Raw genomic sequence first — 72,089 nt, forward strand, 5'->3', positions numbered from 1 at the left:
TGGTTTCGGGTAATTTGCGCGTTTGGTCCTTAATTTATTTTTTTAACTCGGAAGGTCCTTATTATTTATTTTTGTCATGCACTTGGTCTCCACCATTTGTTTTTGTTACACGCTTGGTCCATGTCTTACCTAAAAAGACTATTATTTAAATAGGAAAAAATGATAGGGTATGTAAGGTAAGGTGAGGGGATAGGGTTGGGGTGTGTTTATTTAAATAAATTAAAAAATCAATGGCAAAATAGTCTTGTTGGGTAAGACAGGAGCCAAGTGCGTAACAAAAACAAATAGTAGGGACCTTCCGAGTTAAAAAAAAAAAATAAGTTATGGACCAAACATGCAAATTACCGTAAACCATAGGGACCATTCGTGTAACTTAATCTTTTTACAATGATTATAATCATTTTTGTTAAACTCCTGGTTTCCTATGATTTATTATGTTATCTCTTATCCTATTATATTTTTAGGATATTCTGCTAATCCTATGTTAATATCTTTACAGGGTGCTTACTAATCCTAACTTACTATCTTTATAGGATTTTTTCTGACCCTGTCTTATTATCTTTAGGATATTTTATTAATCCTAACGTATTTTATCTACCACTCTAAGGCGTCCCACTTGGTAGTTGGATCTCTAATTTGGTGGTAATGTATTAGCATGAGTGCCCGTAATCGACGTTGTTTGACTAGTTATTTCCCTGCACGACGCTTCATTGGATGTCGAATAGATTGTAATAAGAAAGTTATCCTGGCGGGATTTCTTCTAGCAATCATAGATGGGGGTGTCAAACCCCGTATAGATCTAAACATATCTTTCTGTCTCTATCAAGCTTAACGATTATAGGTTCGGGGTAGCCAAATTTAATCAGGCTAAGGATAAATAATAACAGCTCACTAACGCATTAACCTTAGGTATTTTATATTTTATCATTCTCACTTAGTGATTACCTACAACTTTCACAATATAAATCTTTCACCTTTATATTTGATAATTACACCCTTTTAGATCTCATAATTATCTTGTGTGTGTGTGTGTGTCTATATATATATATATATATATATATATATATATATATATATATATATATATATATATATATATATATATATATATATATATATATATACACATATATACCCTAATTATGGTTAATTTGAAATTTGGATATTTGGGCAGAGTAATGATTAGGTACAATGCATATCCCTATATTTTACTAGCATTACTTCTAAGTACTATGTTATCCTAGGAAATTGGTCGTTATAACATCTAGGTAATATCTCTTTCTAGATTACCGGGCATCATAACTCTTATTCATAATACCATAGTTTACAACTAGGTATAGTATCTATAGCAACATTATCCTAAGGTTTCATGCTTTATATAACGATTGATATTTATAGATATAAATATATATTGATAAAGAAGTTGGATAAACATGTAACACCCCCCCCCCCCCCCCCGCACGGTAAAACTTTTAAAATAGTGATCGTGAACTCACTCTAGTAGCGTAATAAAAAGCATGCATTGTAACATTAACAATTTAATATGTTCCCTTTTTAGCCCTTTAATACAAATTCTTTACATTTTGGCCCCCTAGCTAGTACAATGGGCTTACTCTATGAGTACACTTAGCGTACCAGCCCATTAGCTAATCACGAATTCCACCCACATACGTAGGACGAATGTAGAGTACGCATGGCATACATGGTACGGGGGAAACCCTAATTTTCAGGGTTTGCACCTTATTGAAACAACTTAAACCACTTCTTTGACATTTATTGACCAACTTCCATCTCCATGTATATTGAAAACGAACCCCTAAGTGCATTTGGTGATATTTGAGCTTTAAAGTGGGTTTGTTAGTGCTTTGTAGTGAAGAAGAAGATAAGGAAAACTTGGAGGAATAGCTTGAGTTTCTAGATCCACAGTTGCCTTCACAGTTGCAAGCCATTTTAGGTAAAAAAATCTCTCACCTTGATGGTCGTTTGTGCTAGATCTATCTTATGGAGGTATTTACGCATTGTTGAGTCTTCTGGGTTAAAGTTGAACTTTTGATCTACTCTAGAAGCAATGGATGTTAGACCTTAGCTCCATGGGGGTCCCTTGTTCATAAAAATGCAAACTTTTTGAAAGATATCGGTCCATGAAAATGTTTAGAGTTGTATTAAGCTTCTTTTTAAGTGTTGGGTCCCATTAAGCCATGCATGGGTGTAAAGTTGCCAACTTTACATAGTAAGTCATCCCTAAGGACTAGATCTGAGAGTTTGGCAAAAGGTCATAACTGTTTTAGTGCCTAATGAAGTGATTTGGTAGTCTAGGGAGTACGTTGGGCGCACCTAGCAGGAACGCTGCATGTACTGACCTTGGACGGAGTACGCTAAGTGTACGAGCTGAGTACGCCCCACGTAGATTGATCCTTGATGGGCCACTAGACTTCTAATTTGGGCTTTTGACTAGTATATTTGGCTTCCTTGGATTTTAGGCCCATGATGGGTTTTGGGGCCAATTTTGAAGATTGGGGCATATTGGGCTTTAGGCTACCATTTAGTATTTGGGCCTTTTAAGTTGTTCGGTTGGGCCTTAGTTCTAGGACAAGTAAGAAAAGGGTAAAATGGTCTTTTACCCTAGATATGGGTCAAGTAGCTTAGATTCTTGATTATGGGTTGAGATCCAATTATTAATTGGATATTATTTTGATGATGTCAGCGCGGGATTTTTCCGGACCAGCAACCATGAAAGATGTAGACATTGTAACTTGTACCAACCGCTTCAGTGATCTTGCTATATTCTGCCCCAGCCTTGTCAGCCCAGAGCACAGCATGGTAAAAAGGTACATGTGGGGATTAGTTCAACCAATTTAAGGGTTGGTCACTGTATCCAGACCAACTACGTATAATAGCGCTAAGAGGATGTCGTTTAACCTGACCAGTCAGGAAATCCGCCAAGGCACTATGGTCTAGAAAGGTGACCTTTTAAAGTCTGGAAATAGCCAGAGGAATTCTGATGATAACTTAGAACAACCACTAAGGAGGAAAAAAGACTTAGGTAAATTTTACCTAGCAACCATCCCATCACCCATTCCACTAAGATAATATGTTGGAGGTCTTCCATTATGTAGGGAATGAAACTATCACCATGAAAGTGCATGCTGAGAGCTAATCCATAACAACTGGGATAGGGAGGGCCACACCGCTAATTCCTATAGGAGCCTGACCCGCGCCACAAACTCGAGAACTAGAAATCGCAACTGCTATGAATGTAGGGAAATTGGCAACATCAAAAGAGACTACCCAGATTAGCAAATTAATGGGGTAACACTCAGGGAAGATAATTTTTAATTAGAACAAACAACGATACCCATAACCCACTCCTAGAAATTGGTACGTCCTCACTAAATAATTTACATACAAGCTAAAATGACGATATAGTTTTGTGAACAGTAGATTTAAACACTCGTTGGAACACAAAACTGATAAAAGCAAAGAAACACATGTTATTAATTATTAGGAGGATAGGTAGGTTACATGATTCTAGAATTAAATTTTAGAAAATGTGATTTAGCTCTATTATGCAGCTCTCGTCTAAGTTCAACCATAATAGGGAGAAATCATACGGTCGAAAAATTGTTTAATTTTAGCATCATGTAAACGTATTCCCCAGATTGTTATATAGCATTAAGTAGAACTCGTAGTAAAACTATGAATCCCTCGAGAACTCTAAAATGAATTTATTCGAAAACCCTTCGAAATATCATAGGGATTCGATATCTTTTGACTTTAGGCTCCAGTAAGTACTTGAATTATGTCATTACCACTCTATGTTTTAGTAAGTACTTTACTGATGTCACTACCACTCTATGTTACAGTAACTACTTGACTGATATCACTACCACTCTATGTTCTAGTAAGTACTTGACTGATGTCACTACCAATTTATGTTCCAGTAAGTACTCGAATTATTTCAATACCACTCTCTATTCTAGTAAGTACATGACAAATGTTGCTACCACTTTATGTTCTAGATAGGACTTGTCTTGGGGAAATCTCACTACCACTATGTATCAGAAAGTACTTGTCTGATGACACTCTCACTATCTCTCACAACAAAAATCAAATCGGTTCTAAAATTCACTTCGACGGTAAACCCTAGGAGTCGATTAATCTATATAAAACTAAACTAAAAGGATAAGCATAGTAGTTAGTTGTTACTCTGCCCGAATTATCCTGAGTAAAAACTACATAATTATGTATATAAGTATGATATATATAAGAGATATTACTTTAAATCACAATTCACTAAAATTCCCCTAATAGTGCATCCACGTTTGGCACTACAAGTTGAATCTCAGGGACAAAATTCATTAAACGGAGAGAGTGTAACAATTGTGAAAATTGTTACCAATCGTTAATCGCTAAAAATACAAACATCAAGTATAATAGAGTTAATACATAATATTCATCAAATTATGACAAAAACACAAGTCTCATATTAAGATAGCTAGGAAAAATCAACTGAATCCTCCGTAAATCATAAAAATTAGTGCGTTGAAGCATACACACACACACACACACACACACACACACATATATATATATATATATATATATATAGAGAGAGAGAGAGGTAGGTTCAAATGTGGATGAATAAATATTGTGTGGATGTAGGGATAAATATGGCCCCAGTATTATTTAATTTTAATAAATAATTTATTAAACCATCTACCCATTAATTTGGGCAAATTACTTTATTTAAAACCTTATTGTCATCCATCAACACCCATAAAATCGTATCCCTAAAGATCGTCCGTCTCCACCTTTTCGTCTCGTTTCTTTCTCCGTCTCCTTCTTATTTTTCTCTTTTTTCTTAATTGTCTCTCCTCCAATTGAAAACATCGGCAACTCCCACCAAGAGTACGAAATAGGTTATCTCCTCCATACCTTATTTCTATTTCTATTCTTGATTTTCGTGTATGTACTGATCTTTATTTGGATTCAAAACAATTTGTGGGGTTTTTTTCCCACGCTTACTTTTTTCCCTAAGTATCCAATTCATCAACACTAAAATCCAATTCTTCTAAGATTAAGTATATTTCTCCTCCTCTTTCATTAAAATCCCAGGCCGATCATCAACACCTTCATCGGTTCAATTTTTCAAACACCCATTACATGTCTATGCTTATTTTTCTCAAGCCTCTCTCTTTCTCGATATCTCTTTTTTAGAACTTTAAATAGATTGAAGAGGAAGGTTAAATACGAGGAAATAAAGATGGAATCAATACTGATTCTGTTTCTCTTTTTCTATCTCAAAAACCATGTTCTTCTCCAATGGACTTTATCTATTACCAGACTATGTTCACAATTAACTTGACCTAATTTTACACTAAAGGCTCATGATTGCAACAACTATATGAACAAATTCATTTGATTTTCACTTTTTTGGAAGCTAGGGTTATGTCCCAAATAAAAACAATTTCGGTGTTTTTATTTTTTCCTAGAATTTGATTTAATAAGGTCCTAACATCTGATGATTTAGATTTTAACTACATTTGTTGTGATTGGTATTTCTGCAGCAGGTACTGTGACTTCAAGGCGTGGGTTAAAGGGCTTTCTTCATTCCACTTTCATAATTAGTAAAAGTAATATGACTCAACAAAGAGGAGTGATGGTAGATATTGTTCCCAATTTGAGGAATATAAAAGTGCAGGTATTACTAGGAATTGGTCCCTCTGGTCAAAGTTGAATTTTTTTTAAAAAGGTCTACAAATGTGCATATTGCCCCAATAGTAGAGAATATACTTATATGGAGGACCTCTATAGGAATGTAGATACACCATCGGCAGGCTATCATTTCTCACTGAAGCTTTCATCCATTAAATTTATATTTACAACGGTTAGATTCTTCCCTCTCATCCTATTTTATTTTTCACTTACATCATTATATATGTATCACTGGTTCTGCTTCATAAATGCTTCTTTTTTGCCACAAGTTGTATGTATTTATATTCTTGAACTTTATTATTTGTATCTGTTTGTTTCAGGACCACTAAGAATGTAGCAAATTTATTTGGAACAAAAATTGTGGATGGAAATTAAGAGACAACTTCATGACAATTGAGATTCACCACACAAAAATGTCGAAATATAACAGCATGAAACATGAATGAGAATGAAGATTCTTTTATGAATTGTATTCTTATAGAATGAAGATTTTTTCAAGAATAACTTATTATAAAGCATGTATTCGTATAGAATATAGCAAAAATTCAAAAAATGACATTGTTTTTTTTTATACAATGTGATAGTAAAAATTGTTTTTTTTTGTTTATTTTTGGCCCTTAGATTCTTCAATAATACTAAAAATAGATGATTATTCTTTAAGAATGTTGTTATTCTTCAACTTATGGTTCGAAAATTTGTTATTATTCAAAATGTTCATTCAATCAGAATATGTATTCTGTCAGAATTTGTTTTCAATCAGAATATGTATTCTATTAGAATATGTATTTTAAACTCTTGACCCATATTAATCCCTACATTCACACAATACTTACCATCCACATTATAACCTAGCCCTATATATATATATATATATATATATATATATATATATATATATATATATATATATATATATATATATTTTGAAAGTACACATCAACGTGATCCTACAAATATAAAATTCGTAGAAATCTCACTTTTTTGAATTAGTTATGAATTTTATAAGATATAAAAATTAATCGTGCACGTAAAAGTTTAACATCAAAATGCTATGAAAAGAATTGTTGACTTTTAGCTAAAGTCACCAAAAGGAGAATCACACTACTTCTCGAGATAAAAATTTGGAGAAAAAGAACGCCAAATTGGAATCCATATGAGAGAGATATGATTTTCAAAAAATCATTAAATCTCATAAAATTAATGGCTAAAAATAAAGTAAGAATTAGCCAATGCAACCTAAAGGAAAGTTGTAGTACTTGTTAAGAGCTATGTGTGGATATAAAGAACGTCGGGCACTTCCAGAAGCTTCCAAAAGGCGACATGTGGCAGATTTTTGTGGCTCACGCGCACTAGGGCGGCATGAAAATGCGCAGTGCACACTTCAAAAACTGCTATAAATAGCAGGTCCCGACAGATCCATTTCTCACACCTCAATCCCTTTCTTTCTCTCGTTTTTACTTTGAAATATCCCTATAAAACCATAGAAAACTTTATATTAATATATTTTAGCTAACATTAGGTTATACTCTCAAGTTCAGCCAATCCCGAATGCCTCCCGACATTCGGACTTTCGAAGTTTACCCTACAACAACGGTTCCACACCTACAAGTGAGTTAACCACGACCCCATTTTCTAAACTCTTTTTTTTGGGGGGGGGGGATAATTGTTAAAATACACATATTGCATAGTTATTACTAATTTTATAAGATTAGTTAGATAATTAAGCTCATAACAATATGATAATATTATGCCCGATAGATAATCTACCCAATTTGTAACGATAATATTATGTCTAGTGATTATACTGCCTCACACTTAAAGAAAACATTGTACCTGGTTGTTACGTTGGCTAATGTCCAGAAAACACCGATACCCTTGTAGTTAATATCACAAAATCTCTAGGGTAACTTAGTACCTAGCCTTTGTTCTGGCCAAATCTCTCAGATACCATAATAGTAATATATTATGTCGTCACTATGCTAAACTCAAAACTAATAACAATAATAATAATAATAATAATAATAATAATAATAATAATAATAATAATAATAATAATATATTACGTCGTCACTACGCTCGACTCAAACGGATAATAGTATTATTTTATGTCGTCACTACACTCAATTCAAAGAGATAATAGTAGTATAGTATGTCATCACTACGCTTAACTCAAACAGATAATGGTGATATATTATGTTGTCACTATGCTCAACTCAACGAATAATAATAGTATATTATGTCATTATTATGATCGATTCAAATGGATAATAATGATATATTATGTTGTCACTACACCCGAATCCAAACGGATAATTGTAATATGTTATGCCATTACTCAACTCGAATAATGGTTATGGTACCACTCCGTTGGTTGGCTTTAATAAGAATATTTATTTAAACATAATTATATATTTATTATAATTATCTAATAAAGTGTTGGGACTCCATTCATTTTATAAGTATATAGTTATATAAGAAAATGTTGGACTGTATCCAACAAACCTTCATTGATGTCATTCTCAGTTAGTCTACTCTTAAAATCACTCATTTCCTGAAGTATACCTTTCAAATAGGGATACACTAATAGTATATAAGATGAATGAGAATTAAGGAAGCCGGAGCACCTAGGAATAGTAGAACACTATTTTCAAAGAATAAAATATAAAACCTGTGAACTCACTAACATTATGTTGAACCTTTCCAAACTCACATGTATTCTTAGGAAACCAAGTAGATTACACCATCGGATGAAATGGTTGACCGACGAAGCTACCGATGACACATTTCGTATTAGAGATTCTAGTATTATAGAAACATATATAGATGTAACTTTTTTATCCATAATGGAAGTGATATTTATGGTATATATAATGTTTTGTACTGTTCCATGTATGTTCAGTGATTGTGATCCAACATCCTAATGTCGCATAGCCCGATGTTTCCACCACCGTCCGGGAGTGTGATAGTGCCCCATGTACGACGTGGAATTTACTATGATTGATTCAGGTCAAAGGATATCAAGGCAAAAGTTGTATGGAATCAGGACATGGTATAGTGATTAGTCTGAATTCAGGAATCAAGGATCAATATCCTCCTGTAGGCTCTTGATGGAATGACAATGGAGAGACAGGGGTATCAGAATAATAGTGGTTCAGGATGTCCCCCATAAACGTCAAATTTTGAAGCTCCTTAATGGGACTTGCAACTGGTTTGAAAAACTCGCTTCTGAGGCCAGGTGCTTTGGACTATGGATGATGGAAATTATAATTCATCCTTTCATTTGCTTCAAGAACATCAATGGCGTTATGCAAAGTATCAATCTTAGCATCAAGACGCATATTATCATCAACCAAAAGACTTCTTTCCCTAAAAAAATAGAAAACTTGTCATTTAAGATGATACATTCATCCTTAACTATTACAATTTATCTTTCTATAGACTCTATCTTAAGCTTGCGGTCTTCAAAACGTATCTAAGTCCGGTTAATTCACTATCCAACTTCTCACTCACATTTATGGCATACTTACAGGCTTTTAAAATAACTCTCATATCTGTTTCGATTTGAGTTAGATAAGGTTCAAAAATAGATATTTTTTTTCATAGATCATACATTTTACTTGTTGGATGATGCTTCTGCATGGTGGGTCATTTGTTGCCATGTAGCAGTAGTTGGGCTCATCCTCCTCATCTTCATCTTGTAAAAAAGATGATCAATATCCTTCAACACACTCAACAATTTGCCTAGCCATTAGACACTTATTTCTCCTAGAGTATCCATCCTTCTCATCCCTTGATGGCCAGTAACCATACACATTCTGAGAAACAATATTAACAAATGCTTTCTCACTCTATACTAGCTCTTGTTATGATGAGCATAGTAAGTAGTGTCTTTTACTTTTGGTTTATAAGGTATTTGAACCTGAAAAATCTCTTGCATAGTGGTTTCCGAGACCACATTGGTGGCAGGTGATTCTGGGTTTAACCAAGGTTGGAATGTCTTGTGGTTCTGAAGTTTGATTCAGAATGTTTGGCCGGTAAGATGATGGGTTTTCAATAGCCTTGACATAAGGCAGGGGATTTTTTGGTGAGGAGCTTGGAATCTGCTCGGAGGTGGTTTTTGATTGTTGTTCCATGGTCTCATGTACTTCATAGATAACATATTGAATTCTTGTTGGAAACGAAGTTCAACATATAGAATTGGTGGAACATATTGAAGAGGTTGAACAAGTTAAACAAATCAAAATGGATTAGAAACAATAGGATTTGGAAGTAGTGGATTGACTGAATTGTCGAGGCAAGAGGATCGCCAGAGAGTTCTATTAAGGTTTTAGTACCATTAGACTCATGACCTTACAGTTCATCGAACAATTGATAGAGCTTTAGTTTCTTCGGAGATCCATTACTATGAAGAAAAGAATTGATGTTGCCCCATCCTTTTCCAAGACTATTGATCTTTAAGTTGTATTCAATAGGAGTTCAGACCGCACCATGTGCAATCAGGTTGTTAACCACTATTCTATACCAATTTTGATTCTGAGGCTATAGATTCTCTAGGAATTGTAATGAATGTATCAAAATCATTCACCATAGAGGTCAAATGCTTGTCATTCATATTTTACAAACCTTCAAATAGATCTTGAAAAGTGTCCCATATCTCCTTGGATGATTTGCACAAGTTGATGTTCTCAAAGAGAGATGGTGGAACACCAAACACCATTTTGGAAAATTTTATTTGATCGAAATGGAGCTTTTCAACATCATTAGATGTTAGATGTCCAGGCATGAGTTCATATTGATCCATGAGAGTAGCAACATCATCTCTAACCCTTTGCCTAATCGGGACATGAGAACTTTCTTTGAAAACCGTCAAAATTTGAGATAGTTCTAGATTTAGATAAACTTAGGTGCACGTATATGCATAACACATAATAGACTTAGTAACTAGAATCTATGTTATAACCTACTAGAAACTTGGAAACAATTAGAAACAATGGATAATGTACTTAGATTTCACATTGATATGTGAATTCTACTACTATTTAACTGCAGTGACTATCCATATTCGGGTCACTCTTTTACTCGAACACCTTTTCATGAATGATATACACACATCATCTACTTGACCTAGTTGTAGAAATTAGCTCCTAGTCTCGTAGGAACTTAAGTCAAAGTTGAAACTAGAACTAGTATACTTAATTCTTCAATTTCGCTTGAATCTCAAAACCACTGCATAAAAATGCCAGTAAACCGATAAAAAATAAATTACAAACATTATTTCAAACTTGAATAAGAGTTATGAAACTCTAAAATAGTTTGAAGTCTCAAAATTTAATTAATTTTGATATCCAAGGACTTACAAACTCCTTAAAACCCCTAAAAATTCTAAATTTTTATAAATCTAATATCAAAATTTATAAAAATGGTTATGAAACTTATAATAACATCATAGAATAATTAAAATTTGGAAATACATTCAAGGAATATATAAGTTAAAATATTCAACATATATACTTAATTATTAGTCTAAAAATCAAGGGTTTTATGCATAAAAACTTGGTTAAGTTGCATCTTTTATAGATATTTGATATTTTTATAATATATTTAAATTTTATAAAGATAAACGAGAAAGAGAGAGGGATATTAAACCTCATAAATTCAGTCTCTCTCCTCCCCATAATCTCTTCCTAAAATCATAATCATATCCCTCATTTCCCACACTCCACCCTTATATTTCTCTCTCTATAAACTTCTCTCCTCCATCTCTCAAGAAAATATGAAGTTAGAAGCAGAATCTATGGGAGAGATTTCTCCAATCGATAATTCATGAGTCTACATGCATATCGATATTTTGGTGGACGATTTTGGTGGAGTAAAACCTTAAAGAGATGACGAGGGAGATGAGCTCTCCAGAGAGATAGAATCACTCTTTTCTCTCTTTTCTTCTCTCTAAAACCCCCATTCTTTCCCCTCTCTCTAACCCACAAAAATATTCAGTCATGAACATCATTTTACTCAAAAAAATGTTCATCATCTAGTGTTATACATCAAGGGAAAATCGAATCCCTCACGTTTCCTTTACTTTACTATCAAAGATTACAAGTTTCTTACATTTTCTTGTTCTTCTACACCATTCTTTATGAACCTTCATGTTCATAACCATAAATTTCGGTTTTGATGATGATGGTGGTGGTAGGATTTCACCCAAAAACAACATGCATGTTGTAAATGGTGAAGTCCCATGACCAAAACCTAAGTAAAAATCAACAGAATGCACTTTTCTACAAGTTTTGGTGGAAAATCACCACATGCACCCTAAGTTTTCTTACATAAACGACTTTTGAACATTTCAAACTCATGAATCGTCTTCAAACCAACATGCATGTAATGAGCTTCAAGGTTAGATGCTAGATGATTAAAGTTTGTTGCTAAAAGCTTTCAAAGATGTTCATAAGGGATTTATTCAGAAATAAATACCCAAATCTTCTTTTCTATTAAAATCCTATTAAAATGAGAAGTTCTACAAACTTTCATAAAGATAAATTTTCTCGAATTATGATAATTATTGCAAGAAAAGGTAGCAGAAATTCACATAAAATACTATTTGTGGTCAATAAATTCTGGAAAAATTCTGATATTACCCATACACTGATTAAAGACGTTTCATGAATTTTCATGCATTTATGTGATCGTCTTCTATTGATTTCGAATTTATTTTTGTTGAAGAAAAATAAATAGTAAAATTATGTTATAAATGTCCAAAGCCATATTTAATAATTTTCACATCTTATGGACATAAGACTACATGCACAAATTTACAGATTTTTCTATGAGTACTTCGTATGAGGAAGTTATGATGTTTCTAAGTTTTGGCTTAGTAGTATGCAGCCCAAAGTTCGAATTTTAGATCGAGTAATTTTTAGCCGAAACAACATAAACGAGAATCGAAGATCTTATTGATAGTAGTTCAATGGTAAAAAGGCTGACGAAAACGGATGTCGGATGAAGAAGTTATGAACTTTTAACGGACTTTTCCTGTCGCGGCCTGTTAAAAGTACAACTTAAAAAAAATGAAGTCAAAATTAGCCGACGGAGTCTAAACGAAAGTTGTAGAGCATACTTTCACCTACGCATGGAAATAAACAACATCAAAAATGGAGTTCATATGCAAAATTTAAGGATTTCTGAAGTTTGGAAGGTGGGAGTACGTCCAGTGTACTCGTATGTGTGATCCGGAGTTGGCCACGTTACCTACTTCCTTGCATGCGACACGTATCTTGTACCATCGACACGTCCGAAGCCACTAAACTTCTATGCCTAGTGTACTAAGTTGTACGCCCAACGTAGTGGCTATTAAGGATGTACGCCCAACGTACCTTGGATTTATGCCCATCGTAAATCGTGATTCATCCCCTATAAATAGCGGACGATGTCTTCCAATTTTGTTTACAACTTTCATTCTGTCTCCCCTATACTTTCTTCTATATTGCAAAAGCTACCCCCAAGCCTATTATATCATCCCTAATACCCGAAGCAAGTCCCGAAGCCCCGAAGATCCTGAGAAAAGAGTTTTTCAAAGCGAAAATTTGCCTACGTGAAGCCCGGTTCTTGAGAAAAAATTCGGGTTTCATCGAAAAATATTGTTTTTAGGGACGAAGTGTTGTCCAACCGCCGTCTTATCAAGTGAGTGTATAATCACTTTCTCCTTACACATAGATATGAAGTATTTTATATAAAATACGTGCTATGTGTATATATGTTGTTTGTTTATTTGAGATGGATGTTGAATGAATGTTTTATACATGTTTAATATATATATATATATATATATATATATATATATATATATATATATTATCTACAAATATGTTGGGCAAAACATGGGTAGATGAAAGAACGTTTTATATAGATTTTAAAATGGTTATGTATTTTACATCTACAAATATGTTGGGTAAAACATGGGTAGATAAAGAATAATGAATGAAAGTACGGATTAAATGTATGTTGGTAGCTATGAATTTAGTACGATATAGATGTACGTTGGTAGCTATGGATTTAGTACCTTGGCAGCTATGGACTTAGTGCTTGTTGTATAAATCTCGGGCAGCGATGGACTTTGTGCCTATCCCTTTGATTACCTTGGAAGCAATGGACTTAGTACTTGTTGTATAAACCTCGGAAAAATGATGGACTTCGTGCCTATTCCTCAGAATAAAGAATAGATGTTGGTAGCTATGGATTTAGTACTGTATAGATGAACATTGGTAGCTATTGATTTAGTAGCTTAGCAGCTATGGACTTAGTGCTTGTTGTATAAATCTCGGGCATCGATGGAATTCGTGCCTATTCCTTAGCATAATCCTTAGGAATGAATGAATGGACAACATATGATTCTTAAGGTCCTTATGAATAAAGGAGATAATGGGAATGGGAAATTGGGTTGATTATTTGATGTTTAAACATAATAAATTTATTTATTGTGGGTTGAAAATCCTATATGCTCACCAGGCTCCCAAGCCTGACCCACTCAGCTTTCTAGATTACAGGTAGTGGACCCAGAGCATAGTTGGACGATGACGAGGCATTTTGGATTAAAGGCTAGTAGATGTGGACTGTAACACCCATAAAATTCAAGCCAATTTAAAACATTTTAACCCATTCAAAAACTATTAAGTTATACAATTTGTTTTTAAAATAGTTTAAACATCAAAGCATTCCCAGAACCAAATCACAAAGTCATGAATATGAGGAGCGGTACGATCACCCCTTTGCCTTGCCACGATCTCCTGATGTACCTGAAACAATAAACTGAAACTGTAAGCCCGAAAGCTTATTGAGTTTTCCCCAAAATACCAACCACATACAACCATAATCATATCATATCATATCATATCACAATACAGAACAACCATGCCTCTTAAGTCTGCAGTGTGACTGGTCCGCCCTCAACAGGCCTTCAGCCCACCTGGTCCACTCTCTGAGTCTACCATATGACTGGTCCTCCCGCACTGGGCCCTCAGTTTATCTATATCTATCTCGAGCCTTCAGTATGATTGGACCGCCATACGGGCCTACAATCTATCCGGACCGCTGGTAGGGTATGTTGCTCTTCAGCACAAAGCAGGACTGCCTCAACCTAAACATTCAAGCAAATAACCATGTGCACATATAACAGGTAATCACATAACAGTCCATAGACAAACAAATCAATCTAATAGATCATAAAGCATAGCAACATACTAACCATGATACCAACCTAACTGGCGACTAACATAGCATCAACCTATATACTATCGCACCCGATCAAGTTTCTGTAACCCGATATGGTCGATGCTAGAATTTTTCAGATTACTAAAATGGGGTGTTATCATGAGTTTCTGATGTGTTTGTACACCCATTAAGTCATAATATAAGTCTTAGAATTAATGACTTAATTTAATAACATAAACGGAATTAATTCGAAAACGACGTGTTTTATTAACGGAACGAGTTATAATAACGGAAAGAATTTTGGGTTGTCACATTATCCCCACGTTAGAGGGAATTTCATCCCGAAATTCAAGATTAAGATACAAATCAGGGATCTGGAAATAGATGCGGATACTTTTGTTTCATCGAGTCTTCATGCTCCCAAGTGAATTCCGGTCCCCGCTTGGCATTCCAGCGAACCTTCACTATCAGGATGCGACTTTGCTTCGTCCGTTATCTCTCGATCCATGATTTCGATTGGTTCCTCCACAAATTTTAGGTTTTCGTTGATCTCGATCCCGTCCAGAGGGATCACAAGGGTTTCATCGGATAAACACTTTTTAAGGTTCGAGACGTGAAAGACAGGGTGGATTTTACTAATCTCTTGGGGTAGTTGAAATTTATAGGCTACAGGACCGATCCTGGCGAGGATCTCGAAAGGTCCAATGTACCTTGGGTTAAGTTTCCCACGCTTTACAAAACGTACCATGCCTTTCCAGGGCGAGACCTTCAACAGGACATGGTCTCTAACCTGGAACTCCAGAGGTTTCCGTCGTATATCGGCGTAACTATTCTATCTATCTTGTGAAGCTTTTAATCTTTCCTGGATTTGGATGATCTTTTCGGTAGTTTCGCGGATAATTTCAGGACCAATGAGAGCACTGTCGGGGAATCCACTCTTGGCTAGCTGCGTGTCTCCTACCTCGGCCCAACACAGAGGGGATCTGCACTTGCGACCATAGATGTGTGTCCCACGACTTTCCAAAATCAATGACACATGCTCTAAGCAAGTCTTCAAGGGTTTGGATAGTTCTCTCACTTTGTCCATCTGTCTGGGGATGATAAGCCGTGCTCATGTCTAGCTTGGTTCCAAGAGCTTTCTGAAGGGACTGCCAAAACCTTGAGGTAAACCTGCTATCTCGATCAGAGATAATGGACGCACGTACACCGTGCAGTCGGACTACCTCCTGGATGTAGATCTGTGCGAGTCTTTCCATTTTGAATGATTCTTTGATCGGAATGAAGTGAGCGGATTTTGTCAAACGATCGACAATTACCCAAATGGTATCGTACCCACTCGGACATTTGGGTAACTTGGTGATGAAATCCATGGTAATCATCTCCCATTTCCACTCGGGTATCTCGGGCTGATGGAGCAAACCCGAGGGTTTCTGGTACTCAACTTTCACCTTGGCGCAAGTCAGGAACTTGCTCACGAATGTAGTTATCTCGGCTTTCATGTTGGCCACCAGTATTGTTTCTTGAGATCCAGATACATCATGTTCGAACCTGGGTGAACAGAGTATCTAGTCTTGTGCGCTTCTTCCATTACAATCTCCCTGAATCCTCCGAACTTTGGGATCCAGATTCGGTCCTTGAAACAGTAGACCCGTCACCTCTGATCTCAAGTTTCTTGTCCATTCCCCTCAAGGCTTCGCTTGACACGTTATCGGATTTGAGAGCTTCTAATTGGGCTTCTCGGATTTGCATGGATAAATGGGAATGGATAGTCATCGTCAGCGTCTTCACTTTTCGGCTTGAACTATCCTTTCGGCTAAGGGCATCTGCCACCACATTGGCCTTGTCGGGATGGTAGCGGATTTCACACTCATAGTCGCTAAGTAGTTCTATCCATCGCCGTTGCCTCATGTTTAAGTCTTTCTGATCGAAGATGTGCTGCAGGGTCTTATGGTCAGTAAAGATAGTACACTTGGTTCCGTAGAGATAATGTCTCAAAATCTTCAGTGCAAAGACTACAACACCTAACTCCAGGTCATGGGTGGTATTGTTGACCTCGTGTGACTTCAGCTGTCTCGAGGCATAAGCAATTACTTTTCCTCTTTGCATAAGCACACAGCCTAAGCCCTGATTAGACGCATCACAATAGACAACGAAGTCCTCTGTCCCTTCGGGTAGGGACAGAACAAGTGCGCTACACAAGGCTTGCTTTAATGTCTGAAACGTTGTTTCTTGCTTTTCACTCAAGCAAAAGGGTACACCTTTCTATGTCAGAGTGGTTAGGGGTTTGGCGATTCTGGAAAAATTCTAGATGAATCTTCGATAATAGCCGGCGAGACCCAAGAATTGACGGATTTCTGTGGGTGTCTTCGGTGTCGACCAATTCTCTATCGCTTTAATCTTGGAAGGATCCACATGAATACCCTCCTCGCTCACCACGTGACCGAGGAAAGTCACCTTTCGGATCCAGAATTCACACTTGGAAAATTTTGCGTACGGCTTTTCGAATCTGAGGGTTTCCAACACTAACCTCAAGTGTCGTTTGTGATCTTCTTCGCTTCTAGAGTAAACAAGTATGTCATCAATGAATACGATGACGAACTTGTCTAGAAAAGGGTGACACAACCAGTTCATCAGGTCCATGAACACTTCCGATGCGTTGGTTAGACCGAAGGGCATCACTACGAACTCGTAGTGTCCATACCAAGTCCTGAAAGTTGTTTTGGAAACATCACTCTCATGAACTCGTAGCTGATGGTACCTTGACCTATGGTCTATCTTTGAGAAGTAGCTGGCTCCCTGAAGTTGATCGAAGAGGTCATCTATTCGCGGAAGAGGATATCGGTTCTTGGCGGTCAACTTATTTAGTCACGATAGTCGATGCACATTCGGAAGGATCCATCTTTCTTCTTTACAAACAAAATCGGAGCTCCCCAGGGTGAGGAACTCGGTCTGATGAACCCTTTGCTGAGTAGCTCGTTGAGTTGGCTGGATAACTCCTGCATTTCTACTAGAGCTAAACGATATGGAGACTTGGCTACGGGGGTAGCTCCAGGGATTAGATTGATGCGAAACTCAACTTGACGTTCAGGAGGAATTCCCGAGAGCTCTTCGGGAAAGACGTCAGGAAAGTTGCAGACTTCGGGGATGCTCGCGAGATCATTAACTTCCTGTTTCTCATTAATGACATGAGCTAGGAATGCATGACACTCCTTTCGCAGAAGCTTTTGAGCTTTGATGCAGGAAATGATACGAAGATTAGAGCTAAGCTTGTCTCCATAGATCATGAGAGTCTGACTAGATGGAAGGTTGAGATGGATGGCTTTTTCGTAACAAAGGATATCAGCATGATTGGGACTCGACCAATCCATGCCAATGATGACATCAAAGCTCTTTATGGAAACTGGCATAAGATCAATGGGAAAAGAATGGTCGTTCAGGGTAAGGATACAACCTATGAAGATATCGCTAGCGTTTTCTTTCTCACTGTTAGCCATTTCGACAGTAAACTTTTCGGTTAATGGTTGGGAATTATGTTTAAGGTTATGTTTGAACGAATGACTAACAAAGCTTCTTTCAGCACCCGAATCGAAAAGAATACTAGCATAAGAGTTGTCGAGAAGGAACGTACCCGAGACAACGGTGGGATCGGCGATTGCCTCCTCTCGTCCCATGGCTAGGACTCTCCCGGTGTTATCAGTTGTCGTCTTCCTAGGGCAGTTCCTCTTGAAATGCCTGACTTCTCCACAATTTTAGCAGGCCTGACCAACACCTACTCCGGAAGATTGGTTGGTTGATTGGGCTGGTGCTTTGCAAAATCGGACCGTATGTACCTTTTTACCACAGTTGGCGCATGATAGCTCACGGCAGGGGCCGAGGTTATGGTGGTATTTACACTTTTCACACTGAGGAAGGTTACCAGCATACCTACTAGTAGGTGTTTGAGCTGTGGATCCCACAACAGAAGCAACAACAATAGGGGTAGTAGCAGCATGGACTGCTACAGTCTGCTGTTTCTTTGAGGATCCTTGAGAAGGTTGCCCTTTCTTCTTCTTCCAAAACTTTCCTTTCTCACCACTCCTCTTGGTCGGTTCAGGAGTGGTGGTTGTTTCCTCAACATCATCATTGTGGTCCATCAGGGTTTGGGCTAAACTTTTGGCGTTGTCATATGTATCCGGTCTCGTAGCTAATACATTTCCTTTGGTCAGTTGGGTCAGCTCCCAAATAAATCTCTCTATCTTCTTACTCTTCGGGGTAAGCAATCCCGGACAGAGTAGCGCCAGGTCATCAAATCTCAAAGTGTATGTGGCAATATCGGAACCCTTCATCTTCAGGTTCCAGAGCTCGTGCTCTAACTTCTGTATATTGCCCCGAGGGCAGTAATCAGCTAGAAGAAGTTCTTTCATGGGTTCCCATCCCATAGCATTGGCTACAGGTAGGGTCAAGGATTTGACTCGACCGTTCCACCAAGTCAACGCTTTATCAATAAAGGTGCAGGTGGCAAACTTTACTTTGTCAGATTCCGAACAGGCACAGATTTCAAAGATAGATTCGATTTTCTCGAACCATCGGGTGAGGGAAATGACACCTCCAGTGCCATCAAAGGACGTGGGTTTTGCGTTCATGAAATCTTTATAGGAACCCTCCTTTTGGTGTCCCTGGCTACCTTCCTGATTTTGAGGCTGGGGACCACCTCCTGAACCACCGGGGTTCATTTGAGACATGGCGGCTGCTACTGCGGCAGTAACAGCTGCCTGGAACATCATAGGGTCAAATTGAGGAGGAGGTGGTGGCGGAGGAGGATTGTTGTTCTTTGATCGGGGTCTCTTTCTTGGAGGCATCTTGATCTATAAAGATCGGGAAAGAGGGGATGGTAAGTCCTCTGAATTGGATCAAGAGATATGACAGATATTAAATTCTATTAAGCGATAAAGCAGGAATGAGTTATCAAAGCGGATAAATTATTGCTAAAAGAATGATCAAAAAGCAACGTTGGAGTGAGGATTTCTATAACAAAGTTGGCTCTAGAAATACTCCCATAGTATTTCGTGATTGGCTGCGAGGACGGCTCATTGTTTGGTATTGGGTAAGTTTTAGGCATGCCGCATACCACAGTCACTCCCAAGCACATGTTGGCCGTGTCTCGAACGAATATTGTTGGCCAGGCTATATTGATCCTAGACACGACTACATAACTTCCCAGGTTTAACCGCAGCATACAACACCCATTTACTTATGTTTTGTTCTACTTCTAGTTACGGATCTCGAGAGTTAGGTATACTTATATACTTTTTGAAAATACTTATATTTTAAAGTATACTTTTAGTTCAGAGCACTTAGGCCCCTTAGTGTTTATAGTCTTATACCATGTAAGGTTTGGTATACTTAGTTTACTATAAACAAGGGCTCTGATACCAATTTATCACACCCCGAAACCCAGTTCGGAAACGTTCCGGGGCGGAGGTGACTTCATGTTGAATACCATAATCAATGTACATAGTAAGCAAAGTAAACAACCATTACATTACATATGAAAGTTTACATTTGTTTGAAAGCCAAGTGTTACAAGTGTGATACATATGTATATATATGAACAAAAGTAAGACGTGTCTTCTACGTACTCCGTCTTCGCTAAAAGGATCATCGGGTACCTGTCTAATGCGGACCTGAGAATACAAGCAGTTTGAAAATCAGCATAAAGCTGGTGATTTCATAAGCGGTTTTGTTTTCTGAAAATGTACAAGTTTCCTTTCGGTTTCTGAAAAAGTTACGAACCCAAGAAAATCCCATATTTTCTTATATGTAAATTTTAGTTAACTGTTTTGTTACACGATTCTGGTTATGTACAATTGTTATCCCAGGATAATCCCATATTTTCCTAAAAGTTGGTTACCGATCCGAAATGTAATGTAAAAGATGTAGACTGAAAACCTGGTTATCCTTGTGAAATGTATTAGTTTTAACACGTATATAAAACTAATAGGTACAAAGTAAACTAGTTACTAAATCCATTATTACTAAAAAGTAAATCTCTGTTATCCAAATTGTGAGTTCCATAACCATATGATAGACTAGATATGGCAATAAGTAGTCCAAATCACTTTATGACTTTCGTCACCCTTGAACCTTTCGGTTTGGCTGTAGCTAGCAGCCAGGTGCGGGGTAGTCAGCCCCGTAGGCATCTATACACTCAAGTCACGCTCCCTATCTAAGATATTCTGGCTACAGAAGCGGTCCTCCACTCACGTATCTTTGTGGAGTGTTCCTGAGGACGTGTCTCCAATTTATAGGAATAACAAATTTACTAGTAATAATATAGAAAGATCCTATTACAAATAATGATCATCCACTCGCGTATCTCTATGGAGTGTTACCGATGACAAAACAATGTACTAGGTTTCATGTTCAAAGTTCAAAGGTTATGCTTTTAACTGTTATAATGTGGAAAACCATTTGTGAAAATATAAAATACAAAATTTTATAACGTTTTTCACAAATAATATGATAATGTGTTCTGCAAGCTCAAACGGTTGTTTGTTACGACTGTCAGTGTTAAAAGCATATGAAGCATGAAATATAACACATGTAAAACAAGTTTTGAGTACAAGTATTCCTTGTACTTTGCTTGTATTTGTCACACCCCAAAACCAAGAACGGCGGAAACGTTCTGGGGCGGAGGACGTCATGTACAGTATCACAACAATGAAAACTAGTAAACAAGCAACAACATCATCCATTGCATTAATAATTTAATTATTATAAAAGTGTTTTGTCAAATTTTGATAAACACTATAGCATAAATCAAAATGAAAGATGAGTCTTGAACAAGCTCCATCTTCCCTTCTCCTTGCATCAGTACCTGTCTATTATGACCTGAGGATACAAGTAATTTTGAAAGTGAGTATCAGCTTTGAAGCTGGTGAGATCATGAGTATTTAGTGTCTTAATTTGTATGTAAGAATTTGTAAGTAAATGTATTGTAAGTATGAAAATGTTTGTAAAACAACTGTAAACGTTTGAAAAACTCTAGAAATCCCTATGATTCCTACTATTATATAAGGGTGTCTTCTACCAAGACCTAACTGTTCTCAATGTAGTCTTCTACCAAGACTTAACTGTTCTATATGTTCGTCTCTTGTAAAAGTGTGTAATTTTCCCAAGTGTAACTATCATTATCAAAATATAGTTTTTACATTTATAGTTTAAGTGAAAAGATCACTAAATACATGTACGGGGAAAATTAATGTAGTACAAAAACGTAGCGCTATAAGAACTACTGCTGTAATAACTACCTTAAACCGGATTTATATTAAGGCATCATGTGATTAATTGCACCCTACTATCGACTGGTAACAACGACATAAGAATGGTCGTAATAAGGAATGACGTTTGGCACCCGCAGACCTGCAGGTCCGGCTATAGCTAGCAGCAAGGTGTAGGATAGTCAATCCAGTATAGATCCATACGCAAACTCACACTCTCCCTTCAAGAGACTCTTGCTACAACTCGGGCCATGACATTTAAGGCATGCTCCGATACAGTGGATCACAATTTTTATGAACGTATTAATGTAAGTGTAATGTACGGAAATGTTTGACGTGTGCTAGCTGTAATGTGTGTTCTCTCTCTATCTAGCAAGTATAGTAATGTACTCGTTCTAGTATCGTTGTATATGTTCTCTTCCTAGTATAGTTGTATATGTAACATACTGTAATGTTCTAGAAAGTATTGACTCATGAATGAACTGACTCATTGTATGATATCGCGTTCTAGTAATTGTTCTAGTATCTTCCTAAACTACCCATATGGTAGTTTACTAGTAATATAATTGGTACGTATGGACATGGATGTATACCCTTGCTACCCAAGGGCATGGGATGAACTGGAAGGACCTTTTATGACTATATGTGTACACATGATATATAACTAATATTTAAACGACCTTCGGACGAGTACCCGATATCCCACCAGACCACATCTCAAGCGCGAAAAGGAAATAGGGTGGATAGCCTTCCTAAGTCTTTTAAACATTTCTTATATAACTATACATATAGAGGCATGCAATTTATAATATAAAAGCATAAATAAGTTTTGTAAAACATTTGAACATAATTATTATTTTCAGAAAAGATCGACTTGATGTCAACCTATAAAACAGTTTGAAGGCATAGGTTTGATAAAACAGTTTAGTATAAAGAAACATTTGTTTGAAACACAATTGTAAATAAGTTTGAAATGTAATATACAGAGTAAAATGTACAGTGTAATAAGGAGTTTAAAACATATAAAATGTTTATAAAAAAATCATTTGAAGGAGACTGTTTCGTAAAACGGCTAATGAGTAGCCAATCATTTGAATGTTGCTTATTAATCACATGTGATTGATATAATAATTAGCATAATTCTACTTGTATCCCCCCCATAAAACATTTAAAAACAGTTTAAATCATTGATTAAGGGGTATGAACTCACCTGCAGTAAGTGACTGGAATTGAACGGACTGTTATCGTAATGAAGGATCGGGCAAGTGCTTGGTGTCAAGTGAAGACTTTAGACACACACAATGATCCTACTTACATATGGAGATATATGTATATAAATAATTAGTGATTTAAACACTAATTATACAAGTATAAACATTTTAACGCGAGGAAAACACTTTTGGTCAAGTGCTAGGAGGCTAATGGGTTTCAACAAAGGAGTGCAATGCCCCTAATGGGAGTTTATGGTCTAATGGCCATATGTTTTGGAGTTTACAGCCCAGGGGAGTAAACTCCTGGCCGTAAACTCTCAACAAACTCCCTAATTGAAGCTTAGAATTATTACAACTCTAGTGGTGAATTGTTTCAAGGCTCAATCAAGTGTTTGGGCTTCCTATTAACTCCTTTGAGGAGTTTACGGCCCTGGGACCATATCCCTATGGATTTTACGGCCGTAAACTCCCTTGGGAGGGTGTTTATGGTGTTTTCAAGTCTCAAACATTTCAAGGTTATGATCGATGTTGGGTTCTAGGCATAAGGAAGGAATTAGGGTGTCATTTGACCCCTTTATAGGTGTTTACGGCCCAAGAACTTGTCTTGGCCATAAACTCCTTAATACATGTGATTCCTTATGTTTTCTAGGCTATAAACACTTTAGAGTACTTGTCCTAATTTAAGCCTAAGCCTTAGGAAGTGTTTCAAAGCATTTTGGCACCTAAACACGGAGTTCATGGCCCAAGAAGCTCCTTGGCCATGAACTCACTTTCATCATTGTTTCTATTTGATTTTGGTGTCCTAAATATGAAATGAAGGCTTCTAGTTCGAGTTCTAAGGCTTTGAGGGTCATTGGAACCCTTTAGGACCTTAAAATGGAGTTTACTCCCCAAGTGTTCTTGGGCGGTAAACTCCCAAATCTTGGGGTCTTAATCCGATTTTGATGATTTCTAGTCATATACACACTAGCATACAAGTCTAAGGTGGTTACAAATCACGGGGAAAGGACTAAGTAGCATTTAAGCCACATATTGGAGTTTACTCCCCAAGAACGTTCTTGGGCGGTAAACTCCCGAGTCTCACAGATTTGATATGAAATTGGTGTTTCTAAACACAATCTAAGCTATATAACATAACTAGATCGAAGTACTCACAATTTGGGATAAAAACCCGAAGATCCTTGAGAGAGAATTTTGACTTTTCTCTAAATGGAATTCAACAAATGAACTATTTGGTTCAGTTTTCTATATATAGTCCTGGGATTTTTGGCAGAAAATATTTCTATTCTCGGAATGAACTCTAATATCCTAGAGTATTGGAATAACAGTGTTGCACAAAACCCTAGTGCATCCACTCTCCTAATATCTCCTTAAGTGAAAAATCCTTAAAACTGCCAAACTTATACTCGAAATCTGAGTTTTCACTGTAACTGCTCTACTTCTATTGGCTTCAAGTGTTTTGTTCAGAATGGAAATTTCGAGTTGTCACATCATCCCCCTGTTGAACGGAATTTCATCCCGAAATTAGAATTTAGGCAAGGAAGTATGTACGAATGATCGTTTCGTGAGGAGGAAACTTCCTAATCGATTGGTTCTAGCGCACCTAAGTGAAATCGGGTTCTCGGTTGGCATTCCAACGAACCTTCACTAACTGGCGACGGCGTTGCTTCGTCCGCTTGACCTCTCGGTCGAGGGTCACTACGGTTCTAATACGAAGGTGAGGATCTCGACGACTGGACTTACAAGAGTCCTAATGGAAAGGTATGGTTTCATGATCGAGACGCGAAGAGTAGGATGTACGTTACTGAGTTCGCGGAGTAGGTCTAGTTTGTGCGAGGCATCAGACCGATTCTGATAAGAATCTCGGAGGTCCTAACTATATTGGATTTAGCTTTCCACGCGATACGAAGCGTATTAAGCCATTCCCAGAGTGAGTAAACCTAAAGAGCTTGGTCACTCACTTAGAATTCCAAAGGTTCCTCTTCTTGCTTAACTTCCCAGTCAAAGGCCACCCCTTGCTGGGTCAAAGTCGTACAGGTTTCTGAAATTTGCGAGGAGTTCTGAATGAACTAAGACGGTAGGTCGGTAAGACCTAGAATTTGGCGAATGACTGTCGGCATCTCTGGTGTCGACAATTGCTCAACAGTTTTGACAAATTGAAAGAGTACTCAAAATTTACCACATTACAACAGTGTGTCATAGAAATTTGACTCTTCAATTTCAAAACTCGTGCCTAGAGAACTTCGTTAAAGTTCCTTTGTAGGAATTGTTTCCATGGGTTTTCTTCTTACTACGAGGGTAGATAAGTAAGTCATTACATGGAGAAATGACGAACTGATCCAAGTAAGAAAGACATACCCTACTCGTTTAGCTCATGAAAGCTATGGGCGTATTGGTCCTATCCGAAGGGTATCACTACGGACTCGAAGTGTTTGTATCTAATTCAGGAGATAGTCTTCCAGACATCTCTCCCTAACACTCGAACTGGTGATATTCGGATCTCAGATCCATTTCTGAAAGTAATTCTTTCCTTGCATTTGCTCAACCATTTCATATATGTGAGGCAGAGATAACGATTTCTAATGAAAATCTTGACGGAGTCCTCGATATCCGAGGCACATACGATGCAATTCGTCGATCTCTGGGAGAATAAGACTGGGGTTCTCTAGGGTGAGAAGCCTAGTCTTCTAATTCTCTTTCTGTGTAGTTCACTAAGTTGTCTGGGCTGTTCTTGTGTCTCCGTAGATGTTTAAGCTATAGGGCAATCCGTTTACGGGAGTCGTACTGGGTTCTAAGTTTGTTCACATGATAATGTGATTACTCGTAGTCTTAAGCAGTTCTCTGTCCTGAAGTTCATATTAGAATTCATACATGGTTTTACAATCACAACTTCGGGTATACGAGTCGTATATAATTAAGATTGAAAAGGTAGTCGAATAACTGATTCTTCTTTAAGCTCACATCCCATCGAGGAAAAAGAAGTTAAAGTGGAATCATCAATTCTAAACCTGTAGAAGCTTGATTATATATCACTCTTATGTATACCTTCCTCAGTGATAGATCAATCACATGAATCCTTGGATTAAACTTGACGTACTGCACGAGTGGTACTTCGGGGATTTCTTCGGAAAGAAATAACTAAGAGGTACTTGTAGTGGTGTTCATTATGATGGCATATGCGGAATTAGAAAGATCTAGTGATTCATCATGTAAAATCAAGAACACAAGGAGTAAATAAATCTTTTTAAGCTCTTATTAGATCTAGAAAGATTATACAAATGGGTTTGTATACAAATTCTCTCTCTAGTCTAACACCCCAAAATGGACTCTTACATAATGGGAGTCACTCACTTCCTATTTATAGGAAAAGACTCAACCCATTTACACATACAAAGAGGAAAGCCTAAACACATTACATCCAAGCATGACTTTGCACCCTAACATTCTCCCCCTCAAAGTTAGGATTGGATGTTCGGCTTTAATCTCCAACGAGCTAGCGCGATCAAGACCAAACTCCCCCTCGAAGTAACACCGGTCTTCAAATCTACAAATGAATATTCGAAAAACCCGAGAAGCTTCGAATACCCATCATTCTCCCCTTTTTTATAATCAAAAAATGATTATAAAACCCACTAAGGATGAGAAGCGTCCGAGGAATAGACAATACAATACTCCCCCTTGATGTGTACCAAAAATGAATCACCAAAAATCTTGCACGGAAAAACAATCACGAAAAAGCCACAAAAAATTTCCAATTTATGAAATTTTTTGACTTTTTGGGTGAAAGTTGCAAGATTTTTCAAAAACCGGGTAGAAATTGTCACTTTCTGAAACTTACAGGGACCCGTTGCGCCAAAAACAGCATAATATGGAAAACTCTCCCCCTTTTCCAAATTTGGGTAGAAAGCGTCAATTTGCACAAACTACAGGGGCCTGAAATGCACTTCTTCATTTTTCAGCAAAAAAATAGTCCTTTTTCGAATTTGGGTGAAAACTGCCAAAAATTCGAAGCCTTAGGGACCATCTTTGAAAATTCTGCCCTTTCTCTCAAACATACGAAGACTTGTACCAAATATGTGAAGCCTCAAACAATTTTCGAAGTTGGGTGAAAAGTGTCAAACATACGATACTTGCTTTAATTTTCGAAGTGTTAAAAATTCCAAGGTTCATGGGCTATTTTTGAAACTTTTTCCTTTTCCATGCCAAAACACACGAAGACTTTGGCAAATTGCAAAACATACGAAGCTTTTTGATGAAAGGGTTTAATTCTTTGTCAAACAGTTGAAACTTCAAGGGCCATAACCGAAACTTTTCTTTTCCTTCTTTCGTTCATTCTCACGGTTTCTTCCTTTCAGTTCTTACGAAGCATACGAAGACTATATTATGAACAGTAATATCCTTCGTATGTTTTTTTTTTCGTTGACCCTTCACATTTTGCAATCTAGATCTCCAAAATCAAATTTACGTTCTTAGGGTCTTCGTTTCTTAGTGTTCTTCCCAAACCCAACACAAGTACCCTTCGAATTTGGAACCCAAACTCTTCGTTTTTTTTTTCAATTCAACGAGATCAAACAACCAAAACCAAGGCTTCGTTTTTAGAGTTAACAACACAAATCAAGCCGTCTACTCTCCAACCCTTTGAATCTAAATCCAAATCACTGTCTCCGTTCATTAACATCAATCCAAAACACAGGAACCCTTCGTATAAATCCCATAAAAATACCCCTTTGTATCTCAATCACCAAAAACCATAACCCATTTTAACGAAAATCATCTCCTTTTCATTAATAAACGAAGCCATTGATTCCAAACTAACAAATCAAGATTCTAAGTCTTTGTTAAGAATCAACTTCTCAATCCTTCGTTATTACAATTCTCTGAAAATCAACCATCCATTTGCTTATGGTTCGTCGACCCAAATCATCAATCGACAACACCAAATCAAAATCTTCAATCGAATTACTGTCGACTTCAAAGGCTTCGAAATCAAAACATTTTCCATTTGACAATCGATCCATCTAAACTTCAAAATCTTAACACAAAGATCCTTCGTACATTAACCCAGTTCATCGATTTCAATCTAACCTCTTCCCAAATCAACACAAAACTTCAAATCAACACATCTATAATGAATCCTTCAAACTCGATCCCAACTCCTCAACTGCTTACAACCATTCGACTGTAAACTAAAGCTTCAATCATCGATTTCCAAAATCAAGATCAACAACCACCAAAATCGATTTAGACTCCTAACAACACAAATCGATTTCTTAACTTCAATCAATATCAATTGACTCAAATCAAGTATAACAAAATTGAAATCGTTTTCAAATCACAGTCAAAATCGATATAAACCTCAGTTAATGAATTGAGGATTTTAGGATCTGAGACTAAAAATATCGATCGACGATTTTGAACCAGATGAAAGAGAACAACGAGAGCAAATAAAAATATAAAGAATCGGATTTACGAACAGATTCTAATAGATGATTGGGCTCAAAAGGAAAATCAATTGGGCTTGAAATATGATGCCAGTACTTGAAATTTTGAGTTTTGGCTTAATCGACATTTGGACTCATGATATGTGAATCATGAACAGTAGCATGATTTTATTTGATTGGGCTTTCAAACATGAATCAGATAAACCACTAATGAAAATGATTTTGGGCTTAAACATGAACAGTAACGAATTTTGGATTTTGAAAGATCTAAAATGATTTTGTTTTGAATATAATCAATAAAAAGAATATTGGATCAACAATGGGGTTGAAACGGATTAGATCCAACGAAACAAATTGATCAAAAATGAAAAACGCAAAGCACAAATCGAAATCATGGATGTTTTGGAATCCATTTGAGAATTTGAGATACCTTTTTGACGAATCGAGTTCCGTTTTCAACAAACGAATCAAATTTGGAAGATCTTTGTTCTTTTGTCGGAATGAGAAAATCTCCAACTCGAACATTGTACCACCCACCATGCGAGATGTACAACTCGTTCTTCGTATTCTTCGTGTTCTTCAACAATCCAAGAACGTCTTCAAAAGAACAACGAACACATTTGGGTTTTGACTTCAAATTCAATGAAACATTTGGAGATTGTTGCTTTGGAACCCAAATTTGCTTCACGGATTTTGGCTTCATAACATATGACGATTTTTGTGAGTAAACCCGCTTATTCTTCCGATTCATCTTCTTCTTCTTTTTCTTTCTCATCTTTTTGCATCTTGAAGACTTGACTTCATGAACAAACCCACTTTCAACAACATGAACATTTTGAGTTTGAATCAAATCTTTTGGAGTTTGATATTTGTGAATTTCTTGAACCACCGGCTTCCGATAAGGAATCATTCCTTCAAACGAATCACAAGAACACAAAATATCATCGGTTTGAACTCCAATCGAGCAAAAAAACTTTTTCATCTTGAAAATCAACTTGAACTCCTTTTTCTTGAACATCAAGAACATCACATTGAACTCCATTATCAAGAACTTCAAGAAATTTAAGAGCACGAAGATCATTTGGGTCTTCAATAAGAGAAACATATTTCTTATTGAACAAATCTCTTTCTTCTCCTTCCTTTTGATTTCTACTACGAACTAATATGGACAAGGCAATTTTATTCAACCATGCAATCTTACAAAGTGGTTGAAATACCAAGCTTCCATGATCATCCTTCAAACCTCCATAAGAAACCATATTCCCCCATGAAATCAATTTGCTTAACACCAACCCATAAAATTGATCTTCATTGACTTTGTATTTCACATCTTTAACGATCACAATCCAAGAATCATATGGCAAACCCACCATGATCACAAAAACTTGATGAATTCTAGAGAGAGAAAGTAATTTTGAATGGGTTTTCTAGAAAGATAAAGTGATACAAACAAGTATTCTAGAGAGAGAAAGTCGAATTATGGATCAAATCAAAGAAAAATTCGACTTCTAGAACACAAAAACACTCTCTAAACACGAAGATCAATGAACAATAAGAATCACTAAATCAAAATAGCCATCGAGGATCTATTCTTGATGAAAATCAAGAACACCCGCTCTGATACCAATTGTAGTGGTGTGGATTATGATGGCATGTGCGGAATTAGAAAGATCTAGTGATTCATCATGTAAAATCAAGAACAAAAGGAGTAAATAAATCTTTTTAAGCTCTTATTAGATCTAGAAAGATTATACAAATGGGTTTGTATACAAATTCTCTCTCTAGTCTAACACTCCAAAATGGACTCTTACATAATGGGAGTCACTCACTTCCTATTTATAGGAAAAGACTCAACCCATTTACACATACAAAGAGGAAAGCCTAAACACATTACATCCAAGCATGAATTTGCACCCTAACAGTACTCCTGGCATGAGTACTTCAGTGTTCTGATATGACGGCTTCCCTGGAAAAGTGATCTAGAAGAAAGAGATGTACGTATGAACTTGTTTTCGTGAGGATCAAATTGAATCGAGTTGTATGATAATTTCAGAATTATACTGAAACTTAAAGACATTAGATTTGAACATAAGGCGTTTACAGACAAAACACAGCCGTGCAACCATGAACAGAGTTACAGTACTTTTAGATTTACCACAAGACTATTGTTGCGAATAAGATATACTACAAAAGACAAGTATACGCAGCACGAGAATCCCTATACAGACAAGATCTCGCAAAAGGTAAGACTCTAGCTGCACTAGTTCTGGAAGGTTTATAAGTTTGTTACAAAGAAACGCCTAAATTACATTAACGATGGTTCCGGAGTAGGCTCTCCTGCGGCTGTGATCCTGAGAATCTTCCCGTCTGCGCCAGAGTTCTTTGCTATAGGGCAATCCTCCTTGAAGTGCCCTATCTCCCCGCATTGGTGGCATGACTGGCTAGTACTAGCTTTGGTGACGGGATTGCGGTGTTTAGCCAATGATATGTGGACACGAGTGCCTTCCTCATTACTCCACTTTGAAAATTGCTTCCTAAAGCGTTCGGCGTTATAACTACTCCCGTGTGTAGGATTAGTCCCGATGAAAGTGACTTGAGTGATGGGTCGTGCCGGTGCTCCACAGCCACGAGCATGGTGCCCTATTTTTAGGCAGTTGCAACATTGCATCTCATGACAAGCCCCATGATGATGGAAACTACACTTATCACACTTTGGGAGTTTTCCCTTGTATGGCCTGCTCGGTACTGGGATGGAAGGGGTTTCCACTTGTTGTTGTTGCATAGCAAGTTTTTGGGATTTCTTGCGTTCTTTCTGGGCTTGACGCTTTCGTTTCTTGTTCTCTGTCTTTCGGCTTTGCGAGCCAATGACTGTTACTGTTTGTTGGTTTCCCGGTTTGGTACTACCATCTAAACTCTCGACTCCTTTTTCAGTCTTGTTTGTGTTGCCTGAGTTGATGTGTGTAAGGAAAGTTATCACAGCAGCTGCTACTACAGCTTGTAATGTAGCGATGTCGATATGGAGTATGGGGGTTTCGTTGCTCGGCTGATTGTTTCCTGATGACGACATGATTTTGTAACACGAAAGATAAGGATTTGTGAGTGATTCAGGTTAACCCTAGATGTACTTAGATTGCTCAAGAAAAGAGTAAGAGTATGTTCTCGAAAGTTTGACCTACATCCCTATGATGCAGTCCTAGCACGGAATGGAAGTATGTTCGCGAAGGTTCACCTACATCCCTATGATGCAGTACTAGTAATGGGTAGAAGTACGTTCGTAGAATGGTCTTAAGACGTTTGTCGTTCAAGCCGAGGTATCGTGGGTTGGTGAATAACAAGATCCAACCACTGAAAGAGACTTGGAAATGTCTCCGGAGATAAATCACTATAGTCCAATGACTTGACTAAAGCAGGTTTCAGATAGACTCTAATGAAAGTATGATAAAAGTACTTGAATGAAGAATGACACAGAAGTTAGCCGGCTGTCAATATCTTTGATATTCACGACGTAAAGATTCAGGAAAATGACCTTGTAAAGGTCTTACATCATATCCAGAGAAGAGAGTTCCTGACAGTATAAAGACTTAACAATAGTACTTACAGTACAAGGTAATTTCATATAAAATGCCACATCAGGCAAAGACAGAAAACGATTACTTTCTAATAAGGGAAGCAAAGTAAAGAGTCTACTACTGACGACGGTCACCCCTCTGGTGAACTCTCAGTTCAGCCAGTTGATGTTCTACATCAAGTAGGTGTCTTTCATACACCCTCTGGTGTACTCGAAGCTCTATGACTTCGGCTCGTGATTTAGCTAGTGCTTGTAGCAGGGTTTCATGGTTTCTCTCTGATCTCTCGTGAGCATCTTCTTAGACGAATGGTGCGGAGGGTATGCATTCTCGCATCGGCGACAACTTCGGTAATCTGATGTAAGGCTGTCCTGCCTTGAATCTCATTTCGGGCCATTCTGCGGACAAGGATTGGCAAGACTCTATCTGCTGAGCCCCCATTTCTCAAGTTGTAAAAGCTTCGGTTGCCATTAAATGGCATGGGCTGATCTTGTCCTTGGCTCCATGTTTCCAAGCATTCCACTCTCTCAGGGTCGGGCCATGAAAAGCCGGACGAGGGTTAGGAATTGGAAAGGGAGCTGCTCGGGGTAGGTTCTCAACGTCTGGTTCGGAGTTAGCATCATACGAAAGGTCTTCATCATGGTGATCATTCAAGGGGATAGGATGATCATTCTATGGTTCTTCTCCAAACCAACCAGCTATGACTTCGTTCGAAAGATACTGGTTGCTGTGGGGATGGAGTCCAGCTATGTTTTCTATGCGAGAATTTAGGGTAAGAGAATAATTATTAGACGAACTATCTAGATAATTATTTAGAAAACCTTCATTAGTTATATCGCTATTTGTGAAGTGCATACCAGCTATGTGTAATCTAAACAGGATAGACCTTCGAATAAGTGACCTTAACTTCGTATTCACACAGAATAGGGGTGAAGTAAAATTTCCACAGATTCTAAGTCTATAACATCCTAATTACATATAGCCTTAGTGTATCCACTTAGCAACTATCAACTTAGTAATGAAGATCTCGTTTTAGTTCTCAAGTATAAAGTACTTATAGTATCACCAAATACTCCTATAGTATTTTAATTTTAATGTTATGTTCTATTGTTCTCACTGTGGTAGGGTTGGTAAGATTTTAGCATTGTTGCAACCACACAATTTAAACTTAGGCACATGCTAGTCAACCCTCGGATAATATAGGCGATCAGGCTATATCTTCCCAGTTTTGACCATATGTCTCTAAGCCCACTTGTGTTGCCCAACAATCGTAATTCTTTTGTACTGTCCTAGTGACACTGATTTTAGTATGAATGCAGGCACGTATACTTTATTAAATATTTTATTATTTAAAGTATAAACTCTTGGTCAGAGTATTTTTAATCCCTTATGTATTTATAGTTAGTATATCTTTTATGGGTTGATATACTTAATTCGCTATAAACAATGCTCTGATACCAATCTATCACACCCCAAAACCAAGAACAGCGGAAACGTTTTGGGGCGGAGGACGTCATGTACAGTATCACAACAATGAAAACTAGTAAACAAGCAACAACATCATCCATTGCATTAATAATTTAATTATTATACAAGTGTTCTGTCAAATTTTGATAAACACTATAGCATAAATCAAAATGAAAGATGAGTCTTGAACAAGCTCCATCTTCCCTTCTCCTTGCATCGGTACCTGTCTATGATGACCTGAGGATACAAGTAATTTTGAAAGCGAGTATCAGCTTTGAAGCTGGTGAGATCATGAGTATTTAGTGTCTTAATTTGTATGTAAGAATTTGTAAGTAAATGTATTGTAAGTATGAAAATGTTTGTAAAACAACTGTAAACGTTTGAAAAACTCTAGAAATCCCTATGATTCCTACTATTATATAAGGGTGTCTTCTACCAAGACCTAACTGTTCTCAATGTAGTCTTCTACCAAGACTTAACTGTTCTATATGTTCGTCTCTTGTAAAAGTGTGTAATTTTCCCAAGTGTAACTATCATTATCAAAATATAGTTTTTACATTTATAGTTTAAGTGAAAAGATCACTAAATACATGTACGGGGAAAATTAATGTAGTACTAAAACGTAGCGCTATAAGAACTACTGCTGTAATAACTACCTTAAACCGGATTTATATTAAGGCATCATGTGATTAATTGCACCGTACTATCGACTGGTAACAACGACATAAGAATGGTCATAATAAGGAATGACGTTTGGCACCCGCAGACCTGCAGGTTCGGCTGTAGCTAGCAGCAAGGTGTAGGATAGTCAATTCAGTATAGATCTATACGCAAACTCACACTCTCCCTTCAAGAGACTCTTGCTACAACTCGGGCCATGACATTTAAGGCATGCTCCGATACAGTGGATCACAATTTTATGAACGTATTAATGTAAGTGTAATGTACGGAAATGTTCGACGTGTGCTAGTTGTAATGTGTGTTCTCTCTCTATCTAGCAAGTATAGTAATGTACTCGTTCTAGTATCGTTGTATATGTTCTCTTCCTAGTATAGTTGTATATGTAATGTACTGTAATGTTCTAGAAAGTATTGACTCATGAATGAACTGACTCATTGTATGATATCGCGTTCTAGTAATTGTTCTAGTATCTTCCTAAACTACCCATATGGTAGTTTACTAGTAATATAACTGGTACGTATGGACATGGATGTATACCCTTGCTACCCAAGGGCATGGGATGAACTGGAAGGACCTTTTATGACTATATGTGTACACATGATATATAACTAATATTTAAACGACCTTCGGACGAGTACCCGATATCCCACCAGACCATATCTCAAGCTCGAAAAGGAAATAGGGTGGATAGCCTTCCTAAGTCTTTTAAACATTTCTTATATAACTATACATATAGAGGCATGCAATTTATAATATAAAAGCATAAATAAGTTTTGTAAAACATTTGAACATAATTATTATTTTCAGAAAAGATCGACTTGATGTCAACCTATAAAACAGTTTGAAGGCATAGGTTTGATAAAACAGTTTAGTATAAAGAAACATTTGTTTGAAACACAATTGTAAATAAGTTTGAAATGTAATATACAGAGTAAAATGTACAGTGTAATAAGGAGTTTAAAACATATAAAATGTTTATAAAAAAATCATTTGAAGGAGACTGTTTCGTAAAACGGCTAATGAGTAGCCAATCATTTGAATGCTGCTTATTAATCACATGTGATTGATATAATAATTAGCATAATTCTACTTGTATCCCCCCCATAAAACATTTAAAAACAGTTTAAATCATTGATTAAGGGGTATGAACTCACCTGCAGTAAGTGACTGGAATTGAACGGACTGTTATCGTAATGAAGGATCGGGCAAGTGCTTGGTGTCAAGTGAAGACTTTAGACACACACAATGATCCTACTTACATATGGAGATATATGTATATAAATAATTAGTGATTTAAAAACTAATTATACAAGTATAAACATTTTAACGCGAGGAAAACACTTTTTGTCAAGTGCTAGGAGGCTAATGGGTTTCAACAAAGGAGTGCAATGCCCCTAATGGGAGTTTATGGTCTAATGGCCATATGTTTTGGAGTTTACAGCCCAGGGGAGTAAACTCCTGGCCGTAAACTCTCAACAAACTCCCTAATTGAAGCTTAGAATTATTACAACTCTAGTGGTGAATTGTTTCAAGGCTCAATCAAGTGTTTGGGCTTCCTATTAACTCCTTTGAGGAGTTTACGGCCCTGGGACCATATCCCTATGGATTTTACGGCCGTAAACTCCCTTGGGAGGGTGTTTATGGTGTTTTCAAGTCTCAAACATTTCAAGGTTATGATCTATGTTGGGTTCTAGGCATAAGGAAGGAGTTAGGGTGTCATTTGACCCCTTTATAGGTGTTTACGGCCCAAGAACTTGTCTTGGCCATAAACTCCTTAATACATGTGATTCCTTATGTTTTCTAGGCTATAAACACTTTAGAGTACTTGTCCTAATTTAAGCCTAAGCCTTAGGAAGTGTTTCAAAGCATTTTGGCACCTAAACATGGTGTTCACGGCCCAAGAAGCTCCTTGGCCGTGAACTCACTTTCATCATTGTTTCTAATTGATTTTGGTGTCCTAAATATGAAATGAAGGCTTCTAGTTCGAGTTCTAAAGCTTTGAGGGTCATTGGAACCCTTTAGGACCTTAAAATGGAGTTTACTTCCCAAGTGTTCTTGGGCGGTAAACTCCCAAATCTTGGGGTCTTAATCCGATTTTGATGTTTTCTAGTCATATACACACTAGCATACAAGTCTAAGGTGGTAACAAATCACGGGGAAAGGACTAAGTAGCATTTAAGCCACATATTGGAGTTTACTCCCCAAGAACATTCTTGGGCGGTAAACTCTCGAGTCTCACAGATTTGATATGAAACTGGTGTTTCTAAACATAATCTAAGCTATATAACATAACTAGATCGAAGTACTCACAATTTGGGATAAAAACCCGAAGATCCTTGAGAGAGAATTTTGACTTTTCTCTAAATGGAATTCAACAAATGAACTATTTGGTTCAGTTTTCTATATATAGTCCTGGGATTTTTGGCAGAAAATATTTCTATTCTCAGAATGAACTCTAATATCCTAGAGTATTGGAATAACAGTGTTGCACAAAACCCTAGTGCATCCACTCTCCTAATATCTCCTTAAGTGAAAAATCCTTAAAACTGCGAAACTTATACTCAAAATCTGAGTTTTCACTGTAACTGCTCTACTTCTATTGGCTTCAAATGGTTTGTTCAGAATGGAAATTTTGGGTTGTCACAGTATTCCCCCCCCCCCCCCCCCCCCCCCGCGAAAACAGTGAAAAACATTGAAAAAGGGTAGGGGTATGAACTCACTAGGCGAGAAAACGTGACGGATTGGATGCTAAGTGTCGGTTCGGGGCTTGATAACGCGTGAGGTTCCTATGTAATATGAAATGATATACAAATGTATCTAATTAGACTTGGAATCACTAATTAGATATGATTATACACTCCAAGACGCGAAAACACTTCAAATCAAGTGTTTGGAGTGACCCGGGTGACATCTACATACGTATAGGGCTTTGGATAATGTGTTTACTCTTCAAAAGTAAACTCCTTATGGAGTTTTCGGCCCTAAGACCAACTCCACATGAGTTCACGGCCATGAACTCATGGATGAGGGGTTTTATGTTGCTAAATGGTCAAATATCACTTGGCGAAGGTTGATATGATTAAATCTAAGGCATAAGAATGGATTTAATCATCAAGGACATTACCAAATGGAGTTTACAACTGTAAACTAGGAGTTTACAGCCGTAAGCTCCTATATGTCCATTCCTTTCAAGATTTGGTGGCCCTAGATCAATCACGTGTGATTCAAACCAATTTTATAAGCCTTAGAATGAATTTGGGGCATCATTTGACTTGTGTATTTGAGTTTACGGCCCAGGAACCCATTCTTGGGGGGTTTACGGCTGTGAACTTCTAAAGGGAAGGTTTTCATCATATCTAAGGCCCCTAAATCGATTGTGGTTGTTTCTAGACTTTAATCCAAGGCTATCGGTGTGTTTAAGTGGCATATAAACACTTGAAATTGAGTTTACTACCCATGATATTGAGTTTACGGCCCAAGCATGTTCTTGGGCAGTAAACTCATGTTTACTCCCCAAAAGTTAAGTTCAAGGTGTTCTAAGTCCGATCCATTAAGCCATTAAGCCATATTTAAGCTCCAAAGGTGGTTTGGAAGGGTTTTATGGCTCAAAAACCCCATCTATGTGTGTTCACGGCCCAAGAGAGTTCCAGGACCGTAAACACATGAGCATCGTCTTTTTTCATAGATTAAACACAAATTTGAAGGCTAAGAATGCTAATCTATGAGCTAGGGTAATTACCTTGATGATTTGGAGCTTTAATTTGATTATTTTGGACCTAAAGCTTGGATTTGAGGAGACAGGTTAGAGAGAGAGTAGTGAGAGAGTGCAAAAGCTTCAAAATGAAGTCTTTTGGGCTTTAAATATGTTCTAATTTCGGGACATGGTGGAATTCTACCCGATACCGACGTTTGACGTGGCTTTTGGTCGCACCCGATCAAGTTGCTATAACCCGATATGGTCGATGCTAGAATTTTTCCGATTACTAAAATGGGGTGTTATCATGAGTTTCTAATGTGTTTGTACACCCATTAAGTCATAATATAAGTCTCAGAATTAATGACTTAATTTAATAACGTAAACGGAATTAATTCGAAAACGACGTGTTTTATTAACGGAACGGGTTACAATAACGAAAAGAATTTCGGGTTGTCACATATACCAGGATACCGACCTAAACCAGGCCACTAACATAATATTGTCCTAATTACCAGGACTCCGATCTAAATAGATCAATAAGCACATCAAACAGTACATGTACAGGTATCAGACATAACTATCTCATAGATCATCGATCATAGTAATCTCTCATAACCAAAACCCCGACCTAACCAGGTCACTAACATACCAATCCTAACGGATCATAAAAGCATGACAACATACTGTCTATCCGGATACCGATCTAACATATCATAACCACATGTAGCATACTGTAACCATGATAACAGCTAAAAGGGTCGGCCTTGGTGCCTTAGACCCTATTGATATAGTGAGGATAACTCACCTTGCAACTACCGAACTGAATCACGAGACCACAATCCCGAAGCACTGCATCAAACTCCAACACCTATATCCATCAATAACCATTGACATAAATATCCAAATTACCATAATACCCCTGAAGGTCAAAGTCATAGTCCTCAGTCAAAGTCAACCTTCCTGGTTGATTCTACTCGCCGAGTCAACCCGTCGACTCGTCAAGTTCCTATACTCAGAACCTCCCACAACGCGACTCAACTCGCCGAGTCGCCCCAAGACTCGTCGAGTCCAACGATCTCCGAGTCTCATCCTGCTCAACTCACAGAGTCGTCCCTCAACTCGCCGATCCAAAGCTTTAACCAAAAGAGGTTAGGGTTCCACGACCAGACTCGTCGAGTCCAAGAATAGACTCGCCGAGTCCAAGGCAATCTTCAACAGACTCGTCGACTTGTTCTTCCAACTCTTCCAGTCCATGCATGTGTTCATACAACTCGTCGAGTACACCTATGTGACCCGCTGAGTCTCTCCAGTTCTCAATCCATTCAGAGGATTTTCGATCCATGCTGAGGCTCCAATCCGTAGATCCACCCTTCTACAACCTATCCCTCACATAAAGTTGCAAACTTTATGTGAAACCAAAGAGTTATAGGCCCCAAACACACTAGGGCTTGGGTTTTGGACAAAAGGGCTTCACCCACAATTCAATAACTAATGCTTTGTGACATTCTGGACCAAAACAAGTCTAGATCTGAAGTAGCAACATCAGATCTGGACTCCAAACCCGAAGTGGATCCCAGTCATACCAAAATGGCCCCAAATATAATACAAGAATAAATCTAGGAGGAACAAAGGAAAGGTAACAGCTCATTACCTCCAAGATGTGCCCAAAACTGCAGTAGATTCTGGATCTACACTACTTTCTTGATGCAAACCCTTTTGATCTTCAAGTTTCTTCCACTAGAACACTTCTCAAAGCTTCAATCTCCCTCCAATAGCCTTATATACCCGAGCTAGGGTTTACTAGATCTTTAAGGGGGCTAAGGGAGCTGAGGGGAGGACATTAAGTCCTTTAAATAGGGTGCAAACCCTAAGATTTGGGTTTTTCTCATCCCAGCACCAACTCGTAGAGTCCAGCTTCCGACTCGGCGAGTTGGTCACTTAATTCGCGACCCAAAACCCGATCCGACTCGGCGAGTAAGCGTACCTACTCGTCGATTCCCTTCTTCGAAATTACACTTTAAACTCCTAAATCGTACTCCTGAAATTCGGGATGTTACAACTCTCCCCCACTTAAATTAGGCTTCATCCTCGACGCCTGAGGCAACACAAACTTCCGGATGATATTCCCACAAAGCATCCACTGATCTCAAACCGACCCAGATTCCTTCAAACTCTACTATCGAATCCCTAAAATCCATTTCTTCCCTTGCAGGGTCCTGATAACTGCTTCCATCCGGCCACCGACTTCCTTTTTCTGATAACAACACTCATCCCTAAGTGCCACCAGAAGATACTACCTTACTTTCGTCTTACGCCTTCATTCGCCACCTGCGAAAACTGGATACCATTCTAAACCACCGGGTCCTGACCCCGTGTTAACTCGCTATCCCTTACCCAACTGGCGCTACTTCTATCAAAATGCACTGATGGAAACTCATCCCGTTGCCTCCCCGGATCAAATCACTTACTGCGCTGACATGATATACATTCCACAGCTTCCGAGCAACTCTCATGAATACCCATCTATAACGCATATACACATCGTACCTGGCCCAAACAACCTCAATCCGGAAAACCAGGCACACCAACGATGGTTCCAGCGATCCCTAGGATGGAACATTACCACATACATAACTCACGACCACAACCATAAATTGGAACCCAAGGATTTACCCTTGCATCACTTCCGAGCTCTTCTAATTCAACATCAGTGTTAACCATTCCACAACCTCAATGGACATCCCACCGGGATGAGCTTCCACATAACTGGTACAATCTCAGTGCTCACTATCAATAACTGAAATACTTTCGTTCACCCATTTACACTATTGCTTTCCTTTCAGATGACCAACACTCCTTCGCGAAGCTACATACCCTTCTCCTCCATTCTTCAAGGAAGTCTACTCGACAACCCTTATCACACCAACAAGTGCCACAACACTAAAACTTCACTCTACAATACCCATGTAGAGAAACTGCTACTCTCTAACTCCCATATGCTCTGAATCTGATCACAACTAACAAGGCCCACACACGGCCTTTAGCTAACTTCACCATACTAATCAATACTTGGGGCCAGACCTTATCGATTGTTATCGCATGGCGACATACTTACTCATTTTCCGCATACCGATCGACTAACACACACACAGGGTCTTCAGCATGACTGGATCGCCTTACCAGGCCTTCAGCCTATCTGGACCACCCTCATAACCTTCAGCATGTCTGGACCGCCCTTCTTGGCCTTCAGCCTGCCTGGACCGTTCTTCGAGCCTTTGGCCCGACTGGTACGCCCACTAGCCTTCAGTCTATCCGAACCGCTCAAAATTTCCGTACATCACACTGAACCATTCTTTCTAGGAATCTCTCCCATGCATACTGTTCTCGCCTTCTTGGGGTTCCGAACTCCAGCTCCATTCCATATACTCAGATTCCGACCTAACCCTAGGCCTCACAACAATCAATCACTTTCTCTGAAAACCATGGTCGGTTCCCTGCCCCACGTGTCTATCACCACATTCTCGACTAAAACACTATTGGATCCAACATTTTAATTAAAACACCTATTTGGACCCATTCTCTATCCCTAACTGGAGTATTACCCAATCCAAGAAGATGAAACCTCGGAGACACTCTGAACTGATGAGATTACCAAGATCCTTTGAACTCCGTCCGATCACTAATAACAACTTCCGATCAACCAAGATACACCGGATTCCTCCGCCTACTCTAGAAGCATGCTCAATACGTGGAACAGACCTATTGAGTGCTAAAGCGTAGCAGCCTACTCAATACCCGAAAATAGATCTACAAACAAAAACAGAGTCTTCAGCATGACTGGACCGCCCTACCAGGCCTTCAGTCGATCGTCCACCTTCTCAGAAATTCGAGGTCTGTGCCCTGGCCCGCGTGTCTACCATACAAGCTAAATAACCCGCACTCTCGTGCTGAATGCACTGCTGAGCCTTGGCATCTAACAAAACCCTCAATCTATCAATCCAAACCCCTCAGAGTCGAGCACACCCTCGACCGAAAACTCGAATTGAACTCTATTCTCGACTAGGACCCCAACCTGGTTCCCCAATTTCTGCTATCAAGCATCCAGAAGACATGTTCTTATGCTAGGGAGTTTTGCCGAACCCCCAAACAACACAACCCTCAACTAAGCAGCCAATAGGGCCTCTGTTCTTCCTGTCGGGTTGTGCAACTTATCCCCTTTTCAAAACCTTTCCCACTTCAGCATCTCGGGGTAACACTCCCCCTCTTAGATTCCACGAAGCCTCCATAATACATGAAAATTGGAGGAATCTCAATCCTCCTCACTTCCTAATGATTTATCCGATGACAACCAATTATTTCCCACTATTGTTCCATTACTAGCTAGACTCGACTCATCACACACTTCTAAAAACCAGATGATACCTTCCTGAATCCCAGTGAAACCAATAGCGACAAATGCGTGAATGACTCCACACTCACTTCCTGAAGACCACCATATAGATGCTCAAACTAATACCTCAGCAACGAGTTACTTCCCTTGGCGCTTTTAGTCCGTCAATCACTAATGGTTGCTAACCACTGAATCCTGACAATGATGAATAACCCTTTTGTGGGACCCCATCCGCAGGCCTCCCACATAAAACCCCTTTCCAAAGTTCTTCCAAACAAGCTTCCCGCTTTCGGGCTTCAAAAATCATTCGCTTCAGGGTTCACACCCTGACTCACTCACCAGCTCAAACGCCCACAGCTGAACAGCAGTAGCTGAAACAACCTCTGCCCTAAACTGGGCTACAAACCACTCCCAAGACGTAGTCTACAGACCAAAAGCATAAACAGTACAATATAGACCTTACAACATTTATTTATATCTACTAGCCTATAGTCCAAAATCCCTCGTCATCGTCCAACTATGCTCATGTTCTACTACCTGTAATATAGAAACCTAAGTGGGTCGGCCTTGGGAGCCTAGTGAGCATATAGGGTTTTCAACCCACAATAAATAAATTTATTAATTTTCATCAATATAAAATAAATTTATTAATTTATCAACCAACAATAACCCTGATTAATTGTTCCCGTTATCCTCACTTTACGGCCCTAAACACCTATCATAAGGGACCTAGCCTAAGGATCATCATCGGGGTAACAACACTGCTTAAGGGATACTTCTGCAGTTTCTTAAGGTTCCACTCTAAGAATCCTCTATCGTTCACTCATTCATTCTAAAGGATTGTCCTAAGGAATAGACACAAAGTCTATCGTTGCCAATAGCACAGTTGCCAATGTTCTCTATTAGGTACAACTGCCAATGTCATCCTTTAGGTGTAGCTGCTAGGATATTTAGATTATAACTGGTGAACACTTAAATCAAAAATACTTGGTGAACACTTAGTTCAAAAACACCTAGTGAACACTCAGTTCAAAAATACCTAATGAACACCTAGTTCCCCACAATGTGATAATTATGTATATCTCAAACCTCCAAAACCACTATTTATATTAACAAAAATATATCATATATCTAAAATATTCTATCCCATCTCGTCGATCCCCACATACTGATCCTATACAAGTATCTTATGAGATCTAGCCTAAAGGATCGATATGAACAACAAACTGACGAAGCTGCTTCGGAAATTCTCAGGCAGCAAACGAGGATCAGTAAAGACATCAAATGAGGGGAATGGAATAAGTTTCACCACGAACCTTCGTTCGTAAAAACCATAATACAATTAAGTCAGGGATAGTTATCTAGATAACTATGCCTAGCAGTGGTCTAACATCGTGAGGTATTTTACCCCCAGACCCACCCTATCGAGCATCGAACTTTGCCTACAAGTGGTGTGACACCGTGAGGTATTTTACCCCCAGACTCACCCTATCCGGCAATATGACACCAGACATACCTAGTAGTGGTCTATTACCGACACGCTTTATTAGGCAGTCTACGAACCCAACAATATAACAAAACTGCCACAACGTTGTGTGAGGTAAAAAAAAGTGAGTTTGCAACAACATACTTTTTAGCCTTAGCGATCTAAACAAAAGTTTTAGTATACATTAAACCGAGAACGTACATAAAAAGAACATCCAAAGCTGACTTTGTATGAGGAAGTTATGATTTTTCAAAGATTTAGCATAGTAGTGCACAACCCGGAATTCGAATTTTAGATCGATCAATTTTTGGCCGACTCAACCTAAATGAGAAATAAAGATCTCATTAATAGCAGCTCAAAAATAAAAAGACAGACGAAAACGGAGTCCGTATGTAGAAGTTATGAATTTTACACTGTCATTTAACAGTGTAATCTTCTCATACTGTTAAATTTAAAATTGGTCGAGAATTAGCCAATGGAGTCAAAAGCAGAGTTGTAGATCTTGTCAATACTTACGCGTGGATATATAGAACGTCGAAAACCGAGCTCGTATGCAAAAGTTGTGAAAGTTTTAAAACAAGTTGTTTTACCAACGTCCAACGACACATGTCAGCACCAGACGAAGCCTTAGTGCCTATGCAACGCCACGACATGAATTGGCCCCAGACAACCTATAAATAGTGGCGGAAATCATCCATTTTCTTCACACCTTCACCCTTCTTTCTCTCTCAACACTCCCAATCTCTCCCTCCCAATCCCTAGCAACTTCTAAGTGCTAGAGGCGAGTACTGGAGTGCCAGAAGGCTCCGAGAAGAAGAGCTTTCGACTCAGAAGTTCCACCCCCACAGAGCTCGTTCCTAGCCAAACCCCCCGGTAAGTGAGTTATGCTTACCCTACTTTAAGTATAACTTATGTTTAAGTTCATTATCGTTATTATGAACTTATAAACAAGATTTATCAGTGATTCCAAGTCGTTATACTGATTGATCTACTTACGGGAATGATTTCTAGGCTATGATTTACTAAGTTGTTTAAAGTGGGATTTCCAAACAATATACTTCGTATACCAAACGGACCCTACCTCCGATATGATCCTACCTAGTTGTTCCTTACTTGATAGATCAAGAAAGTAGACTTTGAGTTAATGATTAATCTAGACTAATAATTAGTTGCAATAAAGATTAGACTAAAACATAGCAATAATAATGCTAGGTTTCGTCGATGGAAAATAGAATCGTTAGAAGCGAAGCGATGCCTGAGTTTGGAATCATCACTTTGACAAGTGAGTGCATAGTTACTTTCATCTTACACATATATGTAGTATTTTATATAAATTACATGCTATGTGTGCATATTATTTTTTTACTTCATATCTATGCTAGATGAACAATCTTATGCATGTTTTAAATGATACAACTGTATATGTATTTTATATCTACAAACTATGTTGGGTAAAACATGGGTAGATGAATGATAAGGGATGAAATTTGATACAGAGCAACATTCGTAGTTATGGACATAGTGCCCTATAGGTGAACATTGGCAACAATGGACTTTGTACCCCATAGATGAGCATTGGCAGCTATGCCACAACCTGTAGATGTTTTGATCTACGATATACTTTAAACGTCCTAGCAACTGTGCTCAAAGGGTAGTATCAGCAGCTGCGCATAATAGAGAACATCATAACCCTGGCAACTGCACCCAAAGGACAATATCGGCAGCTGCGCCTAATAGAGAATATCATAATTCTGGAAGTTACACCTAAATGATAATATTAGCAGTTGTGCTTAATAGATAACATTGACAGTTGTGTCATTAGGCAAACGATGGACTTCGTGCCTATTCCTTAGGACAATCCTTAGGAATGAATGAGTGAATTAAAAATGATTCTTAGGATAGATGCTTAAAAGATAAAGAAGATAATGGGGATGGATAATTGGGTTGATTGTTTAATGATTAAACATAATTATATTATTGTGGGTTGAAAACCCTATGTGACAACCTGAAATTTCCATTTTGTACAAACAATATCACTTCAATAGAAGTTATAACAGTCATAGTCAATTTTCAGACTTTTCGTATAAGTTGGAGTAATCCAGGGTTTACACTTCAGTAAATATCAGGAGAGTGGATGCACTATGGTTTTGTGCAACGCTGTTATTCCAACACTCTGTTATATTAGAAATCATTGTAGGAATAAAAATATTTTCTGCCAAAAATATTTCAGGACAATAAATAGATTTCTGAACTAAATTCATTCATTATTCACATTTCCAACTAGAGAAAACCCATTTTCTCTCTCACGGATCTTCGGGTTTTCATCCCAAATCGTGAGTACACTTCTCTAGTTGTTTTATAATACTTTTTATTGGCTTAATAACATAGATTAAATGTCAAATATGTGAGATTCAGGAGTTTACCGCCCAAGAACGTTCTTGGGGAGTAAACTCCAAAATGAGGCTTAAAGGCTATCTAGTCCCATTTCCTTGTTAAGTAACTAGCTTAGGATAATATGTATGTACATTTGAGACTAGAAAACAATCAAAAACACCTAGCTAAGGGAGTTCACGGCCCAAGAACTTCTTGGACCGTGAACTCCAAATTTAAGGGCCAAAATGTGCCCTAATCACTCCTAAGGCTTTAGACATTAATACCCATTTACTCCTAGCTAATTTGTGGACTTAAAAACATTAAAAGCACCCCTTAAAGGAAGTTTACGGCCAAGGAAATACTCTTAGGCCGTAAACACCAAATAAGGGCACCAAAGTGTGCCTAGGGTCCTCATTAGCCTTAAACAAATGCCTAGAAATTATCCTACTTGTGCTTGGGACTTGAAAGAATAAAAACACCCATCCCATGAGATTTTACGGCTATAAACTCTAAGGGATTTGGCCTTGGGGCCGTAAACTCCTCAAAGGAGTATTTCTATGCCCTAAACTACCCAAAGGATTAAACAACCAAGCAAGGCTTATTCTAGAAATCAAATAGCACTTCAAAACATCAATTACCACCAAGATTGGAGTTCACGGCCGTAAACTCAAGGGTTTACGACTGTAAACTCCTTGTGTGGGTTTTATTGAGGAGTAAACACTTATATAAGGCCCTTTGGTACATTAAACCCCTTTAGCCTTGTCCTATAACAACTTAGATGCAACCATTAGGACCTATAACACTTATACAAAGTGTTTACATGTTCCTGAGTGTCCCAACATATTTCATTAGTTATTATTTTGGCTAATTAGATATATATATATGCTCATTATATGATAACTAGGCTCGTGCGTGTGAACAAGTCTCCGTTTGCCACCTAGCACGGTATCCGACACTTCAATCCAATCCACTCACCGCAAGTGAGTTCATACCCCTTTAATTAACCTTTGAAATACTTTTAAATGTTTTAAATACTTTATGGGGGGATACAAGTTAAATACTTATAGTTATTACATCAATCACATGTGATTAATAACTAGAAAACCAATGATTTTATTACTGTTCAAACTGTTTATCAAACTGTTTTACTTCAAACTGTTTTACAAACTCTTTTACTTATCAAATACTTTTATTTAAACTTTGTTATACTTCTTATAAATTGCATGCCCATATATGTATAGATATATAAGCAATGTTTAAAGGGCTTAGGAAGGCCATCCACCCTATTTCCTTTTCCTCGATTTGGATGTGGTCTGGTGGCATTTCGGGTAGTCGTTCGAACGTCGTTTCAATATTAATTATATATCAAATGTACATATATAGACATAAAAGTACTTCCATATCCATGCGTATTAGTCACATCATTAGTAAGTTACCATCGGGGTAACACAGGATCATACTACTACAATTTCTAGATCAATGAGTCAGTTCATTCATGAGTCAATACTTATTACTAAGAGTACATATACAACTATACTAGGACGAGAACATATACAACGATACTAGAACAAGTAACATTACATTACATATACATGAATACGTTAACAATTGTGATCCACTGTATGCGAGCATGCCTTAATTGTCATGACCCGAGTTGTAGCCAGAGTCTCTTGAAGGGAGAGCGTGAGTTTGCGTATAGATCTATAATGGATTGACTATCCTACACCTGGCTGCTAGCTACAGCCGGACCGGTAGGTCTGCGGGTGCCAAACGTCATACCTTATTTTTTGACTATACGTTGTCGTTGTTACCAGTCTATACTATGGTGCAATTTATCACATGATACCTTAATATAAATCCGGTTTAAGGTAGTTAGTACAGCAGTAGTTTCTATAATACCACACTACAGTACTACAATAATTTACCCATTACATATATTTAGTGATTATTTCACTTAAACATTAATGTACAAACTATATTTTGTTAAATGATAGTTACACTTGGGAAATTACACACTTTTACAACAACCGAGCATACAAAACAGTTAAGCCTTGGTAGAAGGCTACTTTAATAGAAAATATAGGTTTTTCTGAGAGATTCAAACTTTTACAAACATTTACTTACATTTTACAAACTTACACTTGAGACATGTTCAAACGTTTTTTGATAACAAACATCGACACTAAAGTACTTATGAACTCACCAGCTTAACACTGATAAACTCTTTCAAAATAACTTGTATTCTCAGGTCATCAGTAGACAGGTACTGAGGCTAGCTTTTGAGAAGATGGAGCGCATCCAAGATTCATCTTATTATTTTGATTTACATTATTTTTGGTGTTTATAACTGTTCAGAACACGCTTGTATTAAAATTATATATTTAATACAATGGATGATGTTGTTTGCTTATTTATATTTAGTGTGTTGTGATACTTTACGTGACGTCTTCCGCCCCAGAACGTTTTCGCCATTCTTGGTTTTGGGGTGTGACACCCTAGGTGCTCACCAGGCTTCCAAACCTGACCCACTCATGTTTATTTGTATCACAGGTGTTGATACGGAGCTACTTTACCCTAAGAGATTAAGGAGATGTAGATTACTAGTGTAAATGAATGTAAAGTTTGTTTATGCTATGATTCTGTATTGATGATGAAATTCCAAAGTTTTAAAAGAAATGAAATACATTTCTTCGGAAATGCTTTGATAACACATTTATCGTGTTTTTCTGGGAACAAATTCCGCAACATATTTATAAATAGGGTACTCTGATTTTTAAATAAAGCATAAACAAATCGGTCTTTTTTGGCCGTGAAAATGGGGATGTCACAGTCAGTATAAGAGCATTAGTTTATGCAAATTAGGAATTTTAGGAAAATTTCTAGACTTAAACTTAGAATGCTTAGTGATGTTCATGAGGAGTGTGTCTAATATATTTGAAGTAGTACACCTGAATAGACACAAGCACTAACTTATTTAGCGAAGATGCCTAAAATGTTTTTATGTGCTAAATAATCTGTGATGCTTTATGATGCTATCGTTCGATCGGATCTATGGTCTGTTTCCGACCGGATCTGCAAACTTTATGTGTTCAGATTTCTAAACGTTTAATTACAGTATTAGAACTGGCTTGTAACTTTCCGGAGTGATAAGAAGATTTACACGTCGATCGTAAATAAAATCTTTCCTAATTCTCATCATTACACACCAAACGTCTAATTTGGTGTATAGATCAACATGTTGAGAACTCGAAGCAGATTAGGAAACGTTAATGGAAATGTCGATCAGCGGCCTATGATTGAACATGCACCAGAGGTAGTAGCTGCACCCGAGCCAATCACAATGGCAGGAGTCCAAGCAATGATTCGGGCTATGATGGTTGAACAAAGGGAGGAGATGAGGCAAATGTTCTTTAATAGGGATGAACCTACCATGCCCGTTGAAAAACTAGAACTAAATGACAGATAGTTAGAAGAAGTGAATTATAGCAGAACCGTTGGTCAAGCTGAACCGCCAATGGTTAGGAGGAATAACCAAAAGGAAGGGACCGAGAGAAACAGATGCAAGTATAAGGATTTCACAACTTTCAAACCATAGAATTTCACTAGGAAAGAGGATCTAATCGGAGTTATGGATTCGCTCTCGGAGATGGAGTTGGCTTTCATAACATGTGGATGCAAAGGCACGCTACAAACCACATATGCAGTGCGTCAGTTTAGGGGTGGCATTGTTCGCTGGTGGAACACTTTTGGAAAGATCATGAGTCCAAATGAACCATTGCAACTGACTTAGGCAGAGTTCATGGTTCATTTCAAACGAAAGTTCTACTCGGCCCAAAATATGCTAGAGCTAGAGAACCAATTCCTGACGTTGAAAAAGGGCAGCATATCTATTAACGAGTTTGTTCATTTTAGATATCTGGAGATGTTCTTCACAGCAGTCATGTGGGGTTCACGAGGATTTGATTGAAACCTAGCACAATAGCAAATAGAAAACATAATGTTTGGACGACTAGCAGTTAGATACTTCAATGACCCTCTTATTTGACGATAGAGTGTCATATCTGCAACTGGTTTGTCCAAAGATGGTTTTAGCTTAGTTCCAAATGCCACTGAAACCTTCACCTTCAAATCTCCCACCATACCAAACTTCGGAAGGAAGGTCTTCGTATAATCCTCCTGGTTGATAAAGATTCCTTCCTGGATCTATCTTATATTCAAACCAAGGAACAAGTTAATCAGACCCATTGAGCTCATCTCAAACTTAGTTTCCATCAATTTTCGGAACTCATCAGTTAATATAGAATTAGTAGATCCGAAAATGATGTCATCAACATAGATTTGGACGATCATCAAATGGTCGCCATCTTTCTTGCGAAAGAAGGTTGGGTCGACCGATCCTTATTTAAATTTAGACTGTTTAAAAATCTAGTAAGAGTTTCATTCAAGGCTCGTGCAGCTTACTTCAGACCATAGACTGCTTTGTCAAGAATGTAACAGTGGTGCGGATATTATTCGTTTACGAATCCAAGTGGTTGTTCCACATACACTAGTTATTCTAATTCATCGTTCAGAAAGGCACAATTGACGGCCATTTCATAGACTTCAAAATTCTTTTGTGTTGCATATGCCAGAAAGATGCGAACTGATTCCAGCCTTGCTACTGGTGCGAAAGTTTTCTCATAGTCAATCCCTTCTTCTTGGCAATAACCTTTGACAACTAACCATGCCTTGTTTCACATCACATTCCACACTTTGTCAATCTTATTTCTGAACACCCATTTAAGAACAACGACAAAAGCATCCCCCGGAGTGAGAATTAACCTCCAAACCTTGTTTCATTCAACCTCATTGAGATCCTAATGCATTTCTAGCACGCAATCAGAACGATCAAGGGAAACCTTAACGTTTTTAGACTCAATTTTGGAGATAAACGAATTGAACATGCAAAATTCCATTTTGGTGAATAATGTAGTCTGATTCGCCTTTTGTTGTGCTCTCGTAAGAGCTCCTGCAGAGGCTTTAGTCCATTTGGTTAGAGGAGGTTAGTTTGGATCATAGGATGGATCCAACTCAACATTTATTTCTTCAAACTCAGATTGAGCATCCGAATCATCATTTTTATTCTCATTCTCCTCCTCGAATGATGGATTTGGCTTTTTATTTGGAGTGGAACCCTCCCCCTGGAATGGTTGTTCTAATTTGATTACAAGGGCTTCATTCTCCCCATGAATAGGTGTATAAGTTGAAGAGGTTAATGTAAAACCCTCCCCCTGAGGTTGAGCACTCACAGCTTGTGGCTGAGACAGAATGTCAGAGTCTTTCGGAGTGGGTGGCTCGTATTAAATATCTTTCGTAGTGTCATAAATTATCTTTTTCAACTCGTCCTCCTTCTCATATGTTGCCTTAGATTATGAGGAGATCACTTTGTCTGGTTCGTCGAAAAGGTTCATGAACTTCTCATAAAGGCTAGAGAGAGGAATTGGCATCGGATTTTTCACAGGAAAAATTTCCTCTGAGAAAAACCTTCGGTGTAATGGGCATATCAAGCTGTAAATCTGAGGGATTCTCCAAGTCGAATGACTCGATAGGCTCTAGCCAGTAGATGTTCGGATTTTCGACGGCTTCTTTTAAGATTCGTTCAAGTGTCTACAGAGGAAAGATAGTCTTCTGAGCTTTCAATGTTTCCACTGACTAAGATTCCATCTTCTGATACTTCTAAACATAAGTGTCATCAAAGGTGACATAGTACATCTCTTCGATTCTTCTTGATTTCTTGTTGAGAACCCGATATGCTTTCGACGTTAGAGAATACCCCAAGAAAATTCCTTTGTCAGCTTTCACATCAAATTTGTTCCTTTGTTCTTTAGAATTAAAGATGAAGCACCTGGAACCAAAGACATGAAAGAACTTAGCATTAGGTTTTCTTTTATTAAGAACTTCATAAGGGGCAATGGAAAATCTTTTGTTCAGGAAAGATCGGTTTTGTGTGAAACAGGTTGTGCCGATAGCTTCTACCCAGAAGTAAAGTGGCAGGTTCGCAAATGAAAACATGGTTCTCGTAGTTTCGCACAGAGATTGGTGTCGCCTTTTAACAACCCCATTCTGTTCAGGAGTGTAAGGAGCTAAAAAGTTGTGAGCTAATCCTTTTTCATTCAGGAATTCTTCGAACATTTTGTTTTTAAACTCCAACTATTTTCACTACGAATGTTACAAACCAACCTTCGCAGTTGAAGCTCAGTCCGATTTATAAAGTCCTTGAGCTTGGGAGTGGCTTTTGATTTCTACGTAAGAGAATACACCCAGGTAAATCTGGAAAAATAGTCAACAATAACTAAAATCTACTTGTTACCACCAATGCTCTCGATGGCAGATAGACCATAGAGATCAATATGAAAAATCTCAAGTGGCTCGATCATTTTGGTGTTTATGATCGTTGAATGACTCTTCCTACTCTACTTCTCTAGTTCACAGGCCACACAAAGATGATCCTTCTCAAACTTCAGCAATGATAGCCTTCGCACATGATCACCAAGTACGAGTTTATTGATGTCTTTGAAGTTGAGATGCGAGAGAATTTGGTGCCAAAGCCAACTATCATCCGAAGGTGCTTTCATAAGAAGGCATATTGTTGGCTTTCCTTTGATGGGATTCAGATTAAGTGGATACATCTCGCCTTTTCGTTTGGACTTCAACATCACTATTTTGGATTTCTTCTCAATAATCTCAGATCCCTCGTCATCGAATGACACTTTTAAGCATGTACCTACAACCAGTTGAGATACACTGATTAGGTTGTGTTGCAGGCCTTCCACATTGGCCACCTTTCGAATAGAGAATTCTCTAATCATAATCATCCCATAGCCCTTAATTTCCCAAAGAGAGTTATTTATTTATTTGACTCTCCCTCCATCCTTTAGTGATCTGAAATCTCTTAATTCTTCCTTCCTTCCTGTCATATGACGCGAGCAGCCACTATGAATGTACCATCCAGAGTCAAACTGCTCGTCACGCGTCGCTTACAAAAATAAAAGAGATTTAGGAACCCAAAGTTGTTTGGGTCCACATGTGGTTTTCATAGACAAAGGAAATGTAATTGCTTCATCAACCAAGTAAGATTGTTTAATCATTGTGGAATTATCTTTCTTAGTTATTTTAAAAAACAAAGATCCTTTCATCTTTAGGATTCCTTTGAAAAGAGGTTTTTTTTTTGCTTATCTTTGATTTGTTTCTTGACAATCCTTTTCTCAACCTTCTTTTCCTTTTTCAAGTGTGATTCAGGGTTTCTGAAATGAAGTTTTGACTCTGAAACAATCTTTTCTTTGTCCTTTGTATCTTTTGATATTTTCGCAGATTGTGAAACAGTAGATTTTATTTGCTAAAATGATTTTGCTTGTTTTGAAACGGGAGTGTTTTAGAAACTTTTTGATTTTGAAATTGAAGAAGAAGATGACTGAGTTTTAGAAAAACTTTTGGAATTCGGATTTGGAGACACTTTCACACTCAAATTTGCTGATCTTTCTTGATGAATAAAGTTAGGGTTTTTGGATTGCAAGGAATGCTGCTTTCTTTCTTTTATATTTTTATTATATCTAGCATTTCTTTGATGTTTCTAAGCAGTGAATTGCTTAGCAGACTTATGAAGATTGGCCCTAGGTTTTGGCTTTCTAACTGGGATTTCAGACTTTTCAGATGATATATCACTTGGAACATTTTTGGTTCCACGCGGACTTCCTGTTTTGTAGCTAAAGTTGACCCTTTTCAAAGGTTTTGCCACATATCTTCCCTTCGTCTTCCAAGAGGCCATTTCTGAAAGACCTTTGGTTTCACCTGCATTGTCAATAGGGACAGACCAGAAATATTCATCGCATACATCATCGTTGTCTTCTTCTACGAGGGATGATAGTTCTTTGGTCTGATTTTTGTTAAGTCTAGAAGTTGAGAAAACCTCGCTTGGAATAGTTTGAACCTTTGGGAAAACAATTTCTTTTTCTTTTAAAACTTTTGAACCATTTTCAGCGATGCGAATGTACTCAACTGAATTTTCAAAAATCAGATTTTCCACAGCTTTAGGTTTATTTTTAACAGCAATCAATCTCATCGTCCACATAGATCTCACTCATGTCACTATCATAATTAAATTCAGATATATTTTTAACATCAAGTGTATTATCTGAACTCAATTTAGTGCTCAGTGAATCAAATTTCTGCAAAGTATCATGTTTAATATGCTCTTTATCTATTTCGCATAAAATTTGTTTCAACATGTTCTTATGATCTTTAGATTGTATATAAGATTCAATTTTGTCAAGTCCAATTCGGTAAGCATCAGAGACTTCGTCAGATGACACAGTGGATTCGCATTTGAAACAATATGCATCAATTTCGTCCTCTTTCATTTCTAGAAAGGGCAAAATCATTTTGTGGATATTCTTCCCTATTTCACAATCAATGTGTAGCTGAGTGATATAAGTATAAAGACATTTAGCAATCAAAAAAAATATTATGTTGTTTCAAAAGCCCTAGATTCTCTCGTTGCAAATAAATTAAATCATCCCTAGACGTAGATAACTCCAACTCTAACTTATCAATCTACATCCACCTTTCCTCACTTTTTGATGTTACCCTGCTGATTTGATCAATTAAGTTAGTATTACTTAAACGGGTTCTCTTTAAACTATCACTTAAACTAGAAACTATACATTTGAAGTCTTCTAATTCAGTTTCATACTGAGAGACAGAAATATTTAAAGATTTGGGAATAGAATTTACCTTGCTTATCATTTTCTCACATTCACTGATCAGCTCTGTGACGGGTTTTGCACCGAAGCAACTATCAAAAGTATATCCACTTTGCTCCGAAACATCATTGTTGACCATGAAGTATTTTCCCTCGTACTCTAAAACACCATCCTTCGCAACGAAGCACTTGCCATTTGTCGGTCTACGAACCTCGTCATCCTCCAAGTCAGTTGACAAAACTTCAATTCTTCCAAATTCGTCGTCATTTTCCTGAACAATCAATGCAAGTTTAGCGTTATCAGCATTCTTCTTTTTCTTGAGCTCTTCAATCTTCTAAAGATTGTAAGCTTCATCTTTTTCTTCTCCTTCGTCCTTCTTCTCATTGAGCCTTTCCAACATACACTCTTTTTCCAAATGATTCTTTCCATGACTGTAATTACAATCATATCCAGAATCTCCCATCAGCTTGCTATCTTTCTTCACTTCTTCCTTTTTAAAAGTTGTTAACAATCTCACCCTCATTTTCTCAAAACTGTAACTTCCTTGCTAGTTTCTATTTTTGTTGCGTCCAAAGTTCTTTTTGGAAAACTTCCTAGGATTTGATATCATCAGTGCATATTCCTCCTTTGAGAGTTCACAATCTGAGAGGTCCGTCCCTAAACCTTCTTCTTCTACAACCTGCTTGTTCTTTGCGACTAATGCCAAAGAACCCATTCTAGAAGCAATCTTCGCTTCTTTTGTAACGTCATCCTTGTGAGACCTAAGACTTCCCATAAGCTTCGTTGAAGAGTAGGTTTTAAACTGCTCATGTGCTTTAACCGTTGACACGATAGCTTTCCATTCTGGCTTCAAACCGTTCATGAATGTGACCTTTTGTTCAGCCAGTTCTCGTCCAATCTTATTTTTCATCATCTTGCTTAGAAGATTATTGTACAAGTTGAACATTTGGTCAAGTTTCTCCTCAGGCTTCTGGACAAAGGCTCCGAACTCCGAGAGAAGCAGCGTCTGAATGGAATGCTCAAGATCAGCATCACCAAAATAGAGATCTTTTAGCTTGTGCTATATCACTTTTGTTGTCTCGCAGGCACTCACCAGACGAAAGGTGCCCAGAGGCAAAGTGAATCTGATTATGCTCATCGCCTTTACATTACTGATTAGCTTGTCTTTTTCGTCCTGTGGGACATCTTTTACTTCAAGAAGAAGATTATTGTAATCAGCTTGAGGTTTAACAACTTTTCTTGTACCAGTATGTTCAAACGTCTGCACCATCATGGCTTCCCTTATCAAGGAACCATTATCTTCAAGTCCTTGAACGTAATCTTCAGAATGTAGCGCCCATACCTCATATTCATCCAGAAAAAGAATCGGGATTCTTGTTGTAGAACCAATACTGTTGGATAGGTTGAATGAAAGAGTATGAGAATCTTCTGAATACATGATGTCGGTTCAATAAAAGCATGTAATGAACCAAATGTGTAAAACTGAAATCGAGTTTAGGGTAGAATCAAGATCTAGATCCAACGTCAACAGTCGTTAAAAATGATGAAGACAGCAGAGAATAGATCCAATGAAAGCGGAAACCCTAATAGCTCTTTAACGGAAGAGTTATCTATAGATTACACAATCTCCCGCTCTGATACCAATTGTTAAGATTAAGACTATATGATCGATAGGTTTAAAATAGGTAAAACAATCAAATAGAAATAATGGAGATCAAAGTTGTGTTGAATGATTGAAAAGCAGTGCTTTAGATGAGCTGGACTAAAAACTGCTACTGTAAAGGCAGAGTAGGGTTACAAGATCATTCACAAAACACAGTGTATGCATGCACAATTTATATTCTAACCCTAGCACATTAATATCGGGTGGACATGCCCACCCCGTTACAAAATATGAATAAAACAATACAATACAATTATTACTGACACAACACAAAATAACCCCAATAGACTGCAATGGGCGGATTTAAGGAAAGGAAAGGAATTGTGAAGAGGGTGTGACTACCGAAGACTAAGGTCTCCGGTGAGATTGGATAGCGAAGGGGGAATTTATCACCGAAGACAGAAGTCTTCAGTGAGGTCTACGGTGACGGCTTAAGGTGGGTGGATTGCGAAGAATGGGAAGTTGGCGATACGCAAAGAGTGGAAACAAAGATCGAAGGAGTCTGTGGTATGCTATAGGTCTGCGGTATGCAAGGATTGAGCACTAAAGAGTAGTTGGTTGTGGTATCAAGTCTGCAGTGTCTTGCTGGAGCAGCGAACGGATCTTCAGTGTTTCACAAAGAGGAATACCGCAGAGGTTGTGCATATGAGGACTTTCAACAGAATTCTGATGTAGCCATATCTCTTCGGTATAGACTCTTCGGTCAGATTTTCGTGTTCGATGCTAGGCATCGAGGATGAGCAGACTGATGACAAAAAAAATGCCATTTTTCATGAAATTTGATACCGAAGAGGCTATATCTTCGTGATTATCAATGGAAATGTTTTCTAAAGCATATGGGGACAAAATAGAGTGTTGGGAAAGGTAAAAAGTGGCAGAATGTAGGAGAGAGAAAGGTAAAAGGTGAGAGGACAAGGCATGTTTAAAGAAAAAAGGTGGAGTGTACAGGTAAAAAGTATGGGGAATAAGTGGGCAAAGCCACATGGATGTGTCAGGAAGACATGGGCAACACATTACATGGTGGAGTAAAGGACATGCTTTCTTAACACAATTACATATGTCCAAGATACTCTAATAAAGATCTATCAGCATCAAATGAAGAACAAAAGAGCTTCATACCTTCTGTGATGAACTCAAAAAAAATGTTCATAAAATCTTCAAAAAGAAATCTTCTCCAATCTCTTCAACAAAACCCAAGATATTGTGTCTTCATTTCATAGAAAAAAAACGCATGGAGCAAATTCTTCAAATATTTTAGATAACAAATATCTGCTTACTTCTTCTTTTTCATCAACAGTAAGATAAAAACTTTATAAACTCGGAATTTCAGTAGAAACTTGAATAAGACAACAACAACATGTATTCTTGAAAGCTTGAAAAAACTTTGAATACAACATGTATTCTTGAAAGCTTGAAAAAACTTTGAATCAACACTCAAAAATCGAAAACATATCTTAAAAACTCTAGTTGTGAACGTAGAAATATTATGCAAAAATCAAAAAAATCTTCAAGATAGAAGTAGCTAATTGGGAGTCATTCCCTTAAAATAATCGCTTAGATCTTTAAGATACGACTCTGATACCAATTGTGGGATCCCATTTTGACGATTGGCTTGTGTGGAATAATAAGATCTGGAGATTTAACGATGAAAAAATATGAAGAACACAATGAGATGAGTAATCCGATAATTTTACTAGAAAGAAAGAGTTACAATAGAAAATGAAGAACAGTTAGTGGGAGAGATCCACCATACTCTATCTAACTAGAGGACTACTTTTTTGGTGCGCACATAATAAATGACCACTCCCTCTCTATTAATGGAGAGAGGTAACATACAATACAATAAAGGAAATAAAATAACCTAACTTATCACTCATAATTTGTAGAGAATTTACTTGCTCCAACACACCACGACATGGTTATCGAGAATCAACATTTTCTCAAAACACGAAAGTTTCCAAAATTATGCCTAGTTTTCAGAACATTTTGAATCTCGTCAATCATAGTTACTGGTCATGAGGTTTTTCAAAACACTGACGAGGGGTCAAGCTACCAGAAACATCCTTTTTGTGTCTTTTTCAGCTCTGTTCTCCACCTTTTGCATCCCAGCTCTCATTTTAACTTTAATTGAACATGTTCAAGCATATTAGGTATCATATATCTAAAAATATAACATTTTTACTCAAATACATTAAGATAATTGCATAAAATATATAGTTAAATATGGCCATATGAAACAACGTAGCATATTTTTTTAACATTAAAAGCAAATCATTGTTGAAAACAAGTGATACCTTTAGTGTTCATAGAATCACTAGTAATGAGTTGTTGGATTGAGAAGAAGAACTTATATAATTGTTTTTTAGAAGTTGCAACAAATGCTCATATTTTTCAGTTGAAATTATAGAAGATGAAACATTAGTAACATTTTGAGTAGCTGATTTGAAATCTTCTTTCTTCGATTAGTGAACTTAAAAATTGCAGGAAAATCGATTAAACGATAGCACTGAGCTTTATTATAACCAGATTTCATATAGGAGTGAACAAAAGAGATTTCCTCGATGATCCAGAAAGAATATGTCGATGCATGCATATCAATAGCATCAGGAGTGAAAGAGGAAACATAATTAATACTTCTTTGACGTTCTTCTTGAAGAATCATTGAACAAGAAGTTAATAAAACGGAAACTGCTTCATCATTAACAATTGACCATTCTTGTAGGAATCAATTAATCCCATCAACAGTTGAATCAGAGGTTGTTCTTCAAGAAACTTTTTAAGTTGTATAGCAGTTGTAACACCCTGTTCTGAATCGTTTCCTAATATAAGGTGGTGACTCGAATACCGAGTATCATTAGGCTTATAGCCTTTGAGGAAAAGATATTTAGACCCATTTGGGTGTGGGTAATGTAATTTGGATAATCTGGGAGATCATTTTGTGTTTTGGAGCCAAGGGGTATTTCGGTAAAGTGTCAATTCGGGCTTTAATGGAAAAATTGGATTTTTGATCGGGGAGTTTTAAGGAAAGTATGAGTTGATAGAAATGTAGAGCTTCTTTTTACTTCTTCATGGATATAAGGGTTGTCAGAATCAGACTTACAACGAAGAAGTTATGGCCTTCGGAAGATTCATGGTTTTAGGGTTTACGCAAGTACGCAAGGCGTACACATATGTACGCATGACGTACTAGTGCTAAGGTAGTACGCAGGGCGTACCCTGGTGTACGGTGGGCATACTAAGCAGTTTGGTCATGAATGTTCTTTGGAATACACATGGCGTACTCCAGTAAGACCCAAACCCTATTTTAGGGTCTTGGACCCTATTTAAGCTCCCTATCTCATCACCTAACCCTAATATCTTCATCCACTATCCCTGTAAACCATAGAATCGAAACCCTAGCCCCCATTTGAGTGTTTTTTTTAGCTTTTGGTGGTATTTCATTCTTTTTGGTGTTCATAGGAGAAGAAGGAAGTTATTGGAGAAGTGTGGGGTTGCTTGAAGCTTTTGGATCCAAGGTTGTTGCATCTTGATCTACATTTTAGACGTATAAAGTTTCTATCTTGATGATCTTATATGTCAGATCTAGTTCATGGAGTCTTTTGTGCATTTTGGAGTCTTTTGTGTTAAATATGGGTTTTTGATCTACTCCAGAAGCAATGGGTGCTAGAGCTTAGCTCCATTCAGTCCCAAGGTTCATAAAAATGCAATCTTTATGGGGTATTTTGGTCCATGCAAACATTAAGACCTTTGTTAAGTCTTTATTGAGCTTTCAAGTCCCTTTTTGCCATGCAAGCACGTAAGGTTGTCAACTTTATGTGATAAGTAGTCTTATAGAATCAGATCTGAGAGTTTATTACTTTGTCTTAACCGATTAAGGGTCATATTGGAGTGAAAAGGTGGATGGAAGAGTATGTGGGGCGTACATATGAGTACACTCATCGTAATTCTGAGTTTGTGCATTATGGACTTATTGTTGGATTAGGTGTCTAAGCTCATAACTATTTTGGTATGTACTTGACCTGATTATGAGCATGGTCCTTTGGGGTTGCCTTCACCATAGCAACTGATAGGATGAATTAAGGAGAAAGAGGATTAATTATGATTTATTAATATATTATGTGAATAATATATTAAAAGAAAAATCATATTTTTTAATTAATATTGATCAAGAATTGATTCAGAATTATTTTTGTGGCCAAAAAAGATTAATTAAATTAAGGGGACTGATATTGTAGTTATAAGATACTTACAGAGTTGCGCTTAAGATTTATAAGGAAGCAATGGACAAATTCTATATGGGAGTCCGTATAGAAATCGTCCAAAGGGCCTTCTGGAAGGATCTTTGGGCTGCTTAAGGACTAAACAACTGGATTAAGGTTTCCAAGTTGAAAACCCTAGTAGCCTTAACTATATAAGTACCCCTAAGGCTCCCAAAAACGTGGCTAAACATTCCTAAGAGTATCTTGGACGTTTTTGGTGCCTCTCCTCTCTTTCTTGTTCATCCTTGTTGCTAGTGGTGTTTGTGACTCCATTAAAGGTGCAACATTTGAGGCACTAGGCTTTCAGAAGTCAAGATCAAGAAGGATTGGGATCGTTATTGTCATATAACAATCAAGGTAATGTTTCTAACCCTAATCATATGTCAATTTCGAATTATATGCTAGATCTAGGGTTTATGAGTTTTGGATGATTATTGCATGTACAACTAGACAAACTAGATCCAAAGCTTTAGGGTTTGCATGTGCACCACTGGATTCATGTAATGCTCAAAACCCATCAGTGGTATAAGAGCCTAGGTTAGTTTTTTTGTTATATGATGCAAAATTTAAGTTTTAAAAGCTGAAAAATTGCGAATTTCGAATCTGACCAGACTCACGTCGTGATCACAGTGTGTTCACCTCGTGAATACAGTCTGACAGCAGAATTTCGAATTTTTGCTGAAAATTAGAATTGGATAATTACCATAAGTTGTTTTACTTATCAAAATTCGATTTTATGATATGGTAATTGATATCCTAATCTAATTAAAAGATAATGGTCAAATTTTAAGATAATTATAAGATTATATGATAAAATAATTATTTGTAAAATTTTACCATATAAAGAAGATTAGGTCAAATTTTTGATAGAGATAAAATTATATGATTATTTCATATTATTTTAAATTTGATCTAGAAGTTTTGAAAAGTTTCAAAATTTGTCCTCAAGTTTTGGAATTTATAATTTAATTAAAAGTTTTTAATTTTGAAATATTAAATTCTAAAACCCTAGTATTTTGAAAATGTTCAAATTACACCCTTATGGTTTTATTAAATTAATTAAGTGTTTAATTAAAAGAGAAATTAATGAATCCATAATAATATGGTTTAAGATTAATCAAATTAAAAGTTTAATTTATTAATAGATTAAACCACCTAATATTTTAAAAATGTAAAATACACCCTTATACTATATAAAATTAAAATGTCTAATATTATATATGTATAAGGAAAGAGTCAGTCTTACCGTTAATAGGCCTCATTCACGAAGCTGGTCTATAAGGGGTGTTTAAGAAAGCGGCCTATAAAATGACTGCCATTTGGTATCCATTCTTACCCATTGCACTCTTCACTAGTGGAGGGTCGTTAGCCGAACGGGTAGGATAGGACACAACCTTCCATTATAAGTATAATGAAATACGAAGTAACAAAACACTTTTAAAAATTCCCAAATCTTAGGTACTTTAGGAAAAATGTGGAATTGGTGTCAATCCATGAAACTGCACATTACACCTTGTTGGTCGTTAGTGGATCGTGTGTGGTTAACCGGCATACTGATATAAGACCAATGAATGATGGAAATGGGTTTCTCGTAAGATTATCATTGAGCAATACAGCGTGTGTGGTTAACCAGCACATTGATTGGGTGGTGATCGACATCGAGAGTACCAAGCTAATATGCATGATTATCCATACCTTGTTTGTGATCCTCGGCATCCCAGTCACAAACTTGAAGGGCATTATCAAGATTAAACATGCCATTAAAAGTTCAATGAATCTCAAAAGATCTACAAGTTTCAAATCACTTAAAACCTAATTTTCTTTTTGTTTTTCATGGTGGAAATTGGTAAATCGTCATTTACCTACCTTTAAATATTTTGCAATTGGATTACAGCATCCCTCTTCCTAATTGCAGAATACTGTGTTGGATCCTAGCCTTGATATTTCATATGGGTGTTATATCAAAGATTCTTATCAACTAACTTGAATTTTCTCCCATTTTGAAGATGTAAAATGACTATGGTCTTCCTGAATCTATTAGAAAAAGCTTTCCTCATGAAGATGATGTTCCACGATTGGATTGTGGAAATGGAAATCATGCTTCACTTCCTCCACCTCCTCCAATAATTCTCCCTGATCCACGTGTTCGAAGAATTGAAAAATTCAAAGTCACTCAAACCCTGTTGGCAAAAAGACATGAAGATGGAAAGTCTATGTGTGCACACGTCTTAGAGATGAAGTCACACATTGACAGGTTGATGATGTTGGGTGTCGATGTCTCAAGGATGTTGGCTGTTGACTGGGTTCTTCAATCACGTCCTAACTCATATAGTGAGTTCATTAGAGAGTACTATATGATGGATCACGACGTGACTCTCATTGATCTTACCTATTTGCTTATTGTTGCTGAATCAACAATGATTTGGTGGACTGGTCAAGCAAATTTGTCTGGTAAATCAATGTCCCAACCTTCTATGGGCAATGGCAACATTCGAAGTCCAGAAATGTTTTCTCTACGCAAGATAAAGGTTGAGTCTGAGATAGTCATGTGTACCATTCCAGAAGAGTCCATATGTTTCTATTTCCAGGAGAAGGGGAATTGGTTGCGAAGCTGTCGTACCTACCTGAAGGATCAAGAGGATGGGATAGTCAAGATGTATGACTCTGCTTCAAGTAAATCCACTATCTAACTCTATTAAGTTCCTATTTAGAGATTCTTAATACATGATGTGATAAGATTACATTTTGATGTTTTTTAGGATCGAAGAAAAGAAAGGAAGCTTAAAGGAAAAGTGAGCTAAGTCTAATCGCGAAGAAATGGATTTCGATCACATGGTTCGATGATCGGATTTTTGAGCTGCTACTTAGAGAGTTATGATAGATTTCTTAGGAATATGTAATAACATAGTTTTCATTTGAATTGCGATTGTAAGGGCAAGTTTTTCCGTGTTTTATAAATAAAATAAATTTTGATTTTTGTCATATTTATAATTCCTTGCAATGGCATTTGTGAAATTTGATGTTTCTTTCTTAAATGTTGAGATGAATGTGATTCTTAGTTATGTTACTTGTGGTAGCGTTAGAAGTTTACCAAATAAGGAAAGATTCTCATCACCCAAGTTTCAATTGGACATAAACTTGGAATCATACAACTTGTATTGTGTGATGAATGAGAACCTTCGTATTTGGAAAATTAAGACTTATTCCTTATTCACACAAGTGAGTAAGTCAAGTGAAGGACTAAAGGACTAGAACACAATGTTGTGTACTGGTCAAGTCCACCACAAAAACGATAGGACTATTCGTCATGATTTACTAAAAGTTTAGTAAGTATGGTTATGCTTACAAGATTAAGTGTAATTTTGAATCATTGGAAAAGTTTCAATGTATAGCAGAACGGATAAGAAGAATCAATTAGGCAGAAAGATAAAAGTTTCTTCAATCTGAAAAGAAGGGAGAGTACTTAATTATCGTGTTTTATGATTAACCTAGTGATTATGAAACTATGTCACAATTAATCCTCTAAGGACACCTTAGTACACTAGTATGGCTAAGAAGAGGTATCGGCAATCGTTGAAATGGTTAAATCAAAAGGTAAATCATACTTCGTTCCAAAATCAAGTCTTAGAGTCATACTCCAAGATTGTGACTTGAGTGATATCATTTTAAGAAGGTTTATAACACTCATCAAATGTGGAGTAGAAAAGCTTCTTACTCTTGCACATTTGAAATTGGTAAGTTGTGATGTCTTGGACAAGACAAAGACCAACTAAGATCAATTGTGTGAAGTGTTTGTCTTGATAAGAATCTGCACTAACTCTTGAATATTTGTTTGTCAAGGAATGTTTTTTGACAAGAGAATCTTATATGTCAAGAGGTCAGCGGGAGTCTAAATGATCTTGAAAAGTTTCAAGAACTAATAATGAGTAAACCTAGTTGTTCATCACTAGCACACGACTTGAGGTTTATAACCTATCGTGTTGACATATTATTGTTTCAGTGCCATTCCAGTAAAATTGACTATGCATGTGAGTTCTAAGAGTTCTCAATTGATTGCATAAAGCAAAGCACCTTGACTGGTGAAAGTTCATTAATTTGTATGGGTGAGCTGCTTGACTACTTGGACAAGTTCAGTCCTTATAAGTTTGGATTTGTCACAAATGTTATCTTATGATTATGTTTATGAAAAATTCACATGGATAGGAACACATACACCATAAAATCTAAGTGTCATAAGTTTTCTCTCCGTCATGAAAATGATTGTGAGGAAACGCTTTCACTGGGAAGATTTTAAGGAGATAACGATTGTGTAAATTGCATCCTCAAATTCAATTATGACTACGACATCCCTCTTCATAGTTCGCAGTGTGAGATTTGGCACTTAGTTTAACATTTAAGACTTATTTGTTGTAAGTTATGAAATGTTAGACACACACACATGAGTTATCTAAGCAAAGGTGTATGAGTTTAAGAATCTTAGATAAAGTTTTATCAAAGCATCTCGTATCAGAAATATGAACATTGGTAAGAAAGTCAATAAGGATTGTTTTCTAGAAGCTCGGCTGATTTCTAAATATATATCAAAGCTAGTGGGAGCATAAGTGTTATGTTGATAAGGATATAATCACCATGTTAGTGGGAGCAAAAGTTGCAGGGGTTGAAAGGTTGTTTTGCTATAATTAAGGGAGAGGATATTATACTTCATTTCAAATCTAAAAGCTTAGATCGAGAAATTTTAAGCAAATTTAGTCAAAAAAGATATATATGGATGTTATGTTGAAAAGATTCAACATAAGGGAATTCTATATACGACAATATTATAGCAAGAAACTGGTAAAGTATCACGTTTTTCATGAATTATGTCCCATACGCTTCTGGTATAGGATCAATTGCATATGTTGTAATATTTGACCGTTCTAAATTTTCCAAATGCCTAGGGAATTAAGAGGGAAAAGGACCAGAACCGGATATGACTAAAATAATTAAACAATTGGCAAGGACAATCTAAGGTTCGCCAAGGATTGGTCACTTGTGTGCAGTTGGAGGTATAGTAACGAATGGACCATAATGAAAATATTATGATTAGATATGATTCTATTAATAATGAGTTGTCATATGGAAAATATGGAAATGTTTCCATATTGGGAGATGGATATCAACAATCTATGTCTAGATTAGAAACCTTTATGCAAGAAGGATGTTCAAAAGAATGTACTTTGAATGTGAGACTTCATATCTATGGAATTGCCTTGTAACAATCTCCAATAGAGCACTTTTTAATATCACTGTCAAAGTCTTGGTGGCTTTAGTGTTGTGACATTACGAAAGGATTGTTGCATAAAATGTTAGAATCTAACATATTCTAATAGTGGCAAGAATTTGCTATTCTTAGACATATGACAAGGATTAGGAGTTGTGAAATGCGTATCATTGGAAATGTGTTCAATCGATCTATTTCACAAAGTAAGGACCATAGGTAAACATAGTATGCATGCTTGGAGCATGGGACAACTATTGATATAATTCAAGTAATAAGTTGATTATCCGAAACATTATACAATGAATAATGTGTAATCAATATGGTGACTAAATAAAAGGTGTTTTTATTTATACTCAAAAGTTTTGGGTCATATTGGATTTGATTATTCTTGTGTTTCACTTTGCATGTTTTGACTTGCCGAATAATAAGATTATTCAAACCATCCACAATCGATAAATACTTTGGAAGTGGGTATTAAAGCTAGACTGTCATGAATCTGATTCTAGATTGTTGAAAGCGTTTAGACATAGCAAAACTCTGTTGCAATGTTCATAAGTACTCCTAAAATAAGATTTGAGTATTGGATTAAACCCATGCTCACTTGAATCACTTCATGGATTTTATCACAAGTGATTAGTGAGACGATAATATCTTATATTCTTGAAACGGAGATGTGTAAGTTGTAGTTTGCAAGACGGTTGCACATTGATAATATGTAAACACAACAGTAACTTGGTGTTATAAAACATATTGTTGTGTGTGATTTGATGAGTAAGTACAAGCAATCATTTGAGTCAAAGTTTATCCGTTCCTTTTACCTAATGTGGGATAAAAGTGATATCTGTAGGCCCCTCGATGATTTAGTGATGATACCTAAGTGCTTGGCCAAGCCTGGACTAAGTTGATGTGTTCAATTGTAGTCTGTTGTCAGAGTCTCAAATCGGAAATCGGGAAACAACACATGAACAGAGAGTATGACTAAGATCCATGTCTCATTTCATACGATATCTAGAATGGAGGAATATATGATCCCTTATCTAAAGGACGCGTTACTGATAAGATCAGAGTTGACAGTGGATTTTGAAAGCTACGATTGCTTATCAGGTTCTGAAGTCATACTTGCAAAATAGTTATTAGACTTATCCAAGTGGGAGACTGTTGGATTAGGTGTCTAAGCCCATAACTATTTTGGTATGTACTTGACCCAATTATGTGCATGGTCCTTTTGGGTTGCCTTGACCATAGCAACTGATAGGATGAATTAAGGAGAAAGATGATTAATTATGATTTATTAATATATTATGTAAATAATATATTAAAAGAGAAATCATATTATTTAATTAATATTGATCAGGAATTAATTTAGAATTAATTTTGTGGCCAAAAGAGATTAATTAAATTAAGGGGACCGATACTGTAATTATAAGATAGTTACAGAGTTGGGCTTAAGATTCATAAGGAAGCAATGGACGAATTCTATATGGGAGTCCATATAGAAATCGTCCAAAGGGCCTTCTGGAAGGATCTTTGGGTTGCTTAAGGACTAAGCAACTGGATTAGGGTTTCCAAGTTGAAAACCCTAGTAGCCTCAACTATATAAGTACCCCTAAGGCTCCCAAAAACGTGGATAAGCATTCCTAAGAGTATCTTTGACGTCTTTGGTGCCTCTCCTCTCTTTCTTGTTCATCCTTGTTGCTAGTGGTGTTTGTGACTCCATTAGAGGTGCAACATTTGAGGCACTAGGCTTTCAGAAGTCAAGATCAAGAAGGATTGGTATTGTTATTGCTACATAACAATCAAGGTAATGTTTCTAACCCTAATCATATGTCAATTTCGAATTATATGCTAGATCTAGGGTTTATGAGATTTATGATTATTGCATGTACAACTAGACAAACTAGATCCAAAACATTAAGGTTTGCATGTGCATCATAGGATTGATGTAATGCTCAAAACCATCACTTATACAGTATGCTTCTAGGGCGAGTACACAGGGTGTACCATTTTGGTACGCGGGGCGTACTCCCCAGTTTGTATTTTGGGCTTTTTGAAGATTTGGACCTAGTTGGGCCATTGGACTTCCATTTTTGGGCCATGATTAGGCTGAGGACTTTCATGTTATTGGTCCCATGAGAATTTTTAGGCCCAATTAGGACGTTGGGTCATATTGGGCTTGGGTTTCCATCTTGGGATTTTTGTGCATTTTGGCTTGAGCCTTGATTATGGAACAAGTAAGAAAAGGGTAAAATGGTCTTTTAACCTTTAGGGAGTTGGTTTATGGAGTGGTCCTCAGAGTTTGGGTTATCGAGTTAATTATTGATTAAGATTATATTTATTGTTAGTTGGCGCGGGGTTATTCGGTTCAACGTTCCGAGCAATTATTCGATTATTAGGATATTGAGGTGAGTCTTCTCACCATATCTATGGGTCTAAGACACCAATGTCGGCCCATTACTTGTTATGTGGAATGCTAGTTGTCTTTATGATACTCTCTTGGAAGACCCCCCCCCCCCCCGGGTAGCCCATGGCATTTGTATAAAAGACCATGGGGTAGCCCATGACACTTAGATTTCAGACCATGGGGACAGCCCATGGCATTTCAAGGAAAGACCATGAGGGTAGCCCATGGCACTTGGATGTCAGACCATGGTGTTGGAACTTGAAAGTGAACCTCTGGCAATCCTAAGTCCAAATGCAAAATTTGAAGTCAGCCTGTGTTCTGAAGTAAAGAGCTATCTGGAATATGCTCATGTCCGAAGTGAAGATCAGTTGGTGATATGAAGATTAGAAGTGAAAGAATTCTGAAATGGACTTTATGTCTGGAATAATTGATGATCCGGAGTCAATGTGTTGTCTTGTTGTATTTATTATCTTTGTCACTTAGCATGATTAGACATCTCATAGAATTTATTATCTGGAGTCAATTTAGGATGTCCTCAAAATTTTGGGAAGTACTGAACAAGACGTAATTCATCCCAAATTTTGGATAATTTGATAAAGTAGGTTGAAAAATCATTTGAACCTTGTGAAATTGAATAAAGTTGTTTTTGAATCTGGTAGATAGAAGTGTCATCAGGTTGTCATAACGATGATGTAATTCGGACCAAATCGCATGAGCAGTAGAAAGAAATAATGCACTGTCAGCGATGTTTGTAGATAGTGAATTCAAGATCTAGCTTATAACCATCGAATTCACTCGATTCGAATTAGCATAATTGGATGAAGTAGAATCAGGTTGAAGGATTGTTTGTCAACAAATCTGAGTTTGTTCTTGGCGGAAAGTGAAATCATCATAGATTGTTTCCAGAAATTGAAACCAACACCATTGAATATGTTTGAAACTAAAACAAAACTTGGATAATCAGTATTGCTAATGAAATAAGGGATGGAAGAATCAAGTTGAGTTGTGGAATCATTAATTGGAACATATCCTTCCATGATTGTAGATGAAATGATGAAATCAGATTGGACCTTACAAAAAAAAATATTTTGTAAATAGTTAAAAGTATTTTGTAAATAGTTAAAAGTGATAAATTATAGTGTTTTTCTAATAATGATTATAAGTTGGTTAATAAGGTTAAATAAATATCAGGCCTAAAGTGTAATCATAAATAAACTAAATTTCAATTTTAAAATAATATATGTACTTCTACTTATAAATTTATGTCTTTAACTTTTAACATATTATACTTAATTTATTAGATTTAAAATGTTGTTGTATGTAAGTCATGATCAGTTTGAAGTTACAACTTTTGAATAGTTTTGACAATATACTTAAATTCTTAATTTAAATAAAATGTTACAGTGTCAACTTAGATATAAATTCCAGTTCCACTTAAAAAAACAAAGAATAATTTATAAATAGTTGAAAGTGATAAATTGTAGTGATAAATACAAAAATTAAATTGTAATCTCTATTTAACTAAAATATTTCCTAAAGATATTTTTATAACCGTTAAAAGATTACAAATAAGTAGCTTAAAATAACATACAATAACAATAGTTAAAAATAATTTTATATAAATGATTACATTGTTACCTTTAAAATCAAAAAAACGATGTTTGATATTTTAAATATTTATAATGATAGAAATAAAAACATTAAGCAAATAACTTTTAAAAAATTAATTAACAATAACAACTATAAATAACATTAAACCATATATTATATTTAATTTTATTCATGTGTAACTCGCAGGTAGAAGTAATTAAAACGATTGAGGTTATGTAGCTATAATAGATGTATATATTATCATATAATTCAAAATAACTAGTATATTGTATCAATTTAGTATACAAATTATTATATCAAATTTAACAACGTTGTTGTTATATTTAAAAAAAACATATATTTTAAAGACTTCATCTATATAGGTGTTTCTGCGCAACGTACGAACATTCGCCTAGTCATAAATAAAGTTAATCAAACACTCTCTAGATTTACTCATTCTTTGTAAGTGGTAACACACGTTTTTATTTAGTGAAACATAGAAAAAGGTCAAAAAAAACGGAAACAGTCTTGACCATTGTATTTTGAATTTTGTAAAAAAAATATTGGAAAAAAAATCTTAATACAAAAATATATGGTATATCAGTTAAATGTTTAGTATGCCGAGATCAATTTAACCAAAATGGGGTTATTGAAAAAAAATATTTATCAATCTAGTATAGTTTGAAAAATATTTACCAAACTAGTGTTTTTCTTCATTTTTTATTTATTTTTCATTATTTCTTATTGTTTTTCTATTTATTTAAAATATCACCTTTTTTTACTTTTTTTATTTCAGTTTTTTACTATTTTTTATTATTAACTACCACTTTATTTTTTATTTTATTTTCGTTTGAGATTTTTTTAATATACATTTAACATAAACATCTAACACACAAAAGAGCTTTATTATTTTCGTTCATTATATGCTTATTTGAGTAATTTTTTTTCCACCGTTTATATAGTGATTATGAGTTTACTTTAATTTCCTTACCGTTTATTTATACATATATTTTTAAAACTTAATCCTTTATAGAAAGAAGTTTTTTCTCATGTCTTTATTTATACAACATTTGCATGTTTTTTAATTGAGTTTCTTTACATTGAAAATAAAATATAAAAAGCATAAGTTTACATATTTTTTTATGCCTTTACATAAAAACAAATATGTAAAAACATAAAAAACAAAATTTTTAAAAAATCTAATTTGTAAAACGAAAGAAATCATAAAATACATGTATAAAACAAAATATGTAAAAAACAAATTTCCAAATCAATAAAAACTTTTATTTCAAAACATGTGAAAACAAAATTGTAAAAAAAGAAAAGTATACGGACAAAATTGGATAACACAACTATTACTTTGTGCAAAGTTGTAAAAGTGAATAGTTAGGTAAGAAACCTGTAAGTTATGGCGATATAATGAACCAAAATAATAAATGGTAGAAAAAAATTAATCAAATACGCATATAATGAACCAAAATAATAAAGCTCTTTTGTGTGTTAGATATTTATGTTAAATGTATACTAAATAAAAATAAAAATAAAAAAACTGAAATAAAAAATAAACTGATATTTAAAAACAATAAATAGTAAAATAAACTGAAATAAAAAAAATAAAAAAGCCGATATTTTAAATAAATAGAAAAATAATAAGAAATATTGAAAAATAAATAAAAAATAAGAAA

This window comes from Lactuca serriola, chromosome 4, assembly GCF_051521515.1.
Source record: "Lactuca serriola cultivar US96UC23 chromosome 4, Lser_US96UC23_V15, whole genome shotgun sequence".
Taxonomy (NCBI): domain Eukaryota; kingdom Viridiplantae; phylum Streptophyta; class Magnoliopsida; order Asterales; family Asteraceae; genus Lactuca; species Lactuca serriola.